General features: G+C 39.5%; 2 protein-coding genes and 2 long non-coding RNA genes across 4 annotated transcripts; 3 read left to right on the plus strand and 1 right to left on the minus strand.

Annotated features, from left to right (window-relative positions):
- Positions 1 to 16497: 16497 nt before the first annotated feature.
- LOC114261252 (uncharacterized) lies at positions 16498 to 22045 on the plus strand. The gene is made up of 5 exons (XM_082877753.1): positions 16498 to 16599; positions 16714 to 16800; positions 20305 to 20400; positions 20480 to 20581; positions 21472 to 22045. The coding sequence occupies exons 4-5, from the start codon at positions 20512 to 20514 to the stop codon at positions 21732 to 21734; spliced, it is 333 nt and encodes a 110-aa protein (XP_082733879.1). The 5' UTR covers positions 16498 to 16599; positions 16714 to 16800; positions 20305 to 20400; positions 20480 to 20511; the 3' UTR covers positions 21735 to 22045.
- A 1062-nt stretch (positions 22046 to 23107) lies between these two features.
- LOC114261226 (uncharacterized) lies at positions 23108 to 25280 on the minus strand. Its single transcript, XM_028201465.2, has one exon. The coding sequence runs from the start codon at positions 25170 to 25172 to the stop codon at positions 23130 to 23132; it is 2043 nt and encodes a 680-aa protein (XP_028057266.2). The 5' UTR covers positions 25173 to 25280; the 3' UTR covers positions 23108 to 23129.
- Positions 25281 to 34802: 9522 nt separating this feature from the next.
- On the plus strand, positions 34803 to 35787 carry LOC114277754 (uncharacterized). The gene is made up of 3 exons (XR_014334554.1): positions 34803 to 35078; positions 35205 to 35658; positions 35756 to 35787. It is a non-coding gene; the product is annotated as an uncharacterized LOC114277754 (long non-coding RNA).
- A 905-nt stretch (positions 35788 to 36692) lies between these two features.
- Positions 36693 to 39543, plus strand: LOC145794629 (uncharacterized). The gene is made up of 3 exons (XR_014334555.1): positions 36693 to 37216; positions 37314 to 37397; positions 39258 to 39543. It is a non-coding gene; the product is annotated as an uncharacterized LOC145794629 (long non-coding RNA).
- Positions 39544 to 56585: the final 17042 nt, after the last annotated feature.

The following is a 56585-nucleotide window of genomic DNA, read 5'->3' on the forward strand; positions in this document are numbered from 1 at the left end:
TTATATTGTTGCTATTGGATGTACCACGTATGACCTATATGAATATGATTGAAAATGATTGATTGAATCGAATGATTAAACGATTGATTGACAAAAGATATTGATTGAAATCGATTGTTTCAAAGACCGTAAGGACATTATTCTTAACATCTTTACATATTTGTTATTCACTGGGTTTTAGTTCACAGTTTATTATATATATGTAGGTGATCGAGCACCGGACAAAAGCTAGTTTGGCCGACCCAAACCCTTGTTTTGTTAAGCCAGCTATTGTACCTCATTGCAAGGTTCCGAACCTGAATGTGTCAAGGCTTTTTGGGTGGTTTAAATTCACCCTTTTGATTTTGCTAAGTGTAAAGAATGTTTTAAGACTTTTGTTTATACTGTCTTTGATAATGGGATTAATTCTCTAACTTGCATATTGTCATATATATATATATATGTGTGTGTGTGTGTGTTTATGAGCATAAGTGGTTATGGATATGGCTATGAATATGAAAGTTTGTTTTCATTCAGGTCCTCACAATTCATTGGACATTATTTTATTATTGATTGGCTTCCACCAGCCCTTTTATATTATATCATTGTCATTATTGTTAAGCAAGCTTTTGGCAATCACAGATTACTGGCCGGTTACGGCGCTAAACCTATAGGGACGGATTTGGGTTGTGACAGATATGGGCAATGAATAAGGGTTGGAGGTGGCAGGGTGAGGCGAAGAGGGGCTTTGTGGCAACAGATAAGGTGGCGACTGGAAGTGAATGGCTAGTTGGCGACGGACGAGGGTGGTAGCCAGAGTTGAGAGGGGTTAGGGTTAGAGTTTGAGTTTGGATTTGGGGTTAGGGATATAATTGCTATTAAAGTGGAGGTTAAAAAAGAAAATAGAGGGGTTCCATTTTGTTTGGTAAGGGCTCAAAGAAGTAGGGAACCAAAGTAAAAATGTGAGAGCACATAGTAGCTCTCATAATTTATTCTCAGTATACCTTGTTTTTTCCCAAATTATCCTTTTAAGGTATACCCAAATAAAACAAATTGAAAAATTCAAATTACTTTTGAAAAACCCTTTGAAAAATATTTTTTTTGTTCACGTACATACAGGGAACACGACCAGCAAAGGCAATACTAGTGAAAGAAAATAGTGAAGGAAAATGAGAGGGTGAACTTTGCGTTTGTACTTTCAGAACCAAACAAACAAAGTCAATTTGTTCGGTTCTAAAAGTCCGAACAATAATAACCAAAAACAAGCTAAATATTCGCTTTTATGTATATAAAAAAAAACACATAAATCAATAATTGTACTTTAATATTTATGTGAATACTTACCTTCTCTTTGATGAATTGATTCAAAATTATTACTCTTATCTATTGTTTGATTTTGTTCAAACTTTCTTTTATTTGCAAGTAACAATATAATATAAAAAAACAATGATGTTAATAATAAGGGCAAATTACATATACCCTCCTCGTGGTTTAGCAAAATTACAGATACCCCCCCTGAAGGTACTATTTGCATAACAAATTAGAGGGCAAATTGTTATGAAAATATAAACCTCAGGGGACAATTTGTTATGAAAATATAAACCTCGGGGGTATCTGTAATTTTCAAAACCTCAGGGGGTATCTGTAATTTTCGAAACCTCAGGGGGGTATCTGTAATTTAGCTAAACCTCGAGGGAGGTATATGTAATTTGCTCTAATAATAATAGTGAGTTTTGGTGGGGGTTGGATTGCAGTTTTAGAGTGAGGAAGAAGAAGAAAAAGAAAAAGAGAAAATAATTAAAACTTGGGAAAGAATATGAAAAGATTTTAATAGAAAAAATATGTATAATTAATTATAGTGTATCATGAGAGAATAATAATATTTTATTTTAATGTTTAATATGTGTTATTGTTATTGAGAGGGTAATTTTGGTGAAAATTGGGCCGAGCCATAAGATGGTCATTATGGCCCAAAGTACGAAGGGCTGGGTAAAGAGGCCGTAAAATTACTCCGGCCCAAGAGAGGTAAAAATATTACTCCGGCCCGAGAGAAATATAAAGTTACTCCGGTCCGAAGGCGACTTGGAGTTAGACCGGTCTCAGAGTTAGTCCGGTCATGGCGTATTGTGGTTAGAACGATCAGAACCTTGCTACTCGGTAGCTTGGTCTAAACACACCATGGTTTGTACATGAGAGCACCGAGATAAGAAGGAGTAAAAGGAAGAACCGAACTAAGGATAGTTCGGCCTACTCTGCGGCTCAGCATAGCTATGATTACTTCGGTCATGTTGGAGTTCGGCCATGGTAATAACCATCTCACTTGGTTTAAGCAGTGAGGGGGGTGTTGGAGGATAAGGATTATCCTTCAGGAGGTTAAATCCTAGGAGGACTCTGCATGGAGGAATAGAAGTCCTACTAGGATTGTGCCACACGAAACCTATAAAAGCTCACAAACATCACCTTTGGAGAGGTAACACACAACTTTGCTTTTTGAATACACGGAGCTTTTGTCTATTTGTCAAGCTTACTAACTTAGGCATCGGAGAGGTTTCCGGCACACACCCATCGGCTAGCTCACGTTTGTGTTTTCAGGTGATAAAGCGACGACGTACGGAGGAGAGCAGACTTGGTCAACAGGATTATACGAGAAGGTTTATTTCTTTCCCGTACAATTGGCGCCATCTGTGGGAATTGCAGACAGAACAAAACCTTTTGACTAAAGCTTCTCCTCTTTACAAACAATGGCGCACATTGAAGAATTGCCACATTCTGCCATCGACGGGCAAACCCCAGATGGGGGAACAAGGCGTGAAGGGTTACCTTCTATCCCTCTCATGGCAGATTTGGAGCCCCAACGACATAACCCCAGGAGAGATACTAGGGGAAGACGGACTCACAGCCCCCGTCAATCTCGCTCGCAAAGTCCTGACAGGCAAAGACGGAGGATTGATCCTCAAGCTCTGGAAGACCGCGTAAAGGAGCAAGATGAATTAATAAGGAAGATGGCGGCAGACATGGAGGCCTTAAAGCACCAGATGAAGAGAAAAGAAGTGGCGACAGGAGAGGGGCGTAAAAACAAGAAGCCCCCTCGCCATTTAGAAAATCGTAGTAGGAATACCACACCCTCGCAAGGAGAGAGTAGAAGCCTCACGACAGGCGATACTCAATCCAGGTCTTCCAGAACTCGTCATTCCAGGTCTGAAAGGACGAGATCTGAAAGATCATATACTGAAGGAAGCACGTATTGGCCCTCACATACACACCAAACCAGATCTAGACAGACGGAGTTACCCAGATCATCCGACTTACGAACCGTGCTCGAAGAAAAAGCACGATGCAAGGAGGATGCCAGGGCACGGGATCCGCACAGAGTTTCTGCCTTACAGCGGTTGGCTCCTCGGACGCATGGAAGCATCAAGGTTGGAATGCCAATACCGCGCCCTGCCTACGAACCAACGGACAAGGCATTAGCAAGGCTGTAGACTTCGCCGTTTGTTCCGGCGATTGAAAACGCGCCCCTACCATCAGGCTTCCTTCAACCCAAATTCACTACATATGAAGGGAAGACGGACCCCTACTCACACTTGAGCCACTTTCGCCAAGTCATGGCTGTATACAGGCGAAACGAGGCCTTAATGTGCATACTCTTCCCATCTAGCCTTGGCGACTTAGGCTTGACTTGGTTCGAGAAACTTCCAGAGGGCAGCATAGCCTCTTGGGCACAATTGGCAGAGGCGTTCGTAACAAGGTTCTGAACGAACACTAAAACCCCGGTGGAAATTGATCAATTGCTCTCCATTGACATGGGCGACAAAGAGACCCTAAGATCCTACAATAGTCGCTACTGGGAGACATTTAATCAGATTGGGGACTGCCCCACCAATCTCGCCATTGCACAGTATAAAAAAGGCCTTCCAGTCGGGAACAGACTAAGGGACTCGATCACCATGACGCCACCCCTCACCATGGAAGCCTTGATGGAAAGAGTGCATCAGCATATCAGGGTAGAAGAGAATGGCACACGCGCCAAAGCAAAATCTGGGGCGCCCACAGTACCAGAAAAGAAGACCTCAGCAAAGGTTAACACGGTAGATCGAAGTAACAGAAACGGACGTAGCAGACGAGATAACGGAGAAGACCCGGATAAAAGATGGTTGAGAATCTGCACTGTCATAACCACGGTGTTCAAGAAACCGATATATCGGATTCTGAGCAAAATAAGAGATGAGCCTTTCGTCAAGTGGCCAGCCAAGCTGGAAGAAGCACAGAAAGACTACGACGAAAGATCCCGGTGCACCTTCCATAAAGAAAAGGGGCACCGCATTGAGAATTGCACACCATTGAGACAACACCTGGAGGAGTTGGTGGCGGCAGGTCACTTGGATAAATACATTGAAGGAGGGACGCAGCCAGCCCCCCAGGACCATAATAACCCCAATGGGATGCCGATTGACGCCCCACCTCAAGGCATTATCAATGTGATTCATGGAGTCTTTGAGCCTGAGCGTGTATGCAAGCTCAGAGGATCAATCAAAAAGGCTGAACACTTAAGAGAGGTGCTAAGTGCCCAACCTGCCACCAAGAAGGGGAAGACAGAGGCAACAAACGTCATGTCTTTTTCGGATAAAGACTTAGAATGGATATATTGCCCTCACAATGACGCCCTGGTCGTCACTCTCCGAGTCAAGGATTTTGACGTCAAGCGGATTCTGATTGACCAGGGTAGTTCATGTGAAATCATGTACTACGAAGCATTTAAACAATTGAAGTTACAAGACAAAGACTTGGCGCCTGCTGTATCTCCCCTAATTGGATTCAACTCCATGCCAGAATGGCCCGTCGGCAAAATAATTCTTCCAGTTAGAGCAGGAAGCGTGACGAAACAAGTGGAGTTCTGGGTATTGAAGGTCCCCTCCACTTACAACATCATCTTGGACAGAACATGGCTGCATGCCATGCGATCGGTGGCGTCATCCTACCACCAAGTAATGCGGTTTCCCAACGACATCGGAGTAATTGAAGAAGTTTATGGAGATCAGATCGTGTCAAAGCAATGCTTCGTCACGGTGAATGGCAGCCGCGCTGCCAAAGCATACGTTCATTCGGTGGAAGAACCTGAGAGTAATGAGCTATTCACAGATGTCGGCAAAGCGGTGGATCAGAAAGCAGTGGAGGACTTGGTAGAGGTAAAAATAGATGAAAAGAACCCGGATAAGTTCTTTTTGCTCGGTTCGTCGTTGTCCAGCACTGAGAGATTAGAGGTCTTGGAATTCTTAACCTCTAACATCGAAGTGTTCGCCTGGACACCCTACGACATGCCAGGCATTGATCCAAACTTCATCTGTCACCAACTCAATGTCCACCCATCCGCCAGACCAGTCATTCAGCGCACTCGCAGATCGGCACTTCACCATGCCGAAATAGTGGCAGAAGAAGTAGGCAACCTGCTGGAGGCAGGAGCAATTAGAGAGGTGCACTACCCAAAATGGATCTCCAACACGGTCGTAGTACCAAAGAAGAATGGCAAATGGCGTGTCTGCGTCGACTACAAAACAGTTAACAAGGCGTGCCCAAAAGACAGCTTTCCTCTACCACGGATAGATCAACTGGTAGACCTAATGGCGGGGCATAACCGACTTAGCTTTCTGGATGCATACAGAGGCTACCACCAAATCGCCATGCATGAACCAGACCAGGAGGTCACATCCTTTACAACGCCAAGAGGACTATACTGCTACAAGGTCATGCCCTTTGGCCTAAAGAACGCAGGGGCAACATTCCAACGAATGGTCACCAAGATGTTTGAACCATTGTTAGGAAGAACAATGGAGGCTTACATCGACGACATGGTGGTCAAAAGCAAGGATGAGAATGACCATCTCAAGGACCTATGAGGGATGTTTGAAATTCTGAAAAAGCACAAGTTGCGCCTCAACGCATCAAAGTGTGCATTCGAAGTAGGATCTGGTAAATTCCTGGGCTTTCTTGTGACCAGCCGGGGTATAGAAGCGGACCCCTCCCAGATCAAAGCAATTCAGGATTTGGAGAGACCAAACTCAGTAAAAGAAGTACAACATCTCACCGGCATGGCGGCCGCGCTCAATCGGTTCATAAGCCGATCGTCAGACAGACTACGACCATTCTTTCAAGCTTTAAAAGCCAAGCTCGAATGGGACGAAGAATGCGACCAAGCACTGGAAAGCCTGAAAGAATACATTTCCTCTCCACCATTGCTGGTCACCCCAATACCAGGAGAAGAACTCTTCTTATACCTGGCAGTCTCTCAGCACGCAATTAGTGCAGTGTTGGTCCGTGCGGAAGGAATTCAACATCTGCCCATCTATTATGTCAGCAAGACATTGCTGGGAGCCGAAACAAGGTATTTGCCACTGGAAAAACTGGCATTAGCCTTGATAATGGCCTCCAGGAAATTGGCACACTACTTTCACGCCCACACCATAGTCGTCCTCACAGCTTTCCCACTAAAAGCTTTGTTTGAGAGGGCGAACTTTTCTAGGTGAATTTTGAAGTGGGCAGTAGAGCTGGGACAATTCGACGTCAAGTTCCAACCTAGAACCGTAGTAAAAGCCCAATCTTTGGTAGACTTCGTCGCAGAATTTACTCCTGGAAGTCATCTTATCTGCCCAGTCGACCTAACTGACACAACCGAACTAGGGATGGAAGTTGACGCCGGAATAGCGCAACCTCTAGCAGAAGGTACTCAGTCAGACTCCAAGGCAGACCAGACTATAGACAGCAAGGGAGAAGCAAACCAAGCTTCAACAAACCAAGACCCACCAACAAATAAAGACTTGGATCAATCAGATAGCGAGGGGCAAACAGCAAGCATAGACCTTGAAGAAAACACCAGCAACATTCTTGACCCCACGACATCATCCGACCCCTCCATTTGCTGGAAGTTGTTCGTTGGTGAGATGTGGAAGCTCTTTGTGGATGGAGCATCCAACCGGCATGGTGCAGGACTTGGCATAGTCCTCATCTCACCAGACGGCCTGGTTGTAGAGCAAGCAATCAACCTTGGCTTCCCAGCATCAAACAACGAAGCGGAGTATGAAGCGCTTCTTGCAGGCCTCAAATCAGCATTCTATATGAAAGCCACCGAACTAATGGTCTACAGCGACTCACAACTGGTGGTAAACCAAATTTCTGGCGACTATGAAGCAAAGGATGATAGGATGGCCAAGTACCAAGAATTGGTCAGAACAGAAATCAAGAAATTCGAAGTAGTTAGAATAGAACAGATAGGCAGGGAGGAGAACAGCAGAGCAGACGAACTAGCAGGCTTCGCCTCAATAGCGGACACCTCCATGCCTCATCCACTACTAATCGACTACCTACCTAGACCAAGCATTAAGGACCCCGAAGCAGAAGAAGTATGTTGCACAGAACTAGGCCCCTCATGGATAGATCCCATCATACTATTCTTGAAAGATGGCGTCCTACCGGAAGAAAAGAAAGAGGCCAACAAAATTAGAGCAAAGTCACAGCGATTTTGGCTCTCCCCATCTTTGGCATTATACAAAAAGTCATTCTCAGGACCCTATCTAAAGTGTGTCCACCCCAGCAAAGTGGAAGCATTCTTGTACGAGATACACGAAGGGGTGTGCGGAAGCCATCAATGAGGAAAATCGCTAGCTTACAAGGCCATTTCACAAGGATACTGGTGGCCATACATGCAGGCAGACTTAAAGAAATATGTGAAGAAGTGTGAGAAATGCCAAAAATTCGCACATCAAATACACCAACCAGCTAGAGAACTCCTACCATTAACTAGCCCATGGCCTTTTGCAATGTGGGGCTTGGACATAGTAGGACCACTTCCAATAGCACCCGGCAACAGGAAGTTCTTTCTCGCAGCAACAGACTACTTCACAAAGTGGGTGGAAGCAGAAGCATTGGCATCAATCAAGGAAAGAGATGTGAAAAAGTTTGTCTGGAAAAATATCATCACTCGGTTTGGAATATCAAAAGCCCTAATCTCAAGCAATAGCACTCAGTTCGACGGCAGAATCTTCAGATCCTTTTGTGAAGAGTACAAGATAGAGTTCTACAATTCTACACCAGCGTATCCTCAAGCAAATGGCCAAGCAGAAGCATCAAATAAAGTTGTCTTGGATGGACTGAAGAAAAGGTTAGAAAAGGCAAAAGGCAAATGAGCGGAAGAACTTCCTCATGTTTTATACCGCACCACACCTCGACGCTCAACAGGAGAAACACCATTCTCCTTAGCCTACGGAATGGAAGCAGTAATCCCACTAGAAGTTGGCCTCCCCACAATTCGAAGCGAAAATTTTGATCCCGACTTAAATGAAGAAGCCATAACATTAGAGCTCGACCTAGCGGAAGAAAGAAGAGAAAGAGCACTGGTCCACATTACCTCATACCAACAAGAGTTATCCAGGAAATACAATAAAACGGTACATCCAAGACAATTCAAGATCGGAGATTGGGTACTGCGCAAAGTGATGGGAAACACCTTAATACCAGGAGATGGCAAGCTAGGGCCTAATTGGGAAGGTCCTTACAAAGTGGTTGGGTTAGCAGGCAAAGGGGCATACCACCTGGAAGACAAGGACGGCAAAGCAATCCCTAGACCATGGAACAACGCCAATCTCAAGTTATTTTATTTTTATCTTTCTTCTTTTCAAACATGTGTAATTTCTTTTTCCTCAATAAAACAATCGATCCTTTTTAGCATGAGTTGTTCTCTGTAAAAGTTAGCTTTAGTAAAGTTTAGGTACATTGCAAACATTATTCTAAGTTGGCTGGAAAAACTAACTTAGAGGTTGGCTGGATTAAACCAACACCCTTCCTAAGCCCAGGATAAGGATCCAGGCTGCAGGACGTTTGGTCGGAATAACCAAACATTATTCTAAGTTGGCTGGAAAAACTAACTTAGAGGTTGGCTGGATTAAACCAACACCCTTCCTAAGCCCAGGATAAGGATCCAAGCTGCAGGACGTTTGGTCGGAATAACCAAACATTATTCTAAGTTGGCTAGAAAAACTAACTTAGAGGTTGGCTGGATTAAACCAACTCTTTGTACTCTTCAGCCGAAGTAAGGGTATGACAGAAGAGTGGTTGGCTGGATTAAACCAACTCTTTATACTCTTCAGCCGAAGTAAGGGTATGGCTGAATAGTGGTTAGCTGGATTAAACCAACCCTTTGTACTCTTCAGCCGAAGTAAGGGTATGGCTGAAGAGTGGTTGGCTAGATTAAACCAACTATTTGTACTCTTCAGCCGAAGTAAGGGTATGGCTGAAGAGTGGTTGGCTGGATTAAACCAACTCTTTGTACTCTTCAGCCGAAGTAAGGGTATGGCTGAAGAGTGGTTGGCTGGATTAAACCAACTCTTTGTACTCTTCAGCCGAAGTAAGGGTATAGCTGAAGAGTGGTGGGCTAGATTAAACCAACTCTTTGTACTCTTCAGCCAAAGTAAGGGTATGGCTGCAGAGTGGTTGGCTAGTAAGCGTAGTTAGTTTGACCAGCTAAAACCGAGATAAAAGTTGGAAGTGAAAAGATCATGGAAAAATCATTACAAGTACAAACATACAGTTCAACCGAAATAAGTTCAGGAAAATTTTCATTCATCAAAAATCAAATACAAAGGAGGGGCCATAGCCCGGTTACAAGAAGCAAAAAGTAGCAAAGAAGAAAAGTACAAAATCAACTGAAAAGGTCTTCAATTTCGACGTCAATATCATCCTGAACACCGGTTGCAGATGGAAGATCAGTCTCAGTAGCAACTAGCAGAACGATATCAGTCGATGGCTCAACAGTCAGGTCTTCAACTGTTGCCTCTAACCGAGCCGATTGATCGTTGACTTGCTCGTTGACTACCGGAGTAACAGTCTGTTCGTTTTCATCGTCTTCATCATCTGAATCCTGCAAAAATTGTTCTTGGACCGAAGCAGCGTATTCTGCTAGTGAGGCTGGAATGAAGTACTGTGGAGCATTGTAGACCTCGGTTTCAGGCCCACAGCCGAGCTGTTTCACAGCACTCCTCCAGCCACACTTAAAGAATAAGTCCTTCGCTCCCTCGCACTGCGGAATGTATACCGACCTTCTTCTTCAGATCGGCTATTTCGGCGTCTTTTTTGCCTTCGAGTTTGGCCAACTCGCGCAAGTATTTATCTTTCACCGTTACAGCAATTTTTTATTTTTCAGCTTCAGTCGAGCTAACTAGTCCGGTCAAGCGACCGTTCTCGAACTGTAGCTCGGCTATCTGCTTCTTGGCCTGCTCAAGCTCGGCTGTCTTTGCCTCGGCATGCCTGGTTGTCTTGCGGAGCTCCAGCATTTTCTTATGTACAATGTTGTTCTTCTGAATGGCCTGCAAGAGTAGTGACTCTCTTTAGCCAGACTGACAGTTGGGAAAAGTTGGACAAAGAAAAGGGAAAGCCACTTATCAGGATCATTGATTTTGTTGAAGATCGGATGGCCTTCAGCTCGGTGTTTAGTTGCTTGTTGTGGTGCTCCATATCTTTCGGAAGGCAAACACTCTTGGCTAGATTGAAAGCCATCAAGTGATCCTTCTCAGCAACGACCGAGTCAGTCTCCTGGATATTTCGGTCTTGAAATGTGAGAATTGGAGCCCATTTGGAGGAGTCAGCTCGGTCAGATTGCTCCGGTTGAAGGATGGGTTGAGGACTTGGTGGAGGGATGGATTCATTCTCATCCACAAGTTGTTGTTCGGTCGGGGTAGATCGGGCGCGCTTAGAGGGGCGTGATGAAGAAGGCTGTTGAAAAGGGAAGGCCACAACGGCAGGCTGCGTTCGACTTGGTGGCTGTACTTCGGGTCTGTTAGTTTCGATTAGAAGCGCCCTTACTCTGTTCCTTTTAGCCATTTCCTCTTCAGCAGTTAGTGGGATTAGTCTGATTTCTGGCAAGGTTGGGTTCGATTCTAGGGCCTCTTCTAGCAGAAAGTCGGTCACTCTCGCTTTTCGGCGGCCGCTGTATCTGTAGGTCGGCTCAAACTTTAATAGCTTAGCCCAACTACGTTCTGGATACCGTAGTGCGGCGCGCAAAGTCGCTAGATTTGGGTAGCTATATAAAGAATGGAGGTGGGCAGAATCTGCGAAAAAAGACTACTGTTAGTTCGGTTGAAAGATTAAAAAATCGAAATATAAAAAAACACGCAAGAAAACCGAAGTAATTATACCGGGTTCTCTTTTTTTCCAATTGATCCTTCGGCCAGGAATCTGGGCTTGGTGATCCTCAAAGTTCCCAGACACCCAGAAAAAATCGTCGTCGTTTAAGTCTTTATCCGGTGTATTCTTTATTATTTTCTCACGACGACGGTGTATTCTAAGATAATACACCCAGCCATCTTTCTTCGAACCAATGGAGTATTGGTGAAAGATTTCGGCCAGACCGAGGTTCAGACCGGCTTGGCGGTTCAGTTCGGCTATACCCATTATTATACGGTAGGAATTGGTGGACAGTTGGGTTGGACATAGTCTGGTTTGCCTAAGAAACTCACAAATCAAGGGTTGGACTGGAAATCGTAGTCCGGTTTCAATTATGGACAAAAGGGTGAAGGGGACAAAGCCTTCATTGCCCCAAGGTATGACATCTTTTTCGGCTAAAATCAGGTAGACGTCATCGGGTATATTGTAGTCTTTTCTGAATTCGGCTAGGCCGCCCGAAGTGTCTACTAGATACCTATACTTCCCCATTTATTGTATAAATTACGAATAAATTAGTTCGGTCCAAAAATTGTTCTTAGTAGCTCGGTTGAGCGCGCAGAGGAGTACCTGGGTAACCTAAGTCTGCAAAGTAGAAAACAAAGGGGGTTAAGCACAGATCATTGGACCGTGCTGCAAGATAAAAGTACAAAACATAGGAGCCCTACTTCGGCTATGAGGATGCTACAGGTTCTAACTCGGTTTCAGCAAGGTGATTGGTAGCTCGGTTTGAGCAGGGCTTTGTTAGTTCGGGCTTGGCAAGCGTCTGGATATCTCAGTTGTGGAAACGGTTCTGTTTGACCGATTGATCGTCTAGGGGCAGCTTTCTGAGTTCCATCTAAGAAACTAAGAAAGCTGGTTTAGCCCCAAAGGCCTAGATCGGTTGGAGTTCAGGTATCTCATTATGCTAAGAGCAAACCTAGTTCGGTGGGTTACCTCGGCTAAGGTCTATCAAGAAGTGGTTTGAATTATTCAAAGCTACTGGTGTAAACATGAAGTATTAGTCCGGTTATAAGCTGACTCGACTTTTACCTAGCTTAAACAGTATCCTAGTTCGATTGCATCATGATTTCAGATCAAAAACCTGTTTTCTACAGGATATTACATATACTCATGCGTTCTACTGTTAAGTTTTTTCCATAGAAGTACAAAGCAAAGCAAAACGGGAAAACGTGTTTGCAAAAAACACAGGAAACAAAACACATAGAACAAATACGAAAACAAACAGAGTATGGCAAAAACAAACAAATACGAAAACAATAAGATGTACAATACTAACCAGATGAGGAAGCAGGAGCTGAAGATGGCAGCAAAAAGCAGCAGTTCTCGAGCTCTTTCAGAAAAACGAAGAATAGTGAAGAACACGAGCTCAGAAGATTGAAGAAGTAGTAGAGGCACAGAGAGGGAGAAGTTACAAAGTATGGCAAAAATGAAGAGGCTCGTTTTAGGTAAAGGAAAAATGGCGGGACTGTTCAAATTTCACGAAGTACGAAGACGGCGTGACAGCCGTCCTCAGTCAATCAGAGCGTGCCACGTGTCCTGGGAAGGGGAAACGATTCAGTCGCTGTGATTGAAGAGACGTTTTGACCGGACAAGCAGAGCCCGGTGTAGAATTAGCTCGGCTGAAAGGCTTAAGAGTTTTAGCTCGCCTGGAAAGGCTAAAGGTTTTTTTAGCTTGGCTGGAAAGGCTTAAAAACTTCAGCCTGGCTGACAGACAGGTAATCCCAATTATGCTGTGCAGATGGAATTAAGGGGCAATTGAGAGGGTAATTTTGGTGAAAATTGGGCCGAGCTATAAGATGGTCATCATGGCCCAAAGTACGAAGGGCTGGGTAAAGAGGCCGTAAAATTACTCCGGCCCAAGAGAGGTAAAAATATTACTCCGGCCCGAGAGAAATATAAAGTTACTCCGGTCCGAAAGCGACTTGGAGTTAGACCGGTCTCAGAGTTAGTCCGGTCATGGCGTATTGTGGTTAGAACGATCAGAACCTTACTACTCGGTAGCTCGGTCTAAACACACCATGGTTTGTACATGAGAGCACCGAGATAAGGAGGAGTAAAAGGAAGAACCGAACTAAGGATAGTTCGGCCTACTCTGCGGCTCAGCATAGCTATGATTACTTCGGTCATGTTGGAGTTCGGCCATGGTAATAACCATCTCACTTGGTTTAAGCAGTGAGGGGGGTGTTGGAGGATAAGGATTATCCTTCAGGAGGTTAAATCCTAGGAGGACTCTGCATGGAGGAATAGAAGTCCTACTAGGATTGTGCCAAACGAAACCTATAAAAGCTCACAAACATCACCTTTGGAGAGGTAACACACAACTTTGCTTTTTGAATACACGGAGCTTTTGTCTATTTGTCAAGCTTACTGACTTAGGCATCGGAGAGGTTTCCGGCACACACCTGCCGGCTAGCTCACGTTTGTGTTTTCAGGTGATAAAGCGACGACGTACGGAGGAGAGTAGACTTGGTCAACAGGATTATACGAGAAAGTTTATTTCTTTCCCGTACACTTATTATTAAATTCACATTAGGATATAATATGAATTTAAAATTTGAATTAGGTGTACTGAGATAATTTTTAGGTTAAAATAGAACAGCCCAAGAGAGATTGGACAGCGTTGTCCGAGCTTGTTCGATCTATTATAGATTTCGATTCCATGATTTAAATATTTTATTTTATAAAATTTTTACATATATTATTTATAAAAAAATTAAATTGATTCAATAATTATAACATATTTAATTTATCATATTTATATTTTAAAAAATAATGCTAAATTTATTTTTTTAAATAAATTATTTATTTTTTTAGTGATAAACAAGATAAATGGAATAGGTTAAGTTTATCTAATTGACATAATTTTTGTGTGGATAGAACACCAGAAGTATCTAACAAACTAAACGGTTTGAATTAACGAAATGAAACTCGTGAATAGCACCCTTCAATCTAGATTATATATATATTTTATACTTTTTTTCAACACTAACGGCAATTCTTAAAACTGTTTTTAACATTTTCCAATTATAAAAATAGATTATTAAATAAACCAAACAAACTAAACCAAACCTTAAATCCATCAAATGAGGTCAGCTATATGAATTATTCTTCTCTGCTCGACTCTATCAACGGCCATTTGGTTAGCCAAATTAAGAAAATTCATATCTCTATTTACACTCACCCACGTTAATTCTGCTTCTTCCCCTAACACTTCCATCTACCGTCACTGTATCACATCTCTTTACTACTGTCTTTATTGGCCTCCGTTGTATATAACCAAACTATCTCAATCTATTCTTTTTCAACTTATCTTCTATCGGTACTACTCCTACTCATTCACGAATATACTCATTCTTAATTCTATCTTTTCTAATATTTCCACATACCCATCGTAGCATCCTCATCTCGGCAATACTCATCTTATGTACATGTTGTTTCTTGGTTACCCAACACTGCATCTAATACAACATCCCTGATCTGATAGTGGTTTTATAGAATTTTCCTTTTAGTCTAGTGGGTACTCATTTATCACATAGTACCCCAGACGCACTTTTCCACTTAAGCTACCATGCCTTAATTCTATAGATCACATCTACTCCAATCTCCCCTACCGTTGTGATAATCGATCCTAAATAATGAAAATGTTCACACTTAGATAGTTCTTAGTTCTCAATCTTCACTTCTCCTCTGCTTCTATCATTACTGTTACTAAAATTACACTCCATGTACTTTATCTTTATTTTACTTATTCTAAATCCTTTAAATTCAAATGTTTCTCTCCACGTCTCTAGCTTAGTGTTAACTTATTCTCTAGTATCATCCACTAACATAATATCATCTGTAAAAAGTATATATCATGGCATATCATCTTGAATATTTCTCGTCAACTCATCCATAACTAAAGTAAAAAGACGAGGACTTAAAGTTGATTCTTAGTGTAATCTCACAGTAATTGGAAATTTATTTGTTTCTCCAGCAAACGATCTAATAGTGGTCACTACACCTTTATACATGTCCTTAATCACATCAATGTACCATTTTGTTTCATCTTTCTTCTTTAACACCTACCAAATTATATCTTGAGGTACTCTATCATATGTTTTCTCAAGATCGATAAAAACCATATGAATGTTTCCTTTTTTTTCTATACTTTTTTATTACCTTCCTTAAAAGACAAATCGCTTCCATTGTTGACCTACCCGAGTTGGAGTCAAGTTGAAATGAGAGGCCTAATATTAGGGCTAGCCATTGGCCCACTAGCTCGCGCAGTTCAACCCGATATTTTGAAGATTTGAAAAAATTATTTTGTCCACAAGATCAAATTGGGCTGACATTTATTTATTTATTTATTTTTGATAAATCAAATTGGGTTGACATTTTATACCCATTTAATATTTGGATTGGGCTTAAGACAAAGATTTATAGCCCATCCCAATCCGACCTGCCAACTTATAAAATATTAATCATAAATTTATATTATTTTAATTTTAATTATAAAATAAAATAAAATAAAAAGTATAAGAGACATATATATATATATATATATATATTTCTAGGGTTTAAATTAAAATATTTGTTAAAAGTCATATTTATTTTACTATTGAATTTTGTTAACATTTCAAATTCAAATAATAAATAAATAATTTAATATTCATTTAAGATAAAAAAAAAATAATAATTTATATTTATTGGATTGAGTGAGCGGAATTGAAATTTAAATTTTTGTTAGAACTATGCTTAAGATGGCTAGATTAGTTCCAGTCGGGTCAAACCGAGCTAAGGATAACATATATTCTTTTACTATATAGCGCAAATCTAACTCGAGATTTGCCCACCCTAAACCATTATAAGGTCAAAAGAAAAATGATAGTTCAAAGTATTCGAAGATGCCAACAGTGTTGGGTTGGCTTTGCTGGGTTGGGCCAGGTCGGGCCAAAATAGCCGGCCCTAGATTCATGCACAAGATAGACAGTATGTATGCACCCAAACGGCTAATATAGCACCACCACCCAAACAAACATGTAGAAAACAAAAAGAAGATGGCAAAAAAGACAAAAAGAGAAAGTGCAAACAAAACCGTTGAAAGAAAGGCAGTGCCGTTTGGAAAACGTATCCGATTCGAAATTGAGCCCCCTACATGAAGTCCCAAGTGTATCAAAGTGGCCCCAATCAAGCATTGACCTGATGATATCGATACCTTCCCACAATCTCTTATTCAGGTCAGCAAAGGCAAACAGCAGTGGTGTACCCCACCATTTAAATATAGTTGACTGTTCACATCTTTCAAAACATGTTTTTGACGTCTTCATTTGCTTTTGGCTTCAAAGATATCTGACCCAAAAGCCAAAATCTGTTCTTCCAATTTCTTGTTTCTCCAACTCCTCAAGTATCTTCAAGAACAAAAACAAGTGGGTTGGGGTTTTCTTGATTTGGGCTTTTTTTCTTTTTTCTTTTGGTTATTGGGTATGCTTTTATTTATTGATGCTTTGTGAAATTGATTTTCTGGGTGTTTGTTGAATTTTGAAGTGTATCCAAAGGTGAAGGTGAGGGAACAAGAAGAAGATGATGATCTACTAACTGTCTATGATCACGACAAGGCAACACATATCTCAGGTTTTTTTTTTCTCTTATCGATTTGAACTACAACATGAAAGTCCATTTTTATTCCATTTTTGTTGAGTTTGATTTGTATATTTAGCCGATAGAGCTTGAAAATTCAGTTACTTTGCTAGGATGATTGATTGAAATTTCTGGGTATTGGGTTTTTATTTTTTTTATTTATTGATTTGCTGTTCTCAGAAACTTGGTTTTGTTCTTTGTTTGTTTGTTCCGATGAAGTGGTTATTGTTGGAGATGTTAATAATACAGTTGAGTATTTGGATTCTGATGATTTCTCTGTTTTCTGGCCAAAATTGATTTCATTCTGTACTTCATCCTTATTGTTTTGGTGATAGCCTCAGCTCAGCATAAGGTTTTTTGGGGGAAAATACTGGTTGGCTGCACTAATCATATTTTTGTTCTGCTCTATTTAGATGAAAATATCATCATCATTTATCTGCTTTTTTATATTTTTTAGCAAGTAATAATTTCTTATCACTTCCACACTCTTGAGAGCAGGAATCGGCACAGCAGTAAGGTTTCTCTATTGCGACCTGAGCATCACAAGTAGCCTCCCCATATTTTGCAGTGGTGGGAGCCTTGTGCATCGGAACTGTCCTTTTTTTCATCTTTTTACATACTTACCTTTACTGATATAACTTGGTTCTTCTAAATTAGAATGACATTTTGCTAAACACATCCTAACCTCATTGCAGTTTTCAACCTTTTTTACCCAAGGATAGTTGAAAAGCCCAGCCCACACTTCTCTTTAAAACCCAGGTATTAAGGAGAGGAAAACTAGATCTTTATAACTAGTACAGATGGGGCAATTCTAGGCGATGTGGGACACATTCCAACACACCCTCCTAGACCACAACATACAGTAGCCAGAAAAACGGCACACCAATCACAGGCCCAACCATGCTTTGATACCAAATTGAAAAGCTCAGCCCACACTTCTCCTTAAAACCCAGGTATCAAAGAGAGGGAAACTAGAGCCTTATAATTAGCACAAATGGGCCAACTTCAAGCGATGTGGGACACATTCCAACAAGGATATCTTCACTTTTGTAAATGTAAGCTTCTACCCTTGAATTAGTGTTCAGGTAGGATTTATTTTATTTTTTATTTTTTTTTCCATCCTGAAATAAGAAACAACGGTGAATTGTCATAAATTTCATTGTGAATGTGAAAATGAAAGAAAGTTGGTCATTTGTCTTCTTGGCTAGTGAAGTATGGGCTAGTTCCGACTTCTTTGAGCTTCAATTACGAAAAAACAATTGACTTGATAGATAAAGCCTAGATGTGTAACCACTGCAATCATGATTGCATATGCGCTATAATATAATTTTGAGTTTCTATTGCCCACTAGGGATCTAAAATGTGGTTTGCTTTGTGATCTTTAGATTAGTATATCACACATAACTTGCTTACACATCTTTTGTTGAAGTAAAAATTCCTCAGGGAAGGAGTTACTACCTTTTACATTGGTTGAATTGCATTTAAAAAGGTTTCAAGAGAAGTTGTTGTTAGAAATAAGTTCCTCATAACATTCTCTCTTTGTGGAAAATTTGGCCGATTCGGGCTTATGCTCGGGTCAGCTTTGGTAGACATGTTTGGATTGCGAATTGGGCTTGGGAAACTTCAGCATGTTTGGGCAACCCCTCAACCCACCCGAAGCCACCCAAGTTGCACCCCTAAAGCCTACCATATTCCTAGAGGGCCTATGATCTGGCTACATCACCATAGTCAGCCTACACCAATTAATAAATTATGGGAACCAAGGAAAACCATTCTTCTTTGAAGTCTTATGAAAACGTTGGAAAACTTTGTCCTTGGATTTTGTTTTGTTATCTTTATTGCTAGAACATTTTTGATAGGGACTCTTATGTCAATGACAGTGAGTGCACTATATTGAAGCTGTCATAATTCAAGGGTGAATCTTTGTCAGAAAAAAAAAAATATTAAAAAAAAAAAAAAACGGATGAATAAGAGACAATAATGTGGAAGAGGAAGAAACACAACAAAGCAACTACTACAGAATTACACACATGGGAAAATCGTGCAAGAAGGTAAAGACCTAGAGGCAATGCAAAAATTTAGTGATCAAGATAATAAAGTGTGCAAAAGGGTTTTCTTTACTCAAGCTTAGGTTCTAACATGATAAATTGAACTAGGACAAGATTACCTACAAAAGAGTACTTTCCTCAAACTAGTTTCGAGCTCCCTAGCATGGTGAATATATGCCAAAGAGCTGATGGAGACAAGACACCTGAACTTGAATACCAATCTAGTAACTCAGATTTCTTAGAGGGTTGAGAAAATGAAGAGAAGAATGACAAAGAGTATCCTTCTTTTGCTGACATCTGAACAAACCTTTGTTCAACAGAAAATTCTGTTTTTACCTTTCCCCTTTTTGGTTCCTCAGAATCCTCCCCTTTCTTTATAGGTAGGTAGAAAAACCACTTGTTATATTGCACCACTCACTTAGCACCCTTATATGATCACTCTTGTCTTCTTTTTTTCCATTACATGCTCTAAAATAAGGCGTAAGCTTAATAAATGTGATGAGATTTTGTGACAAGTACACATGGTGTCAGAACTGATTGCAAGAAAGCAAGCCATAATTTCTATATACAAGTAGATAATTGTTTGTTTTGCATCTGTAGGAAGAGAAGTTCATTCCTTGTGTGGTGTCATGAGCATATTGAAGAACATCAACAAAAAAGAGAGGATGGAATGGGTTCTCTAAAAATGTGTTGTGTGGTGAGAGATGGTCAGGGAGTGAGGTTGTGGAGTGATCAATCACATGGGAATAGCCCATTGGTGAGGAATTTTGGAGCCTGTTTATGATCATATCTTATTAGGAGCCCCTCGTTGAAGATGACTTGAGGCTGTGAGAGAGAGAGGTAGTTTGAGACCCCAAATTTATTTGTGCTTTTCAGGATAGGGAGGTAGAGATAGTGGCTACCTATTTTGGCCTCATCTATTAATATTCCAGGGGTAGGAGGGACAGAGTATTCATCTCAGTGGAGGGTTGACAAGAGTGGAAATTTTGAGGTTTCTTATTGTAGGGCATCGAATTTCCCTTGAAGGGCAGTGTGGCATACCAAACCCTCCTTGGGATTGGGAGTGACATTTTGTTGATACACTTTTTCTCAACATTTATTACCCTTTTAAACAATCTAATCTAAGGCTTAGTGGAGGTTAAATTTACCTTTATTTTGTCAATTCCAGCTTGAAGCAGTTAAAGTTACTACGGTTTATTCATGCTGACACCAATGCTTTCAGTTAATAATCTTTAATTCACACACACACACATATTTAAAATTTAAAAAAAAAAAAAAAAGTCAACTTTTTCCAATACCATATAAATAAAGTAGTATTGAGTATTGATGGTCTTTTCTCCATTTTTTTTAATGCTGGATATAGTATAGTACTACTTGCATGTCTGTTAGTGCTTTAATTGGTATAGTAGGACCCTTGTAGTCTTTTTAATGAATTCCTTGTTATTTACAGTTTGGGAATGTGAACATGATTCACCACCATCCATTGTGAGAATTCCGAAGTCTTATATCGCCAATTCAGCCATTCCTGTGATTCCTTTACCCAAAGGTTTAATTTTTAATCCATATTATTCTTGGTACAAATTTCTGAGTTTTGGGGTTTTCTGAACTCTCCTTATAATTTACAGGAGAAGGCAAGAGCAGCAACAAAAAGAAAGCCATGGAGGACAGTAGACCAAATATTAGATCGAGTCCAATCCCACGGCCACGTGCTGTCTTATCAAGCCCTGGTACTTCCATTTGCCAATTTTTTTTTTACTACTTGAATCTTTGTTTCATACAAGTTTTTATTTTTGGCAAATAAGGATATAACCCATTTAGATTTTGATGCAACTATGTAGCTAAGAAATTATTTGATAATTGCTCTCTATACATTGCAATATGCGACACAAATATCATTAGTGCATACATTGCAAGATGTTACACAAATATCATCCAGTAGAATCTGTATTTCTTTCTCAATATTTTCTTTGTCCATTGAAATAAGCAAGCAATACAAGTTGCAATTGCTTTTTTAGCAGCTTTTTTTTTTGGGGTCCTCAGTGAAGTTTTTTTTTTTTTTTTTAAAAAAAAAGCTTTACATTTTAAAGTTCTACTAGACTAGATAGGCCTGAAATTTTTTTAAAATAAATAAATAAATTGAAAAAAATTCAATTAAGACCCCCAAAAAAAAGCTTAAAAAATCTACTCTTTTTTTTTGGGGGGGGGGGGGGGGGGGTTAGGTTTAGTAGATTTTTTTTTGGATTTTTTTTTTTTTAAATTTACTTTTTAGATCCTTCTAGACTAGACAGACTTGAAAAGTAAATTTTTTTGACAAATCTAAAAAGCATTCACTAAAAACAAAAAGTTTCGGGGAAAAAAAATGTCTTTGTTAACTATTGCCAAACAGATGAATTTTACCGGTATCACTTTCAGTCTTTGAGGAGGAATCTTATTGTGAGCTCTACTTAATTGAGTTGTATATACAACTTTCGTGGTTGACAGCCTACTAAAAATTTCAGTATTACTTACTTTCAGCAAGTTGACTTTCACTGTCCTACGGGTGCAATGTATTGGATTTAGAAAATGCAATCTGTAGTCCAGGTTTCCAACTCACGACATATGGTTATTTTGTGTTCAGTTAACGATGGGGTGATTGGAGGCAGAAACAAGGCCAAAATAGAAGTACTTTCAGGTTTGAAGGATCATAATTTGCGTCAAACCAGACACACCCAATGCAAGGTTATACCAAGACGAAGCACTGTTGAAACACCAATAACCACAAAAAGAGAGTCCAAGGAGGCTGCTGATGGTAAAACTGATCTCGAACAGAAAAAAGGATCAGCCAAAGCCAATCCAAGACAAAGAGCAGACCTCAGAAAAGGGAAATTCGACTCTGTTTGAATCTAAGCGCTCAATAGTTTGACTTTAGATTAGTGCTCAACCTTTTTGAGTAAACTCTCACATACCCATGAAGTTTATTTTTCAAAATGTTTCCGGATTGTTATTCTACATCACACCATTCACGACTTTCGTGAACTTCAAGGAAATGTAGCTTGTTATAAAGGCCTTCCTCCTATGAGGAACTATCGAATAGGTTTTAAGTAAATTTGACTGTTTTGACTCCAGTGACATGTTTAACAACATGGTTGTAAGGGATAAATGTTTGAGCACTTTATAATATCAGATAAATGAAAATTGAATTTCATGATAAATATGTGTGGCTCCTTTGTATGGAATTCTCCAATTTATAAGATATGATGTTGAAGTACACTGTTGATACCTGTAGGTTTGTCATCCATACAATGTTAAAAGACTCGTGACAATTTGGTTTGGCCATTGTTATTGCACTAATTTCTTGAACATATCTCACAATAGTTCTTTAGCATATGATATGAATATGTTACGATTTTCTTGTAAGAGAACTTCTTGTCCTATTCACCGAAAAAAAAACTTCTTGTCCTCACCTTATTCCTTCATTTTCTTTATCAATAAATACTCTTTTTGTTGTTAATCTATATATATATGAACATGTTATGCTTTTTACTATTTGGCTTAAAGATTTCATAAACTTAGCAGCAACTAAGTGATTCAAGTTGAGATGGATGAAAGTGTTTTTTCATAGGTAGTTTAAGAAATCTCCAATTAAATGGGCAGATAAGGTGCTGTTCGATGAAACTTGTTGTACGACGTACGCAATCACATTTTCTAGGCGTATGGTTCTAATCATGTAATATAACTTTATAGGGCTCATCTCACATGCTTGAGCACATTATTAATAAAATACATACATCAAAAAGCTTTCATGTCTGCGAGATTGCTTTTTTTTATCAAAACCTCCATAGATTCCCTTTACTAAGTCGCTGCCAGCGCCAAGGGCGAGTCAAAAAAATCTGGTAGTTTCCACTCTCTTTCTTGTTCATCAATCAGAAATCAAGACAAACCGGGCACTAAGGGAGGGGGGAGAAAAGTTGTTTAATGAGAAAATTCATTCATTTCCATTATTTCACAAAATGAAAAACAGGAGGTTTGAGTACGAAAAATTCCCCCACATCAAAGCCAATCCAAAATCTTTCAGACCCCTTAGTATTGACAAAAAATCCTTTTAGACTCAATCAACCAACAATACAATCAAGTTACTGTTCTAAGCAGTTGGGCCGTATTTCTCTCAATAGAACTTCTAATAGGCAACTCCAACATTCATGGGCAACAACTTTATTAGTCTCTACCCAAGTACAAATAGTTTTCATTCTCTGCTCAGTTAATGCAATAAATAAAGAGGAATAAAAATTGTCCAATTTAATTTAATTCACATATGTCAAGTATATCTGGACATGAACTAGTATTTGGTTTTAAAATTTCAATCTCCATCTCGATTACCAGCAAGTCTAAAATACAACAGATGCTATAAAATTCAGGGTGCGAACTATCTCCCGAAAGAAATACATACCCATTGTTGTTTACTTCAATCCAACTACACCCAGGTTGCTTCTTCACTCCCATCTCTTTCATTCGAACCCATATCTTCTCAGCATCTTTTTTCCTCCCACTATCGAGATACATTTCAGCCAAAATCATATAGACACCAGAATTAAAAGGCTCTAACTCCATTACCCTTTTCCCTGCAATCTCACCTACCTCAATATTATTGTGAATTCTACATGCTCCGAGCAATGCCCCCCAAACACTTGCTGAAACCTCAATTCCATCGTCTCTCATTTGATCCAAAAATTTTACTGCCTCGTCTATATGCCCATATCTACCCAGAAGATCAACGATGCAAGTGTAATGCTCAGTCATTGGCTGAAGAAAACTCTTATATTTCATGAAGTTGAAGTAGTACTTACCTTGTTCTACCAATCCTGAATGGCTACAAGCAGAAAGAACTCCAATAAAGGTTATTTGATTGGGTTTAATGTCTGTCAATCTCATTTGGTTGAACATTTTTAGGGCTTCCTCTCCATGTCCATGGTGAGCGAAACCACATATTATAGAATTCCAAGAAATGACATCATGACTGGGCATGGAAGAGAACTCCATCAAGGCAGAATTCATGTTTCCACATCTAGCATACATAGTAACCATTGCATTACAAACTGCATTAAAAGAATTAAAACTCATCTTAATGATTTGTGCATGAGTCTGTTTGCCAAGATTCAAGGTTGGCAAGCTTGAACATATTGTCAGCACACTAGTAAATGTAGCTTCATCCATAGGAAAACTTAGTTTTTTCATTCTCATGAACAATTTCAAGCCATCCTCGCCATGATCTTTTTCACCTAATCCAAATATTGTAGCATTCCACACTGTTGTATCCCAAATAGGCATCAACTGAAAAAGTTCAATTGCAGTCTGAACCTCACCAATATGAAAATACCCAATAATCATATTTGTCGTGGACACAACATCACCAAATGGGTGTTTCTCAAGAACTGCATGAGCTTCTTTCACAAGCCCATTCTTTATTAATCCCATCAAGATTGAATTCAACGATCTTTGGCATTTCTGTGGCATTTCACTAAAAAGCCTTATTGCATCACTAAACCGCTGACCATTCACCAACCCTGTTATCATCCCATTCCAAGAATTCCAGTCTTGCTCAGGCATTTTGTGAAATAGAACTTCCGCAATTTCAAGATACCCTTTATCTATATAACCAGATATTATTGTATTCCAAGCTTGAACATCCCTTATAGGCATGCCATCAAAAATTTCCCGCGCTTCAAAAATCCGTCCTGCACTCACAAACCCAGACATCATTACAGTCCAAGACACAACATCCCGATTACCCATTTCTTTAAACAATTCTTCAGCCAAATCGAATTCTCCACAATTCAATAAACCCGTGATCATCAAGTTCCAAGAAATCACATTTCTCAAAGGCATCCTATCAAACACCCAAACAGCTTCATCTACCAACCCATTACAAACATACCCTGAAATCATAGAATTCCAAGTCACAACATCATTGAATGGCATAGAATAAAAAACTTCCCTTGCGCCATTCACATCACCAAATTGCATTAAACCCGCAATCACTATGTTATACGAATAGATATCCCGATTGTCCATCTGGTTATATAAATGCATTGCTTGGTTGAATTGCCCGTTTTGGAAGTACCCGCGAATCATGGCATTCCATGTGACATTATTTCTTTGCGGCATTTCGTCGAATAGGTTTTGTGCTTCCTCGACGAGGCCATTTCTCATGAAATTTGAAATCTTGGAGTTGAGAGGCTTCAGATTAAGAGATGTGTTGGCGGTATAGTTCTTTTTTGATAGTCTTGCGTAAAGGGTTTTGGAGAGATTGTGTGACGGAATGAGACGAAAGGTAAACGACATACTACTCCATTTGGTCTAACTACCAAATTCGAAGTTCCTGGTGAAAATATTACACACAAACGGTTAAAAACAGTTTTGAATATAGTTGAATGGGCTTTTGACTTCTTCTTCTTCTTTTTCAAATTCAAAATTTAAAGAATAGTTTCATTAAATTTAACATATGTTTTATTTTTGTTTTGTCTGCTAGTTGAGTTAATCTAGTAAAAAAATAGAATAATAATATATAATTTTTGTAAATTAATAAAATAAAATAAAGTTAAAATAAAAAAAAAATTATGAATAATTTCATTCAGTAGAGATTAGTTTTATTAAATTTAATTTGTAATTTTTTTATACATTGGATATTTTTAGCTAATTGCCAAAATTTTGACATGATAAGTTTATACGAGGTAAACTGGATACAAATTAAAAATGACATAATAAGATAACGCAAAATAATAATAGTTTGGATTAGTACTAAGTAATTTTGATACGAATCCAAAATAACATAACATGAACATGACTCAACACGACACAATGTCCACCCCTTACCGTTATTCAAGTTGGATAAATGTCCACCTCATTAAAAATTTGTAATCAAATTATTTAAATTTGACTCATTTTTTTTAAAAAAAATTTGCTCGAGTTGTCTTGTTATATAAACAATTGAAACTTGAATAGTTTTAAAACTTTTTTTTTTTTCTTAATTTCACTCAATAAGCTTATATATATTATAAAAAAAATTAAATTATTCGAGTTCAACTTAATTATGGGACTATTTGGAAAGTAAAATTTTAGCTTAATTTAGGCTAAAATTCACAAAATGACAAAATAGTCAATAAGACAAAATGTCATGTTAAACTCATAATCATTTCACTTTTTTTTCACAAATATCACATCTAATTACAAAAAAAATTCAATCATCTTCCCAAACACAAAAATTTTTAACTTACTAGCCAAAAATTAAAATAACCTACTAAAATAGTAACTTTTCAAACACTCACTATAGCTAATTTGAGATCAGGTCATAAAAAATAATTAAAAAAAAGGCAAAACTTAACTTAGACACATTTTTGAAGTTAGTTACATATTTTAAATTAAATTTAGGCAACTTACTATTTAGCTTGACATAGTTCAACCTACAATTGCTTCCATGGTGTTTATCATTATTACTATTATTATTATTAATGTGTGTATATATGTACTAGGGGTGATCGTGGATCAGGTTGGATCAAGTGATATCCCATTCGTCATCCGCCTAAAATTAAGCAGATTAGAAAAAAATCAATTCACATTCGTCTCCCAGTTTGGTGAATGCGGATTGAGCTGGTCGTGCAGGTTGGCACATGGATGTGATCGGTTTTCGGGCATTTTTTTTTTAATTATAATTCATAACTTTTACAATCTCCAATAACTAATAATTTGAAACAATGTGTATTATTTGTCTATAACAGGCCATGGCACCACGCTTTTTTTATTAAGGCATTATTTTCATTTTCACAAAAATATATGTTTTATTATTTCTATTCTTTGTTGTTACTTGCTAGCAGTTTCTTTTTTTTTTTTTTTAACTTCATCTAGGGCGGATTGTGTTTATGCGGGTGCAGGATGATTGATCTGCCATCCGAATCATATCTGCAGATTTTGAAATATTTCATTTGTATCAGTTTGCTAAAAAACACGCATGCACCCAAAATCAATCGAGTTGGATCAGTTTGGTCAGGTTGGGCAAGTTGAACGGATCTATGATCACCTCTAATATGTACATGCATGCTTGTCTATATGGTGAAAATATTTTGAAAAATAATATACAAGCCAACTTTCTAAATCCAATAATGTGTAAGTGATTATGATTGGTTGATGATTAGAGAAAATATGAGAGAGAGTATTGTTTTTAATATCTTAATTGGTTATTACATCATTATGCTTGAAAATTGGATCTAATTTTTTATCTTGAATAACAATGTTCAAATATTTTATTCTATATACACGTGTGCGCTTTTTTATATAGTAAAATCCTTTATTCAAATTTTGGACCTTTTGGTAATGAAGTTCTAGTTTTGTCCCTATTAGAAAGGTCAAAAAGGATTGGAGATAGCACTGGTGATAGCATAGAAAGGGCTGGTGGCAGAGAAAAGGGCTTAGGAAGGGATTGAGGAGGATGGTGGACATTGGTAGCGACTAGGAGGGATGGGAGAAAAGTGGCTAGCGGTTAGGAAAGGTGATGAACAGGTAGTTGTCGGTTGGAGAATGTGAAGAGAAGAAGCGAGGAGAGTTGAGGTAGACCAATAGTCCAGTTAAACTGTCACCTAAGACCTACAAGAAATTTTAAATTTAATATTGAAGGTCTCAACTTTTTAAGACTTAATTAGATAACGTCTTATTTTGATATTTAGGCCTGGTTTGGCATACTAAGAAAAATTCAAAAAAGTCAAAAAGTTATTAAAAATGTTAAAAAGTTATCACTATTCACAAATTAAAAATATAAAAAAATTAATTTTCATAATATTTTAATACAAACAACGACTAGACAGCGTTGGTACTGATTGATGGTTCAGTGCTTATTGGCCTATTCAAATGAACCAAAAAAAAAAATAGATGTTTATATTTATTAAGTTAAGGGGTAATGTTGGGCCCGTAGAGGCCCACCATGGGTCCGTTTTTTATAATCCAAACCGTTCAATGTATAGAACTCATCGAGCATTATATGTCTATAAAAAATCACGTTGATTGGATACGGATAGCTATGTGATCGAATCAGATTTTTTTTCAGCTGTTTATTTTTCACCATCCATTAATTTCATACAAAACTGTTTTGATCACATAGCTATCGATATCCGATTAAAGTGATTTTCATTAGCATATAGTACTCAACGAGTTCTACACATTCAACGGTTCAGATTATCGAAACGAGACCCTTGGTGGGCCCCACGACCGAACATTACCCATGAAGCCTCATGCACCTTTCAACCCAGCCGTACTCTCCTCTGCTGCCTGTCATTGATGATTCTATTATGTAGGGGTAAACATGTAATTTTGCCATTTTATACAATATTTTAATACATATTTTTTTATAAAAAAACAAAAAGTTATCCCAAATAACTATATTTTTCTCTTCAACTTTTTAGTTCAAAAAGTTAAAAAGTGTATTTATTTAGGACACTCCAAACAATCCCTAATTTAAGATTTCCAATAACCTTGGGTTGCTATTGGAGGAGAGAAAGAGGAGGAGAAAAAAAAAAGACTAGTGTAAAAATTGAGAGAGAAATTAATGTAATTTTAACTATGTTTTTGTAATTTATTTTTAAAATTTCCATGTCATATGTAATTATTTAACATTCTCACTTTTTTTTTTTTTTTTTTTTTTGGGCACGCGCAAATATTCCTTTTATTTCTTTGTATGTTTATGCAATGCTCCCTAAACTCAAAGTCAAATTCTAAGTGCACGATGATAATGGATCGGGTTTATTGGGTTTGGCGTGTAAATTATTATTTTTTTAAATTCAATTATTTTAATAATATAATTTTATATTTTATTATAAATTTGATATTGTGACCTCTCCACTAATATATGTTACCCTGCACAATTAATACTCTCTAAAATTATTTGTATTAAAATCAAATTGAAACAAATAAAATCGGGTCAAATAATTTTGCCATATCTACCTATATTTATGCATGTAGAAAAATTATGTTAAATATACTTCCAAGAAAGTGAATAGTATATGGATTTTCATTTCAATAGTTTGATTTAAAAAGCATAATATGTGTCATTAATCACAGTGATTTATTTCGGATAACAATCAAAGTAATTAAAGTTACTATGATATTGTGTAACTAACTTTATTTTAGGACATACCAACCAATCACATAATCACTACAAGAAAATCTGTTATATAACATGGAGGCTTTTGCAACGGGGCATCTGCCGTCGCAAAAAATGAGTTTTTGCGACGCAGTGTAGTTACCGTCGCCAAAAAAGTATTTTTGCGACGGCGTTTATCTACCGTCGACGAAAATGGCCTTTTGCGACGGGATTTACCTCCGTCGCTAATAAATTTCACCGAAAAATGCATGAGCATTTGCGATGCACGTATACCATCGCAAAAAGTATTATTTAGCGACGGTAAAGAGTTCCGGTTGCAAATGGTGGACCATTTGTGACGGCATAAGCCCGTCGCAAAAAAAAAATTTGTAAAACGACGTCGTTTTAATTTGTTAATCAAGTATCATTTATCATTTGCGACGGTGGTATATATTCCGTCGCAAAAAAAAAAAAAAAAAAAAAAAAAAAAAAAAAATCACATCCCGCTCATTTCTCCCATTCGCGGTCATCCTAAAATCCCTAAAATCCCAATCCCTAAACTCACCAAACCAAAACCCCCAAATCAAAATCCCAATCCCTAAACTCATCAAACCAAAACCCCCAAAATCCTAATCCCAGAATCCCCAAAATCCTGAAATGAAAATCATTCAGTACCGGGGTGAAGGAGGGTGAATGACGGCATTCGCAGATTGACGAGGGTGAACGACGGCCTTCACCGGAGTGACGAGGCAGTGATTGTGAACGACGAGTGACGAACGACTGTGAACGACGAGTGACGAGGCAAGAACGAGGGTGAACGACTGCGAACGACGAGTGACGCGGCAAGACTGTGAACGACTGTGAACGAGTGACGAGGCACCTTCAATCCTTTCCATTCTTCAATTTGATTCCCACTTTAAGGTTGGGAATTTTATAATATCAATTGATATAGCCATATTCTTCAGAGATTGAAATGTAGTTATCTGTGTATTTTTTAGACATTGATATTTTGATTTATTGATATATTTTATTATGATTTTAATTTTTGAATCTGGATTTCTCCCCAAACGATATCTATATTTTGTGATATATTGATATCATCTAGGTTGTTTATATCCTCTATTGATGTTATGTTTCATCTTGGGCTTTATATCCTCTATTGATTTCTCCCCAAGACATCGGCACATTTCGGTTTTATCACCCAATACTTGGGCTTCTCATATGAGATGCTTTTTTCTTTTCCAGCTAAATCTCTCAATCACTGGAGGAAGCTGTTTTTTGGATGCTGTTGTTAATAATTCCCAAGTTGTAGAAGTGATTCAGCCACCATCAGGTTTACAATGCTCGCAGTCAGTACTGGCTCTTAAAGGGTTGGGAACTGCACTTGTTACTGTTTATGACATTGGACTTTCATCTCCATTTGCTGCTGCTTCTGTGGTAATCTTTCCCATTTTTTATGTTTTCTTTGCGTGATTTGTCCACCCATTAGAATCTGTCAAAAATTTCCTTTTAGTTTTGCTTCTTACATGATTACAAATTTCCAATTCTAATTTCTATTGCTTGTATTGAAGATAGAAAATAAGGAGGTTAAGATATAAAATTTCCTTTTAGTTTTGCTTCTTACTTAAATGAGACATGTAGAACATATGAATTAATTTGTAGATTTTATGTTGGATGTTATAGTTTTTGAAGTTTCTCAAGTTGCTTGAGTTTAGGGAGTGAATGTTTGACTTACATTTTAGTTTGAAACCCTAATGCAACATGCCTTAAGGAAAAATTTTACTCAAGTTTCTTGCTTCCCTTGGCAGGGGGTACTCGGGGGTTTTCTATTTTTTTATGTTTTGTGGGTGGAGGAAAAGTTCCCTGTCTCACTGTTGTTCCAAAGGCAAGTTGAGTATTCACTTCTGTTGAAGAACTAGTAGGAGGAATATAATCTTTTATCCCTTTCCCTCCCCCTATACATATATACTCTTTTTATGTTTGGTGAAGATGAAAGGGGGAGAAGTTAAGATCCTTCATCTTACTAAAATGATGCTTGGATTTTTTTGAACCAAGTATTAGGGGATACCTGTAATAACTCTGGCAACAAGCCCCCGATGAATAATTCAACCAGTACTCTTATTTACTACCACCCTTATCACTTTTTCAGTCTAGAAAGACCATGATTAATCACCTTACATAAATAAATCTAGAACTGAAGCACTTGCACTATAGAATTGAAATGCAAGCATTTTATATGAAAACAGAATGGGGCAATTAAATTAACATAGAAAAGCTTTATAACCCATTATTATATTTATCAATGCATTTGAGGATAGCATTTGGCCCAATAGCGCATGCCATTGGTTGTTTCCTCACTAATCGGGATTCGAAGCCCACCAATCCCCTCTTCCCTTACGATAATTAATATGTGATATTATGTCTTGTAATTATATTTTTACCCTTACATCTCATTATGACTCTTACATTTGTTGTAATTATATTTTTTTTCTAGGGTATATTTGTTTTGTATGTGAGATGTATATCTCCCAGTAAGTTTGCCTGAAGCAAATTAATAGTGGGAAACACATATAAGGGAAGTACAGATGATAGATAAGAGTTGGATTGATTTGCCAAATAGGATGTCGAGGGAATACATTAATGGAATTGATCAATTCCTTGTGTTTGCCTACACCAATAGGGATGAAGGTTCGATGATTAGTTGTCCGTGTAGAAAATGTGAGAATCGATACCATCTTGTGCGAGAGGGTATACGGAAGCATCTGATTTTGAATGGTTTTTTTAAAAAGTACAAACATTGGATTAATCATGGGGAATCTTACGTATCTCTGCATGCTAATCGAGGGAATGAAACATTGGCTAATTTAGACATTGGCGATGATATGGTTGGAATGATACAAGGGGCTGTGGGAAATCCACATGCCGGTACAAGTGTTGACGGTAATGAAGCACAGAGCACTGATCCCCATGCATCTGAACCCCAGCTCGGTCGAAATGCAGAGACTGCAAACTATTTCAAACTTCTTCAAGATGCACAAAGTGAATTGTATCCGGGTTGTCAGAAGTTCACATCTTTGTCATTCATTGTTCGGCTTCTACATTTGAAGGTGCTTAATCAGTGGACAAACAAGTCTGTTGACATGTTGCTTGAGTTATTGAATGAGGCGTGCCCGTTCTCCCGGACTCATATTATAAAGCTCAAAAGGTCACAACAGATTTGGGCTTCACATATGAGACATGGGATGCATGTCCCAACAGTTGCATGTTGTTTCGAAACGAGGACGCCAATCTTGATAAATGTGTCATATGCAACAGTTCAAGATGGAAATCAAATGGTGATGGTGGTTCAAATGGTCCTCATAACGGTGGCAAACAAATAGCTGCAAAATAAAAGAGGTATTTTCCTTTAAAGCCAAGGTTGCAGAGGCTGTTTATGTCATCCAAGACGGCTAAGTTAATGAGATGGCATGCAGAGGAACGAACTAATGACGGTGTCTTTAGGCATCCTGCAGACTCCCTTGCATGGAAAGATTTTGATCGTCGGAATATTGACTTTAGTAATGATTGCCGAAGTGTAAGGCTTGGCTTAGCATCTGATGGTTTTAACCCATTCAGGACGATGAACATAGTTCATAGCACTTGGCCTGTTGTACTCATTCCATACAACTTGCCGCCATGGATGTGCATGAAACAACCATTTCTAATTTTATCTGTGCTTATTGACGGCCCGAAAGGACCTGGTGACAAGATTGATGTGTATATGCAACCGTTGATTGAGGAGTTGAAAGAACTATGGAATGACGGTGTCTCCATATTTGATGCATCAACAAATCAAATGTTTCAAATGCATGCAGCTTTACTGTGGACAATTAGTGATTTTCCTGCATATGCAAACTTGTCAGGATGGAGTACTAAAGGCGAATATGCATGTCCTTGTTGCAATAGAGAAACTATATCGTGTTGGTTGAAGCATAGTAGGAAATAATCATACTTGGGTCATCGCAAATTTTTACCTAATGGCCATAAATTCCAAAAGGATAAAGTATCATTTGATGGTAGTCGGGAAGTCAGATTCAAACCAAAATTGTTGTCTGGAACTGAGATGTTGCTACAATTAGAATCTGAGGGTATTTTAACCCAATACAAGAGGGATGACCTTAAGGAGAGGCATAGGAGACAAGTAGAGAAGAAGAAAGCTGGACATCGCACCCATAGCTGGAAGAAAAAGAGTATCTTCTATGAACTGCCATATTGGGAGCACAATCTAATTAGACACAACTTCGATGTGATGCATATAGAGAAGAATGTTTGTGATAATGTGTTATGGACAATATTAGAGGTTGCAGGAAAATCGAAGGATGGTGTTAATGCTCGGCGTGATTTACAAGAAATGAATATTAGAAAACCCCTACATTTGCAGTTAACAGGGTCGAATAAAGCTTATTTACCACCGGCATAATTCACGATGACCAAGGATGAGAAAGATTTGTTCTTGAAAGTATTGAAGGAAGTTAGAGTTCTCGACGGGTATTCATCCAATATATCGTGTCGTGTGCGCTTACATGATAGAAGTATTGGGGGTCTTAAGAGCCACGATAGTCATATTCTGATGCAACAACTAATTCCATTGGCCATTCGAAGATCGTTACCGAAGAATGTAATTGAACCTTTGATTGAATTGAGCAATTTCTTTAGACAATTGTGTTCCAAAGTCAATCGTGCGACAAATTTGCAATATATTCAAGATCGTATCGCCGTAACACTTTGTCATCTAGAGAAAATATTTCCTCCTACTTTTTTTGATATAATGGAGCACTTGCCTATACATCTAGTTGACGAAGCATTATTGGGCGGAGCGATTCAGTTTCGATGGATGTATCCAATTGAGAGGTATCTTCTTACTTTGAAGCAATATGTGCGTAATAGAGCTCGTTCAGAAGGTTCAATTGCTAAAGGATATCTTATGGAAGAATGCATGAATTTTTGTGCACAATATCTCAATGATATGGAAACTAAATCTAATCGAACCACGAGGAACTACAGTGGTGATGATAATCTGGGTCGTGCTGTTGGTGAAATCACAAGCTTTTATCTTGATAACACTTCTTGGGTACAAACTCATCGGTATGTCTTATTCAATACAGCCGCGGTTCAACCATTCATAAAGTAAGTTATGTCACTCACTCAATATTTTATTATGTTTCATTGAATTTTGAACCAAATTTTATTTTTTGATAAAATTTCAATTTACACAGCAAACACCTTGAAGAACTTAAGGTCAAAATGCCTCGTGTTGACGACCATCAGCTTCGACGTGAACATTTTGAAACTTTTTACATTTGGTTCAAGGAACATGTATGTATTTAAATCTACAGATTCTATTTACCTAAGTCGAACAATATTTTAAATTTTACAATTTTTATTATTTAAAATAGGTTCAAACTTTGCGAAGGACTAGTGATGTCACATTTTCTGAAGAGATTACTATATTGGCAAATGGTCCTCATAACCTGGCAAGGAAGTTCAACGGGTATATAATAAATGGGTTTCGGTATCGAGTAAAGGCCATGGATGATCGTCGAGCCACACAAAATTGTGGTGTAGCTTTGAAGGCAGATACCATAAGTTATGCTAGTCGGAAAGACAAGAATCCTTATGTGGGGTCTGTGTACTATTATGGACAATTGACAGATATTGTTGAGATTCGATATTCCAATGAGAAGAAGCATGTGTTGTTTAAGTGTGATTGGATTGACAACATTCACAGGAAGATACAAGATGTCTTCAATTTCACTTTAGTCAACTTCAATCATTTGTTGTATCGAGATGATCGAATTACTAATGAACCTTTCATCTTGGCATCCCAAGCAGAGCAAGTTTGGTATGTTGCAGACCCGTTACAACCAGACTGGCAAGTGGCGGTGAAGATGTCTCAAAGAGGTTTATTTGATATGAGTTCGACTGATCCACAAATTGAGCCATATATGAGCCAACAATTGGAAGAAAATATAATGCTTCGTGATGAAGAAGTTGGTTGGGTGAGGGAAGCCGCAGAAGGGGAAACAGTTGATGTTCAAATAGGTTGATATTTAATCAACATCAGTAATTCACTTAAGGCCAAGGTTGTAGTTAATCATCAGTTTCTTAATTTACTTTGTCTTTGTAATTGTATTAGTTCAATTAATGTCATATTATAGTTGATGACAAACCATTATCTATGTTTCTAATTAATGTTATATTGCTTGCAGATTATTATGGGAAGGAAGAGGAAACCTGATCATCCCCGGCGCATGATGTCCAATGTGGTGCGTAAGAGGACATCAGCGGCACCACCATCAGAGGAGGCATCACATCGACCACCATCAGAAGGGCCATTAGTGCCACCATTAGAGGAGGCATCACAGCGAGCACCATTAGTGCCACCGCATCGACCACCATTAGTGGCACCACAACAGCTATCATCTACTCAGCCACCACGCCTACCATTGGTACGTCCACCATCAGTGGCACCACCATTAGAGGAGGCATCACAGCGAGCACCATCAGAGGGGCCATTAGTGCCACCGCATTGACCCCCATCAGTGGCACCACACCAGCTATCATCTTCTCAGCCTCTAGGCCTACCATCGGTGCGTCCACCATCAGTGGCACCGCAGCAGCTATCATCCCGACTAGAGTCATCGGCTTATGAGCCATCCGCAGGTATATAAATTTGCTTTGATTTGTATGAAAATTATTTAAATATATATTTATTTGTTCTCATTACATATAACTTGTTTATTTTCATTGTATTTTTCAGATCCTTCGACTTCTTCACAGCCTCACTCAGGTATAAGAAATTGATTTGTATTGACATTATTTAAATTTGCATTTGTTTATTATCATTTCATATTGTTTATTCTTATTGTATCTCACGGGTCATGTTAGTTCTTCATCAGCCTCGAGTAGGCGTGGTAGAGGATGTGCCAAGGGCATTAGGGAGTGGGGTACCGGTACCAAATTGGACATACAATTTGATGAAAATTACTGTCCAATAGAGGATAACGTGTCTAAGTTAACTACTCAACTTGGCATTATTGTGCGAAATGGTAACATTGTTCCTCTTACTTTTCTTGACTGGAACACTGTGCCTGATGATATTCTTGATGCTATCTGGAAGGATGTGAAGGTAAAAGTATATTTTTGTCTAAAAATTTAAATTCCAAAATTGTGTTATTATTATTTAAACCTTAAAATTGTGTTTTATAGGACAATTTGAATATATGTCCAGAGGAGTACAAGCCAATCTGCATGAAAAACTGTAACAGCATATGGAAGGATCACAAGAATAAGATTAAGTGTAAGTATTTCAAGTCTAGAAGTGAAGATCCTAATCTGAAGGATGATATTCCTTTGCACATTGTGCCAAGCCAGTGGGAAGAACTTGTGGAGTATTGGCGTACTTCCGATGCTGAGGTATACAAATAAGTTATATGTATGATATGTAAACATACAAATCATATTTATATACTTACATTTGTTAAACCTATTATAGAAAATTACAACTAGGAACGCTACAAATCGGCGAGCTCCCGGCATAGCTCATACCACAGGGCGTACTACTTTCACTCAGATACGGCACAAGGTTTATATTTTACTGTTTTATTTTTGTATATAAATAAACATTGTATATTTACAAATTATTTGGATTCTAATTTTCATATTTCTAAAAAAATGTAGATGACCAATAAGGGGGAGTCTACTGATAAGATGAATGTTTGGCTTATGACACGTATAGCAGATGACCCAGAGGTTATCCAGACCTTGGTAGTTTCCAAACACCTTTGATTGTATTTAAAGTTTATTTTTTATTTTTTGTGTTAACCATCTTAATTTGGCATATACTTGTATTTCTTATTCAATACAGGATGAGTTTAATGGCCAACTCTCTATGCTACCTGAGGATTGTCGGACTTTGGAGGCTAGGAATGCCATTTTCCATGAGTTGATAGGTCATGACAATCATGGATATTGTCGCACATATGGGAGAACTGTGTCTCGGAGAGCAGTGTATAAAGATGGTGCAGGGCCATCACAGTCAGCACCCCAGCCATCGACTATTGTTCAGATCACCCAGCAGGTTCGTGCGGAGCTAAGGGATGAGTTGAGGGAGGAGCTGAGGGAGGAGATGAGAGTAGAGTTCTCTACACATTTACAGTAGCTGAGAGCTGAGATGATGGCCTTTGTGTCACAGGGGGCAAGTGTGGATCCTAACAGACAGGTTCGATATAAATTAAATTTTTTGATAGTTAAATTGTCACACAACATTATGTATAAAATTTAAATATGATTAACACATTATGCATTGACTATCATAGGCTCCTGATGCATCGAGTGGCCACCGGGCATTTAGGGAATCTGCAGAAGACGAGAATCCATATACACCACCACCAGAAGATCAGGTATAAAATGTAACTTTACATTCTAAGCTAAAATGTATATTTGCATTCTTTACATTCTAAGCTAATAGAGTTGTGAGAGAAGACGGGACTCAAATTGGGTTCCCGGATTAGGAGTTAAAGATGGATTTCACTCTAGGCAAACTATTTCTTTAAAAAACTTGAATTCGAGGTGTTAATGCCCCAAAATCACCAAAAGGGGTCGGTTTAGCACAGAACTTGGCACACATGACCACCTAGGCACGAGAGACTTGTGGGAGAAAACGGAACTCCAATCGGGTTCCCGGTTTGGGAGTTAGAGCCGTATTTCAGTTTAGGCAAACTAGTTCCTTAAGAAACTTAAATTCTAGTTGTTGACACCTCACAATCACCAAACGGGGTCGGATTGGCACGAAACTTGGCACACACGACCGCCTAGGCACGAGAGACTTGTGGGAGAAGACGGGACTCCAATCGGGTTCCCGGATTAGGAGTTAGAGATGGATTTCACTCTAGGCAAACTAGTTCTTTAAGAAACTTGAATTCGAAGTGTTAACGTCCCAAAATCACCAAAAGGGGTCGGTTTAGCACGGAACTTGGCACACACGACCGCCTAGGCACGAGAGACTTGTGGGAGAAGACGGAACTCCAATCGGGTTCCCGGTTTGGGAGTTAGAGCCGTATTTCGGTTTAGGCAAACTAGTTCCTTAAGAAACTTAAATTCGCGGTGTTGACGCCCCAAAATCACCCAACGGGGTCGGATTGGCACGAAACTTGGCACACACGACCGCCTAGGCACGAGAGACTTGTGGGAGAAGATGGGACTCCAATCGAGTTCCCAGATTAGGAGTTAGAGACGGATTTCACTCTAGGCAAACTAGTTCTTTAAGAAACTTGAATTCGAAGTGTTAACGTCCCAAAATCACCAAAAGGGGTCGGTTTAGCACGGAACTTGGCACACACGACCGCCTAGGCACGAGAGACTTGTGGGAGAAGACGGAACTCCAATCGGGTTCCCGGTTTGGGAGTTAGAGCCGTATTTCGGTTTAGGCAAACTAGTTCCTTAAGAAATTTAAATTCGAGGTGTTGACGCCCCAAAATCACCAAACGGGGTCGGATTGGCACGAAACTTGGCACACACGACCGCCTAGGCACGAGAGACTTGTGGGAGAAGACAGGGCTCCAATCGGGTTCCTAGTTTGGGAGTTAGAGCCATATTTCGGTTTAGGCAAATTAGTTCTTTAAGAAACTTGAATTCGAGGTGTTGACGGCCCAAAATCACCAAACGGGATTGGATTGATACAAAACTTGGCACACACGACCGCCTAGGCACGAGAGACTTGTGGGAGAAGACGGGAATCGAATTGGGTTCCCGGTTTGGGAGTTAGAGCCATATTTCGGTTTAGGCAAACTAGTTCTTTAAGAAACTTAAATTCGAGGTGTTGACGCCCCAAAATCACGAAATGGGGTCGGATTGGCACGAAACTTGGTACACACGACCGCCTAGGCACGAGAGACTTGTGGGAGAAAACGGGACTCCAATCGGTTTCCCGGTTTGGGAGTTAGAGCCGTATTTCGGTCTAGGCAAACTAGTTCCTTAAAAAATTTGAATTCGAGGTGTTGACGCTCCAAAATCACCAAAAGGGGTCGGTTTAGCATGAAACTTGGCACACATGATCGCCTAGACACGAGAGACTTGTGGGAGAAGACGAGACTCGAATTGGGTTTCCGGTTTGGGAGTTACGGTCGGATTTCTATCTAGCCAAAATTATTTACTTAACTATCTTTGTAATTATATAGTAATTAATTTTTTATATTTTTTTGTAATTAAAATATTAACACATAATTATATTGTCATTAATTATTTTTATTTTTTAATTTCAGATATTTCCTGAGTAGCAGTTTGCTTCTTGTGGAATGCAGCCGTGTGAAGATTGCGACGAACTTTTGTTTTTTTAACCCACGGAAGAATTATGAAGAAAACTTTTATTTTTGATTTACGTTATTTAGATTTGTGAACAACATTATGTATGTATTATGCAAAATTATGTGGTTGGATAATTTTGATGATATGTTGTTATGAATGGAAGAGTATTTTAATTATGGATGAAATTTTATTTATATACAGGAATTTTTATATTATTATATAATTATCGATTTTTTTTAGCTATTTTTATTTAATACAGGTAATTTGCATATTTTTAATAATTTTATTGCAGCATTTTTGTTAGAACCAGGTTTTTGCGACGGTAGCGTAGCCATCGCCAATGATATTGGCAATATTAACAAAAGGCCTTTAGCGACGGTATTTTCACCGTCGCAAATAATATTTTTAGAGACGGTACATTTTTCTGTCGCAAATAACAGTATTAACGACGGTATTAAACCCGTCACAAATAACCATTTTAGCGACGGTATTTTACCGTCTCAAATAAACCCTTTTGCGACGGTATTTTACCGTCGCAAATAACCATATTAGCGACGGTATTTTAGTGCCGTCTCAAAAACTTCAAATTTTTACACATTAATTGCGACAATATTTTGCCGTCGCTAAAAGGCATTTTTGCCAGCGCCAATATTTTGCGACGGCGTCTTACCGTCGCTAAAGACCTTTAGCTACCCCTTTTTTTGCGACCCCCCTATTACCGTCGCTAAAAGCTATTTACCGTCGCAAAAAAGCTTTTGAGACGGCTTTTTGGGTATTGGCGACAGTATTTTACCATCGTAAAAAAGCAAATTTTTTGTAGTGAATAACAAGAAGTAATTTGTTTTGATTTGATAATTTATTCACTTTTATATTATAATGATAAAAAATTAATGATATATATATATATATGTACGAGCATGAAATAATATGTCTCGTATAATCTTGTTGATCAAGTTAGCCCTCCTCCAAACGTCGTCGTCTAATCACCTGAAAACACAAACGTGAGCTAGCTAGCGAGTGTGTGCCAAAAATTCTTTCGATACTTAAGTCAACAAATAGACAATAGACAAAAAAAACTCTGTGCATTGGAGAGTAAGAATTACAATAACTGAGATTAGGATTTGGTTTAAGCTTTTGTAGATTCCATATAGCATAATCCTAATAGGACAAACTCTCCAATGTAGAGTTCTCCTAAGAATCACATTTCCAAAAGATAATGATTATCCTTTAACACCCTCATCACTACAAGTCAAGTGAGATGGCACAAGTCTTTGCTCGACTTTCTACCATGGAACCGAATTACCTCTACTTCTGTTTGCCAATGGCTTAGCCAAGCAACACGCAACGCCGTGAAAACTGACATTGCATGGCTCTCCTCTTAGCTCGACTCTCCTCCTAGCTCGGTTCTCATCTCTGTTTGACTACCTTGCTTGATAGCTCGGCCATAGCGTTGATGTAATAATTCGACTCTCCTATATGCTTTATATCCCTAGTCCTACGAGAAATTACATGCCTAATGTGAAATTCCATGCAAAGTTATGCTTACATGTGTAGACGTCCCCCGAACGCCCCGGGAGGGTGGAGCTCCCGTTCCGTTCGATATTGGGGTCATTACAGCTCAGGACTCTTAAATCGTCACGGTTCTAAATCTGAACCAAAGAGTCCAAATCCGGCAAATCGTTTTGAGAAAACAAATTTTGAAAGAAGTGCCAAACATGGACTACTTTGCCAGATACAGAGTCGCCACCTAAATGTTTTATTTTTGGGAAATTTAGGAAACCCTGACTCATTTGCCTAAGGCCACGTGTCCGTCATCACCAAAGTTGCCTCGGCTCGGGAACTTGGGTACGATTGGGGAAGGTCACTTCGTGAGCACCCCCGCTCGCCCGATCAAAGATTGGCCTCTACTAACCATGATATCTATTTTTGAAAACATTGTGTGTTCTTATTCTGGTTATTAGCCTAGGTTTACTATGTGATGCGTACAGCATACAAGTATAGACTGGGTCGCCTGAATTGGAACAAAACATTTCAAGTTTGTTTTTGAAAGGTGGTTTGCTACTCGCAAGTAGGCTTAAAATGCAGATTTTGCCACCCTCGGGTGGGCTTAGAAAAGATGGTTTTGCCACTATCTAGTGGGCTTAAAACTCACAGTCAATGATTTGTTCCAATCCAGATAACCCAACCTTCACCCACAGGCATTCAGGCAGATATATCACATAAGCAATTAGCCTCATGGTAAGCATGCTATTCATGGCAGTCACTCACACGCATGCAAGGATGCTAAAGCATAAAACTCACCGAGTACTCCAAGCAAAAAAAGAAGCTAATTAGAAATCTATGCATGATCCTAATTATACAGAAGTGCCTAATGCAACACATGAAAAAATGCAACTATAGCAGGCTCGGCTATTCTAAACATGGCATATGAAATGCTACAGCTAACAAGTATTCAACTTTGAAATTGAAATACAAATGCAGTTAGTATGATGCGCCGAACCCGGTGCATGCAAAACAGATGAATGATGCAAACATGTTGTCATACTGTATGCTAATTGAAATATGCCCTAATCTAACCATCATAAGCGGGTAAATAAAAGGGAGAAAGACGTGGGGTTGGAAGACATACAACACACACACGCACACTTATTACAGTTGTGCCCTCGCGCAAAGGGTCCGAATAAATAATATACAGTCCCAAATAATTACAGTCCAAATAATTACAAAAATCCTAATTAATTATCAAATTAACTAAGAAAGCTATAAACTGGCATGCAAGCCAGGGACTGCCTTGACTCTGATGAAGGATGTATGTTCGGGTTGCCTTTGTGCGAAAATCCATGACGATGCCCCAATTAGCCTCTGTTTGCACCTATTCTTGAAATGCGTGCCAAGCTCTGAAAAGTTGCTGATTCTTCATTTTGCTGCAACAGAGAGCAGGAAAGGGGCATGGCAATGTATTTTCACAAATGTATGCATGTCTCGATCCTCGTGCCACCAATCACGCATATCGATGCATGATGGCCGAGGAGTCGAATTGCACAACTCAATATGAAATGAATGCATATGAAAATACAACGAAAACCTAACTCCATCATGGATAATCCGGAGTGTCGGTGACTTGGAATTGAGACACGTTCCGTCACTCGGAGTGCGAAACGTACCTCGTTTCCCATGCTCGGGCTAACTACTACCCCGAGCACGATGCAATATGCATGATATGCATGAAATGCAACTAAGATACAACCTAGCATATACAATGCTATGAAATGGCATATACGATGCACGAGGTAACATGGCATATACAATGCTCTAACATACAACCTAGCATACGCAATGCTATGAAATAAAATGGCATATACAATGCATGAATGGACTTACACTAATACAAGTGGACCTCAGCCACACTCGCATAAGAGGCCATAAGATGAAAATGAGACAACTCGAAGTGCATGCACGCGTGCACGCAAACCGAGGACCGAACCTACGGCACGGAATGCCACTCTAACAAGACATGGCAAAACATGGAATATGGCATATGATCATGCAATTTTCAGAGGCAAAATGAGATGCAAAACAGCCCCGAATCATGGCAAAATGATACCCGATGCATGGAACGAGTCCCGAAACATGAATTTTGGCGCATGAAATGGCCTATAGCTATGCAATGCATGCATAATTTGAACATGAAGTATGAAGACAGAAGCTAGGCAGCCCCGAAACAAGCATGTTTACAGTTTAAAGCATGGCCAAAAATGGAACACAAATGAGGCTAGATTAGCATACAAAAATGGGGCCAAGAGAGGGGTAATGAAGCAACTCACAAATTCTGGCCCCAAACAGAGAAGGGGCCTTCTACAATATTTAAGAGGGGCCAAAAATATGATGTTTTACAGTTGATGGCCAAGCCCAAAACAGTGTAAAAGTATGCTCAAAATACTATGCAAGATTAAGGCCAAAAAAGAGCTACAACATAAAGTATACAAAGGGTGTCTCAAACAGCCATAGACCCTTAATGAAACATGAAGAGGGGGTCAAAATAGGGCCATTTTCAGTTCGGAACAAAGTCCAAAAACAGAGACACAATAGGCTAATAAATCGTGCAAAAAATGGGGACCAAAGAGGGGTATAATGACAAGTGGCACATGGAGGTCCCAAACAGTGATGAGCCCTTCTTCAATGTTGAAGAAGGGCTCAAAATAAGCCTATCTACAGTTTACATCATGCTCCAAAACAGATCATACATAGGCCAAAAATACTATGCAAGATTATGGCATACAAAGGGGTAATGAAGCAAGTGCAAGATGGGGGTCCCAAACAGGGTAAGACCCTTAATGAAACAGAAAAATGAGCTCAAAAAAATGATATTTCCAGTTATGGTCGGAGCTCAAAACAGCAAGCAAAAGGGGCTAAGAAAACTTGCAAAAATGAGCTAGAAAGAGGGAGAAATCAACTCACCCTTGAAGACCAATCCTTTGCTACCTCTTGGACAAAGAAAAGCTGCCTCCTAGCCTCTGAGAAGACCTCCAAGCTGCTGGAATGGAAGTGGTAGTGTGGTGCTAGGTGGTGATGAAGAAAAAGGGGTAGAACTTAGTTGTTTTTTAGGGTTAAAGAGAGAGATGGAGGGAGGTATGTATATGCAAGCTCAAGGTAATTTTTCCAACCTCTAAAACCAGAGATGGAGGCTGGTTATATAGGCAAAAAGAGGGGGAAAATGAGGGGAAAAATGGAGGGAAAACAAACCAAGTTTCCCTAAAAAATGGCAACCCCCTCCCGGATACCAAATCCGGGGAAAATGAATACATATTTATAATGTACCAACCCTGAGGATCATGGCCGGCCAGTTATCCAAGCTGCAGGTGGCCGGCCGGCTACCTCCCATGGCCGGCCGGCCAAGGGTCAAAAAGGTCAATGAGAATTAGTGGCCGACCATATGATATATGTGGCCTCCCATGTGTGCACAACACAACCATGTGGTCAAAAACTGGAGAAAGTGAACCAGGAGAGAGAAAAACCCACTTTTTGGAGGGGTTCAAAAGGGTCAATCAACATTAGTGGCCGACCATATGATATTGGTGGCCTCCCATGTGTGTACATCACAAATATGTGGTTTTGGGTGCAAGAAAATGGTCCAAGGGTGTTCAACATTGGCTCTGAAGTGAGGAAAAACGGGCGACGGAGGGCGATGAAGGGATAAAGTTGGCTGACAGAACAATTGCTGGCCTCCCACCCTTTTACGACCTTCCTAATAATGAAACAGAGATCCCTGCCAAAAATGAGCCCAAACCGATGCAAAATGAAGGTTCGGGGGGCCGAAACGCGCAGTCTAGGGCCCCGAAAATTGACTGTTAAGCACCGGGAGTGGTGTTCGACCACGAAGTTGGTCTCTCGGACCACAGTGTCCCTCAAAGGGGAGCAAATAAGATGTATACCAAAAACCGGGGCAAACGGAGGTGGTTAAGCGGTCCCGAACCGAGGCACACGGCGAACGGCTCCGAAAAACCGGAAACCGGACTCCAAACGGACAAAATGGCCTACGACCACAAAACGTAGCCTACGGCCACTGAGAGATGATCTATGAGACCTCTCCCTCCCTTCGCGAAGAGAAAACAGAGAAAACCGAGCCTGGTTCGCAAACCGAGGCAAAGCATGAAAGAGTCCGGAAGTCCGGAGGCAAGGCTCGCAGCCGAGACTCTGGAACTTCTGAGCAAACACAATATGCAATATCACCGAGTGCTCAACTGGTGGTGTCTGAGTCTTAAGGTCGGTCAAAAATGGGGTGTCTACAACATGTATAAATTATTTGATCATGATCTCCTATCTATTGATCATTAGTACACATCTGTTAAAATTAAAATATTAAATTGGAAATTTAAAGCCGTAGAGACGCAATAAATTGAAATTGAGTATGTGAATATGCTAATGGGAATTTTTATAGCTACGTGGGAAGTTTAATTGAAGCTTTATTTTTATCTGATTCGCTAAGGCCTGTTTGGCAAGGTTACCAACCAAAGACCCAAAGTGTATGTTATATAAGTCCCTTTGTTTAACTCATCTCTAACTTTTACTGAGTGAGAATCTTGGAGGGCCCTAAGAGAAAGAGAAAGAAGAGGAAAGGAAGAGAACAAGAGAAAAACTTAGAGATTTGGAATCTTGCTAGGGATAATACAATTTAAGGGCATTCGCAGGAAGGAACTACCGTTCACCCGCATCACAGTGAATGATAATAGCGTTTTACCATGCTTTATTCACATTTTGTGTTGATATAGTGTTGAGAATCTTGGAAACTCTTGTGAGTGCCTTATGTCATAAACGATATGTTTGATATGCGTTAAACCTTGATATGAAATATGGACCCGAGGTCGTTCTGTATTCTGTTGGGCCAGAAGCCGTTCTGTATATCTGTTGGGCCTGAGGCCGTTCTGTATTCTGTTGGACTTGAGGCCGTTCTGTAATCCGTTGGGCCCGAGGCTGTTCTGTTTAATATGGGCCCGAGGCCGTTCAGAAATGGAAAAGAAATAAATAAGATTATGAATTGTGAATATGTAATGTTAACTCATGGTTGTACTTTTAGTTTATTTGTACTCCTGTCATTCATTGAGCCTTGCTCACTTTACTTTCCTAGATGTTTTGTAGGTAACCAGCTTGCGGGTTAACCGTAGGTCAGCCCAAGAGCCTGTAACTGAACCTGTTTTGCTGAGTCACCCAAAATGACTCTTTTGTTATGTTTTGGAAATTCATATGATAGCATGTGCTATTAATTTTGGAAACAAAGGATATGTATGTAGTTATTGTTAATGCTTAACTTTCAAATGGATCTATTGGGTGTGACATGGAATGTTACGCATGTATAGTAATGTTACATGATCCTGGCATTTAGACACGGCTCAGTGAATGTTTGTTCTTTTATTATTTTCTCTTCCGTATAGGCCCCAAGTTTGAATGACATTCAAAATAACTAAGTCTAGGCCTCGAGTGAGGCCAGTCATGTCCAAACTTTTAGGGGCAGGTTTGGGTTGTGACAGTTAACTACCACTAGGAAGTAACCAGGTCTCGTAGCTAGGTCCTTGAGCTGGATCCCATAGCTAGATCCTATAGCTAGGTCTTATGCTAGGCCTCGTAGCTAGGTCCAGAAATATGGGCATTTACTAGTTTGGTCAAACATCTTTGATCACTACTCCAACCTAGCTCGACCCAATTTGGCTACACAAATTACCCTCTCAATTGCCCCTTAATTCCATCTATAGTGCATGATTGGGATTACTCTGTCTAGCCAAGCTATTTTGCTCTATCCAACCAGGCTCACAAAAACTGCTCAATCATAGATTTCTTATAGTTGGACAATCTTGTCAATATTACTTTGTCGAGCTAACCAGTTCAGCAAAGATTTTTCAAAGTTGGTCAAACCTGCCAACCTACTTTAGCTCGGCAAAGATTTAAAAAAGTTAGTCACACCTGCCAACCTTCTTTGGCCGAGATAACCATATCAGTCAAAAAGTGCTAAAAGTTGGTCACACTTGCTAACCTTTTTTAGCTGAGATAACCATTTCAGTCAAAGAGTGCAAAAAATTGGTCACACCTACCAACTTTCTTCAGCCGAGATAACCATCTCGGTCAAAGAGTGTGAAAAGTTGGTTACACTTTGCCAACCTTCTTCGGCCAAGATAACCATCTCGATCAAAGATTCCAAAAAGTTGGTTACACTTGTCAACCTTCTTCGGCTGAGATAACCATGTCAGTCAAAGAGTGCAAAAAGTTGTTAGTCAAATCTGTCAACCTGCTTTGGCCTAGATAACCATCTTGGTCAAAGAGTGCAAAAAGTTGTTGGTCAAACTTGCCAACCTTCTTTGGCCGAGATAACCATCTCGGTCAAAGAGTGCAAAAAGTTGGTCACACCTACCAACTTTCTTCGGTCGAGATAACCATCTCAGTCAAAGAGTGCAAAAAGTTGGTCGCACCTACTGTAACAACCCCGACTCGTGATTAGCACTAACCTATGATTAATTATGCTTAATAAGTAATTAAGATGAAATTCTGAATTAAATTGCATGTGTGTGTGTTGCATTATTTGTGTCTATATCTGTCGTCGTAGGAAGATCTGTTTGTGTTTGTGCTTTATTTTGTGAATTGAAGGTCTTATCGGCATCCGATTCAGAAATTGACTTGATTTATATGTTAATTAGGAATTATAGAATTTTATGGTGAGTTTAAACAAAATTCGATTTGGAACGACTAAATTAGAATAAATAATGCTACTTAATTTAGTTTAAGCTAATTACTTGATTGCCACTAAGTGGACTTATGCAAGACCACTTCTATTCTTATATGCATGTTTTTGACACTATCAGCTTCCATCTTCTAGCACCAAACAGGAGAGAGAGAGAGAGAGAGAGAAAGAGAGAGAGAGAGAGAGAAGAAAATTTGGGCTCAAATCAAGGGATTACTAGGAATTGTTGCCATTTGAGGAAGGTTTAGGAGTTTTAACTTCATCTCTTGTGAATTCAAGTCTCTAGGTAAGAAATCAAACCCTTAATTGTGTAATTGAGTTAGACTCCACAAGACTTCAAGTGAATTAGGGAATTCATGAAAGAATTGCACTAGAATTGAGTAGAATTGAGCCATACCATGTATGCATGTGCATTTCTTCACAAATTGAGCATGATTTCAAAGAATTATTTCATGCATGTGTTCATTTCAATCATCTTTTGAGGACTCACAATGCTTTCCACCAATTTTTCTAAATTGATCATGTTTTGGGGGTGATTGAGTTAAGGAAATACATGCATGTCATGTTTTAGAGCATTCATGAAGTTTAAGTTGGATTTGTGACCAATTGCCATCTTTTGGGGCCTTGATTTCATGAAATAATCTTTAAAGCATGATGTTTTGTGAGTCTCTAAGTGTTTTCTAGAATTTTGGCCCAAGAGGATGAGTTTTGGAGTGTTTGGTTTGAGTTTGTAGCTTGGAGATCAAATTTGAAAATTTCAGAATTTGAATCCACACTCGAGCATAGGAGTTCACACTTGAACGAGTACTCTAAGTGCGTGCACTTCCGCTTGAGCGACTGGAAGCTTGCTCGAGCGTGAAATGCATGTATCCAGAAGTTCATATGTTTTGCGTCACGCTCGAGCAAGGGTCTGAGCCTCACGCTCGAGCGGGGATCAAGCGTCCATCGAGCGTGAAAAACATCCAACCAGTACTTTTTTCAAAGTTTACAGTCCGCCCGAGCGAGGGAAGTCACGCTCGAGCGAATCTTCTCATTCTGCTTGTTCGCTCGAGCGTGGACCCTGTTTTCAGCAAGTTTTGAAAAATATTTTCAAGTGCATTTTTTTGCATCCTCATTCTATCCTAGGCATTCTTTAACCATGATTAAGACTCCATAGTGAGGATTAAAGGCTAGAAACACACTAAGAACAAACGAAATAAGTTATGTACAATCAAGCGTGTGTTTCAATGTTTGAATCTGCCATGTTATGTAGGTCACGCACCTCAGGATAAGTGAATTGCCCACTTTGCCACCTAATTGGAGCTACCAATTATCTGTGAGTAATAACTTTGTAAAGTTATGTTTAACTTTAATTATTTTTTGATAATATGAGATGATAAGTTTCTGAAATGCTATGTTTTGTATGAATGAATGATTGTCCAAATTTTATTTGAAACGTAATTGTGGTATCCTTAGCAGAGGCCTTTGTCCAGGGGACATAATATTGTGGCTTATGGTCATGAAGCCCTAGCCCGGGGGTTAATACTGTGGCCCAGGCCCTTGTCCGGAGGAAACAATACCGTAGCCAATGTATGAGATATGTTACCCGGTACCGGAGGTTCCCTTATGGAACTTGATATGCTTGACCCAAGAGACATGTTTGTGCTAATGGATGCACCACACATGATTTGAATATGGACAAGATTATGATTCTGTTCTGTTATCTGATTATGATTCTGACTTATTATGAGACTTGAAATATGTTATGGGCATCATTCATTAAAAGTCTTTACTCTATTATTATTTACTGGGCATTCGCTCACTATTTATATTATGTATGTAGGGGAGCAAACACATGACCAGGCCTAGAGTTGACGGCCTATGTTTCAGTTTTGTCAGCCAACCATTGTGCCTCCCAAGGAGGTTTCGAATGAAGTCAAGTTTTGTGGCTGTTTTTGTAATCATCTTAGACTATGTTTGTTTGCTAAGTTGTGGGCGAGATTTTTGACATATACGCCTTAGTGTAATATGTAAATGGTATATCTTTTGACATCACGCATAAGTTTATAAAAGTTTTAAATGATGCGTATCATGTACGTCTTTACGGCTCAATAGACTGTATATATTTTGTATATTTGTTTCTGCAGCCCTTAACTTTATGTTAATCTGTCATGAGGCCTTTGGTAATCCAATGATTACTGGCCGGTTACGATACTAAACCCATGGGAGGCAGGTTTGGGTCGTGACACCTACCAACCTTTTTTGGCCGAGATAACCATCTCGGTCAAAAAGTGCAAAAAAGTTGTTGGTCAAGCCTACTAATCTTCTTTGGCCGAGATAACTATCTCGGTCAAAGAGTGCAAAAAGTTGTTAGTCAAACTTGCCAACCTACTTTGCCGAGCTAACCAACTCCGCAAAGATTTTTCAAAGTTCAGACCAAAGTAGTTGCCGTTAGGCCATTCTACCCCTACTCCGTTAGCCTACATAGGGAATTCTATCCAGTATGATAATCACATAACAAAATCTTTTTTTTTTTAAATTTTTATTTCTTTCATTGATGTCGAACTAATAGGAAGAGAAAATTACAAGTGCTAAAAAACTTGAAAATAAAACAATTTCAGATTGGTCGTATTTCACAGTCTTGGCACGGTCGGCTATTTGTGATTGCCTTTTGCTTTCCTATTTGTTTTGTGGAGGATCACCGTGGTATTGTAGCTCAGTTTGTATTTCTTGCCGGCTATATTAACTTTAGTTGTGGCCTTCTTGTCTGACATCCTTGTTGTGCTGGACCTTGTCTTAGCGCGGGCGACATCCTCCTCCACCCTTATGTGCTAATGCACCCTTTCCATCAAAGCTTTTATCGAAAGAGGTTGAGTCATAGTCATTAAGTCCCTCAATCTGTGCCCAATAAGCAAGCCGCGCTTTTAGTGGGCAATAGCTAGGTTAGTAGGGCATTTGCTAATTTGGTTGAATGTCTCCCAGCACCTATTATTGTATGACTTCAACGTTCTATTCTCGCCCATGTCAATAGCGAGCAATTGGTCTACCTCCACGGGCGTTTGGGTGTTTGTTTTGAACTTGGTAGCAAAATCTTCTGTGAGTTAAGTCCAAAAGGTAATGCTGCATTCTGGCAAATTCTCAAACCACGTCAAACCCAAATCCTCAAGGCTTGACAGAAACAAGATGCACATCATCGTCTCTTCTGTGGATAGCCATGACTTGTCGAAAGTGGTTAAGATACATGTAAGGATCCAACTTCTCGTCGTAGAACGTGAACTTGGGCTTGCTAAAGCCTATAAGAAAAGGCACGCTCTCTATTGCTGGTATGAACGGTGAACTCTATAACCTGGTCAATGCCCTGTCTGCTGGCTAAAGCCTACAAGAAAAGGCACGCTCTCTATTGCTGGTATGAACGGTGAACTCTGTAACCTGGCCAATGCCCTGTCCACTGGCTCATAAGCAAGGTGCAGCAGTGGCATTGCAACTTCGACGCTTTCATGCGTCCTTAGAGCCAATTGCTGCAAAGCAAATTGTAGACTGCCCGAACTCCGCTCCGCGCACGAGGGCTCGAATTGTAGTTCTTAGCTACTACAGTTCAGACTCCTGTCACGGTTCTGAATCTAATCTCACAAAGTGCAATGTAAGACTGATAAATCACCAAAGAGTCCAAATCCGACAATTGGTTTTGAAAAATCAATTTTGAATCAAAAGTGCCAAACATAGACTGTTTTGCCAGATTTCAGAGTCACCACCTAAATGTTTTGTTTTTGGGAAATTTAGGAAACCCTCACTCGTGCCAAAGGCCACGTGTCCGTTATCACCAAAGTTGCCTCGGCTCGGGAACTTGGGTACGAAGGGGAAAGGTCATGAAATGAGCACCCCCGCTTGGCCGATCAAAGATCGGCCTCTACTAACATGATATGTTATTTTCATAAACACACGTGTTCTTATTCCGGTTATCAATCTAGAATTACTATGTGATGCGCACAGCATACACGTATAGACTAAATCACTCAATTTGGAACAATACATCTCATGTTTGTTTCTGAAAATGGTTTGGAGTTGCTACTCGCAAGTAGGCTAAGTCGCGGATTTGCCACCCTCAGGTGGGCTTAAAAAAAAAATGATGATTTGCTATTTCAAGTGGGCTTAAAAAAGCTCGCATTTTGATGAATTGTTCTAATTTTACTAATAAAGCCTTCATCCACAGGTATTCATGCAGTTAAACACTTAAGCAGTTAGTCTCATGGCAAGCATGCTATCATGGCAGTCACTTACACACATGCAAGGATGCTAAAGCATAAACACTCACAGTGTACTCCGAGCCAAAACAGAAGCTAGTTAGTAATCATTCATGATCCTAGCTATGTTATGAATACCGAATGCAACACATGCAAAATGCAACTAAATAGGCTCATCTATTCTAAGATGACATATGAATGCAACACTTTGATACATGTATTCAAATAGGTATTGAAATTTAATGCAGTTTGAATGATATGCCGAGCCCGGTGCATGCAAGACAAATGAATGATGCACGCATGCAAGCATAAGTATGCTAATCGAAATATGCCCTAAACTAACCATCGAAAGTTGATAAGTAAAAAGGAGAAAGAAATGGGGTTGGACGACATGCATCACACACACGCACACTTATTACAATATTTCGCCCTCTAGACGGAGGGTCCAAATGAAAGCTAAGCTATTCTAAGCTAAGTTACTTAACTAATCTAATAATCTAATTAGACTAATTATTACACAACCAAATCGAATAACTAGCAAATCAATTACTAATTATTACAATACTTGCATGAATAAAATAGCTAACTTGTTCTAAGTTAACAAAAGCGATTAAATGGCCTAAAGGATGAGGGACATGCATGCTCGGTTGGCTTCCTCCCGGAAATCCACTACTGTGCCTCATGATGCCTCTATTTGCACTCTATTGGACTTCTGAAAATTGTGCCAATTTCCAGGTTGATTCTGACCCATCTCAGGAACATGCTGAGGGATGGTCGGCTAGAGATGGTGGCCATTGGCCACTTCTGATAGCCGATCAGCAGACTTGGTGGTCGGTCGGCAGATTTGATGGCCGATCAGCCACTGCTTCCTGCAATTTCTCCTTTAGCTGCAGCAGAGCACAAACAGAGGCATGGTAGTGTATTTATAAGGAAATGTGTGTGCATCCACACTCCATATCATGTCTCAAGCTCAAAGGAGTATAGTGCTTGGCTCTCGAGCCATTAATCACGCATCTCAATGCATGATGGCCAAAGAGTCAAGCTTGCACAATGTTGATGAATGCACAAATAACACATAGGACTCGATGAACCTCCACCTTATCATACATGATCAAAGGTGTCGGTGACCTAAGGAATGAGGCACGTTTCATCACTTTGAATATGAAACGTCCCTTGTTCCTCGTGTTTGGATTAACGTCCGACCCAAACACGATGCAATGCAACACACATGCAAATAACATGCCTACCTATCAATGCTAATATGGCATGTACAAGGTTCTAACATATGAACAATGCATGCATGGCATGTTTAGGAGCTAAGGCATCAAGGTAAGTGAAGTGTATCATACAAGAGGCATGCAATACAATGCTTAATGGACTAAACCACCCCTAAACAGTCCTCATGCATGCCAAAATAATGGCCAAAATGCTCTAAAATGTTAGCATGGAAAGCAATAAAATGCATACTTATGCATTGGCCTATGAATAAGGCATAAAGGTGCAACTCTTAAGAGCACTTAAAGAGTGAAAAACATGGAAGTGTGACAACACTATATGCTCTGAAATATCATTCCAAATGATGCCAAAACATGCACATATGACAAATGAGGCATGCTAGGAGGCTCAAAGCTTAAGGCTAGCAAAAGGTTCTTGCACCATAGCCATATCAAGCAAGATCCAAAGGGCCAAGGTGACTCAAAAGAGTCCCAAGGCAGGTCAAAACAAGGCCAAAAACATGCTTGAACATGGCTAACACATGCTAGAATTAAGGTGTGAAGCATGGAGCATGCAAGGCTAATGAGGATGATTACACTACACATGTAAGAAGCAAATGAGAGATGCTCCAACCAACCAAAAACAAAGTCATATCATGGCAAAATAAGACCCAAAACACATTGAAATGGCCCAAAAGCTTAGGCAAGATAACATACATATTGGCTCATGTTTAAGGCATAAATCATAACTCTCCAAAAGCATTGAAAGAGTGAAACATGAGAGAGTATGACCACACTTCATACACTGAAATCATGGTAGAAAAGAGGCCAAAGCATGCAAACAACTCAAGTAAGCCATGCTAGAGACTATGAAACTCAAAGCTAGTGAGCAAGATTGCACTATGACTATACAAAGCAAGGCATGCATGACCAAAACAACTTAAAACAGAGCTTAAGTATGGAAAAACATGAGTAAAAGCTTCCTAGAGTGGAGCCAAAAGCATGCTAAAATGATGGTCCAAAGCATGATGCATGTTAAGGCTATAGGGAGGATTACACTACAAGTACATGAAGCATGCAACAAGTGATCAAACCAACCCAAAATAGAGTTATAACATGTTAGAAAAGTCACAAAAACATGCTAAGATAGAGCCAAAATATGCTAGAAAGATATGCTACTTTGCAAAGCTACAAGTAGGATTATACTACAAGTACAAGAAGCATGCAAGAGGTGACCAAGACAGCCAAAAATAGAGTCATGGAAGGTCTGAAAAATCACAAAAAGTGCTCAAACAAAGCCTCAAGAAGATAGAAATACATGCTCTTTTGGTGAGCCACCAACACAAGCAAACAAGAGAAGAGGAGGGGGGACAACCCCCTCCTATTTGAGGCCTCAAAACACACTTTCCACCACTGAAATTTCTCTGGAATTCAGTGGTTAAAAGGCCAAGAGAAGGTGATCTCAAAGGCCCAAAGAGGTGGCACAAAACAAAGCATAACAAGCCACCAAAGGGGGTAGACCACCCCTAACTCAAACCAAGCCTCAAACAACCATTTTTAATACTTAAAAATGAAGCTTTTTGTAGTTGAAAGTTAAGCCAAAAGTAGCATGCAAAAGTGGCTAAATACTTAAGCAAAAACAAAGCTTAAAAAAAGATATGGGACTCACCCTTGAAGCACAATAATAACAGCAAGTTCAGAGGCAAAAACCAAGCTAAAACCACTCAAATGCAACCTCCAAGAACCTCAACTCAAGAGTGGAGGTGTTTCACTAGGTGTTTTAGTGCAAAAGTGTGAAGAAAAACCACTTTAAGGCACAAACAAGTGCAAATGTAGAGAGAAAGGGAGATGTTTTGTATCTCTAAATTTCTGAACCTCTGGAAAGGGAGAGGGACCTCCCCTCTTATAGAAATCCAAGTCTCAAGCTTGTTGGATAAGCTAGAGGCTTGTATCAATCCCTCCATACACGTATATGGTGGATGCAATCTATGCTCACCAGCTGGCACAGCTGGCAATAAAAATATCTGCAAAAGCAAGAAAAAGGGCCTCGGCCAAAAAGTATGGCCGACCAGCTGTAGACACCCCATTTTTGACCGACCTTAAGATGTAGACGCCACCATTTGAGCACTCGGTGATGTTGCATATTGTGTTCGACCTGAGGTTTCAGAGTCTCGGCTGAGAGCCTTATCTCCGAACTTCGAGGCTCTTTTGTGCTTTGCCTCGGTTTGCGAATCAGATTCTGTTTTCTCTGTTTTCTCTTCCCAAAGGGAGGGAGAGGTCTCGTAGACCATCTCTCAGTGGCCGTAGGCTACGTTTCGTGGTCGTAGGCCATTTTTCCCGTTTGGAGCTCGGTTTTCGATTTTCGGAGCCGTCGGCCGTGTGCCTCGGTTCGGGACCGCTTAACTACCTCCGTTTGCTTTGGTTTTTGGCACATATCTTATTTCCTCCCTTTAGAGGAACACTGTGGCCCTGGAAACCACCTTCGTGGTCATACGCCACTTCCGGTGCCTAACAACCTGTTTTCGGGGCCCCGAACCGCGCGTTTTGGCCCTCGAACCTTCGTTTTGCATCCGTTTGGTCCATTTTTGGTAGGGACCCTATTTTCACTGGTAAGAAGGTGGTACGATGGTGGCCGGCCACCTCTTCCCCTGAAAAATCAGTTTTCTCATTTTCTCTCTCCAAAAGTCGGTTTTTCTGACAGAAAGCTAGTTTTTCTCACTTTTGAGCCACATTTTCTGGCTTTTCATACCACCATTGTGTTGTGCTCATCTGGGAGGCCACCAATATGGGTAGGCCGACCAGTAATTCACTTTGATCCTTTTGACCCTTACTTAAAAGCTAGATTTTCTCTCTCTTGGGTCACATTTTCTGGTTTTTCTCCATAGGGCTGTGTTCTAGTCATCTAGGAGGCCACCTTTCTGGGTAGGCCGATCAGCAATTGTTCTTGAACCTTTTGACCCCTGGTCGGCCGACCAGGGGGAGTGACCGACCGGCCACTTGAACTGGCCGGCCTGCTTATTGCTTTTGCCCTTTTTGAGTGTAATCTAGCTGTGCTAGCTGGAGACCATTTGGTACATCCTCCATATACGTATATGGAGGATCTTTGAAGCTTCCAAGAGAAGCTTTGGCCTCTCTTCTCTATAAGAGAGGCCCTCCTCTTCATATCTTAGGTTAGACATTTTTTGACCAAGGCTTATATACATCTTCCTTCATTGCCACTATTCTAAGCTCCAAAACCCTAACTTCCTTGGTCCATTTACACTACAACCCATAGCACCACACCACCATCATCCATTCCAACCCCTTGGAAGTCATTTGCAGAGGTTGAAAGCTCATTTCCTTGGACCAAAGGCTGCTGGAAAGTTGGGCTACAAGGGTAAGCTCCTATTCTCCCAATTTTTGCACTATTTTGTTCTATATCTTAGCCCCTTTTGCTTAAATTTTTGGGCTTCGGTCTGAACTAAAAATAGTCTTATTTTGAGCTCATCTTCATGTTTGATTAATGACTTTTCTCTGTTTGAAGTCTTCTACTCCCCCTTTGTGCTTTATCCCTCTTTTGAGGCTTATTTTGCATGACATATTAGCCCTATTTTTTAGCATTTATGGGCTTCGAGCCAAAATGTG

This window comes from Camellia sinensis, chromosome 7, assembly GCF_055761805.1.
Source record: "Camellia sinensis isolate YWXY chromosome 7, ASM5576180v1, whole genome shotgun sequence".
Classification (NCBI taxonomy): domain Eukaryota; kingdom Viridiplantae; phylum Streptophyta; class Magnoliopsida; order Ericales; family Theaceae; genus Camellia; species Camellia sinensis.

Coding starts and splice junctions, on each gene's coding strand:
- LOC114261226 (XM_028201465.2), bottom strand. CDS start 25,172: ATGTCGTTTACCTTTCGTCTCATTCCGTCACACAATCTCTCCAAAACC.
- LOC114261252 (XM_082877753.1), top strand. CDS start 20,512: ATGGAGGACAGTAGACCAAATATTAGATCGAGTCCAATCCCACGGCCA. Junction 20,582..21,471: donor TGCTGTCTTATCAAGCCCTG/GTACTTCCATTT, acceptor TTTTGTGTTCAG/TTAACGATGGGGTGATTGGA.